At 31.7% G+C, this 72089-nt stretch overlaps 1 protein-coding gene, 2 long non-coding RNA genes and 1 pseudogene across 3 annotated transcripts; all 4 read right to left on the bottom strand.

Annotated features, from left to right (window-relative positions):
- Positions 1 to 17308: 17308 nt before the first annotated feature.
- On the bottom strand, positions 17309 to 32298 carry LOC129310513 (uncharacterized). Its single transcript, XM_054952369.1, has 3 exons — positions 30746 to 32298; positions 24873 to 24936; positions 17309 to 17507 (listed from the first exon to the last, which is right to left on the bottom strand). Exons 1-3 carry the CDS (start codon positions 31039 to 31041, stop codon positions 17406 to 17408), a joined length of 462 nt encoding a protein of 153 aa, XP_054808344.1. The 5' UTR covers positions 31042 to 32298; the 3' UTR covers positions 17309 to 17405.
- A 210-nt stretch (positions 32299 to 32508) lies between these two features.
- On the bottom strand, positions 32509 to 33819 carry LOC129310656 (uncharacterized). Its single transcript, XR_008593163.1, has 3 exons — positions 33599 to 33819; positions 33263 to 33496; positions 32509 to 33160 (listed from the first exon to the last, which is right to left on the bottom strand). It is a non-coding gene; the product is annotated as an uncharacterized LOC129310656 (long non-coding RNA).
- Positions 33820 to 40438: 6619 nt separating this feature from the next.
- LOC129310624 (uncharacterized) lies at positions 40439 to 41188 on the bottom strand. Its single transcript, XR_008593156.1, has 3 exons — positions 40984 to 41188; positions 40610 to 40702; positions 40439 to 40528 (listed from the first exon to the last, which is right to left on the bottom strand). It is a non-coding gene; the product is annotated as an uncharacterized LOC129310624 (long non-coding RNA).
- A 22902-nt stretch (positions 41189 to 64090) lies between these two features.
- LOC129310744 (phospholipase D beta 1-like) overlaps positions 64091 to 72089 on the bottom strand; it is a 10465-nt pseudogene continuing 2466 nt past the window's right edge.

Below are 72089 nucleotides of genomic sequence, written 5' to 3'. Positions count from 1 at the left end.
ACCGCGACGCAAGTTGCACCTACCATAAAGGATGGCATAAAGGGATGAGTCTCTTAAAGGTCATTTGTGTCGTGATGCATGGTCGTTGCACCATGGCGCGCACCTACTCTTATGATAGCAGATTGTTGTCATGACAGCCCTTTGAACTTTTAGAGCACACCGTTTCACCATCCGACGTCTGATTTGGGCGATTCAAGTGTCCACATGAAGCTCTTTGAGCCTTCTAGCTAATGACACTAATTTCACACTTAAACAATCATCCATTTAAAAGATGAACACCTGAACCTAAAATAGTTTGTTTTTACATCAAAACACATACAAAGGTGTTCAAATCACAATGCCAATTGCCATTAGCCCTAGAGACACTTTGGCCACCTCAAATAGACCACACACAACATGACAATTCAATCATAACATACAATTAAGCATTCACACTCAAAATGACTATTAAAACTCCAATTCACAACAACATAAAGGAGTGGATAAAATCTAAAACACATATCAACTTGGTCATTTAGTACATCCATCTCTTTAAATATATCACATGTAAGTATAACTTGGCCAAGCACACAAGCTTAATCCACAACATCAACTTTGGACTAAGATACTCACCCTTATCACAAATTCCTAAGTATTTGTTAAAGGACAATCATAATAATTTCATGTTCCTAAGTTGGTATTATATATTGACAATATTTGTTAAAATAACCAAAAAGAGGAAAGGGAAAAGCTATATAACTATTCTCTTCACTCTTCAAATGTCCTTTCTTTTCCCTTGCCCCTATCGGAGCCCTTACTTGTAAAATATAACTATGGGGTGAGATAAACATCTCAATAACAGAATAATTCACTATTATTAATTAACATGCACAACGATAAGAGTGTAAAACTATAAAACTCTAAAATATACTTTTAGCATATCACTACATACTCTTTTCATCAATGTAAATCTTTTACCACTAACATGATCATTCTACCATTTGAGCCTCTATATTACCCTGACTAAAACCATAAGCTCTTAGACCAAGTACACATTCACAATGATCCGAGCTCACCTTTAATGGTAGGATCACCCAGCCAAAGGTGTCCTATCCCATTTTCAGACTATAGTTCAGCTTATCGCACATGAATCGAGGTGTCATTACTCCAACACCGCATCATAGATGCTAAAGAGTATTACTCTTCAATGTCATATCCTGCATGGATACTAAGGAGAAAATCTCTTAACACCATGCCTCATTAAATATTAAAGAGATATATGCCATATAGACTTTCACTACTCCTTCCTACGGGTGAACTCCACCCCTAACATGATTATGCCCACACTCAACATATATATATCACATATACATTTCAAATTCCTCAACCCATTTATATATAACTTTTATCATCCTCATCATTTGCAAAGAGATTTTTCATGCACAAAACCACGTTTCATAATATACAAGGTTATCAAATCTTAGGTATTAGATTTAACATATATACTTATATATAGTTAAGCAATTTAATCAAATAGTGTAAATCATTTCATTATCTTAACCTTTTGTCACACAAAAGGGTTACCGTGGCTCAATGTTAGCTCCACATGTTTTATACACATGATATAGCTCGAGCAATGCTCAATCTACACAATAAAGTGACAATCATCAATTATCACTCCGGATAACTCTAATTCACTAGGTTCTAAGTGTCTAAAATAAACAAATTCCTTTTCTACCAACATTAACCATTCCCAAATACTCTAACCATCCTATTAAATATCCTAACATACTAAAATTACTAACTAATGTGCCACATTATCTCAAAATCCTTAAATTATACTTAGAGTTTGTCCAAACCCTTACTAAAAATTCTCAATCACCACAAAACTTATAAACTTAGGGTTAGAGACTTGATTTAACTCCCCAAGACATTAAATAAACCAATGGGTTTAATTTAAACCTAAAGGAACCGAAATCAAAGCCCTCATTGCCCTACCAATCTAAATTTTCACATAAAAGAGGGAGAAGAGAGAATGTGAAACTTACCTAATGGTGATTTAAGCTCTAAATGCTTCTAAAGTACCCTAGGAATTGTGCCCTAGTAGACCAGGAGCTCCTCTTTATTGCTCTCTCATTTTTCCTTCTTTCTCTTTTTGTTTTCAATATGTTTTCATAAACCAATAAGTGCTAATTTTGCACGTGTGTTGTGGCACATTGACACGCCCACTGTGGTGAATGGTATAGAAAGTCCCACAAAATTTCAAACTCCTTTCCATATGGCCCGCTCAAACATCAACCTAGCCCTCTTCTAAGGCTATCCAAGGATTTAAAAACTATATTAGTCTCCCATAAATCTCACTAAATCAATAATTTATCTAAATTGATCAAATTATCCTTGGAAATACTAAATTTTACAAATTGGGAAACTTAGGATGTTACACGGCAAAAGTAAGAAGTTGTGGTCTTAAGTTTCCTTCAGAGTTGGCTTAGGGAAGAAGAGGAAATCTCCCTGGTATTTCAAAAGCCTAAAAGAAAATTCTTGAACAAATTTTGAGAATTGATATGCTAGACGATTAGTGGAAAAAGTTATGCCTTCCATGGAAAGATGCTTTGATCATGACATTGATGGGAAAAAGAATGAATCTTTATGAACTAAGGAGAAGATTGGAAACCATGTTAGGCTCAATAGATTTTGAGTTGGTTGATACTGCTAACAATTATTTTGCTCTCAAGTTTGAAAATAAGCCACTCAGATTAAAGTTACTAAATGAAGGTCCTTAGGTTATCTTAAGACATTACTTAGAAATTCAAAGGTAGAGTCCTAATTTCAATCCCTTTAGTAATAAAGTGTAGAAGCTTGCTATTTGGGTCAAAATCTTGATTCTACCTTTACATTATTATATAGAGGATATACTTTATGAGGTGGGAAACAAAATTGGTAAGGTTCTTAAGGTTGATAGAAACACATTGGTTAGGAGTAATGATTCCTCTATTAAATTAGAAAGAGGAAGGTTTACCAGAGTTAGTGTAGAGGTGGATCTTAATAAGAAGTTATACTTAAGATTTATCATTCGTAATCCATGGATGGAGATATAGAAGCTTAAGACCAATTTTTTGAAGTAGATAGTGATAATAAACAAGGGGAAGCTATGGTGGTATTGGGCAATGATGTGAAAGGGAAGAACTAAAATCTTAGAGGTACCATATTCATGAGTTTATTTTATGTTTATGGAAATTCTGGCTTGAAATTGTAGGGGAGTAACCACTAAATGTTTCCCTATAAAAATTAAAGATTTGCTGAGAGGCAACGATGTGAATATTCTAATTTTATTTGAAATAAGAGTCAGTGGTAACAAAGCTGACAGGATCTGTTGGAAACTTTGTCTTTCAAATTGGTTAAGAGTTAAAGCTACAAGTTTCTCTAGGGGCATTTGGTTGTTGTGGAATGCAAGAGTAGTTGAGATCCAATATGTCTATTCAAATACTCAATTGTTACATGTGAAAGTTAAAAATATGGGTACTGATTCTTTCATTGAGTTGACTTATGTGTATTTGAAACTAATTATGGTCAAAGGAATAATCTCTAGGTGAGTCTAGAAGTTTTAAGCAGAAATGTAAGAGAACCTTAGTTAGCAATAAGGGATTTTAATGCTTATTTATCAATTAAAGATAAAAGTGGAGGTACTGGCTTGAACCATCTATCTATGAAGCAGTTTAGTAAGGGAATCATTAAGGCAAACCTCTTTGAGATGGACTTTATTAGGGATATGTTTACTTAGGAGAATAAGACTATTAAGGAGCAGATTTATTGGGCATTCTTTAATAGTGACTAGTCATATTCCTTTCTTGATTTTAAAGTCTTCCATCTTAGTAAATTTGGTTCAGATCATCATCCTCTATATATTAAGAACACTTCAATTCAAGAAAGATAAAGAGGTAAGCCTTTTTTCTATTGTAAAGCTGTACGGTTTTTAAAGGAAGGTTTTGTGGATATGGTCAATAGTAGCTGGAGCGAAGCCAGTTGGAGTGAAAAAGTTAAAAAATTCAAAGTAGCTATGATTCAATAGAATAAGTCTAAAGTTGGAAACATACTGAGGAAAAAACAATTTCTTTTAAGGAGGCTTGAGGGTGTTGATGCTGCGAGAAGGAGAAAGGATTCTCAATATCTGAAGCAAGTAGAAGCTGACTTATAGAAGGAGTATAATAAACCTCTTGCTTGAGAAGAATTAATTTGGTACAAAAAATCATATTGTAATTGGCTCAATTAGGGAGATAAAAGTAGTAGATTATTTCATGCCACTATTAGAATACGCAGAAGGAAAAATAGAGTGGATGCTTTTAGAGATGAGTTGGGTAACTGGGTCATTAATATTGATCAGTTGAAGAGATTGGTTTTGGATTATTATAAGAGGCTATTCAATTCTAAGCTAACCTTCTAACCAATAGTGATATCTCATAAGATTTATTTGACATTCAATGAACTGGAAAGGGCAAAAGTAATACAAGATCCTTATGATGAGGAAATTAGACAAGCAACTTTTCATTTAGGAGCTTTCAAGGCTCCAAGTCTGGATGGTATCCAAGGTGGGTTCTATCAACAGTATTGGGAGTTCCTTGAGGCCTCGATATGTGCTTTAGTAAGGGAAATTTTCCAAGATCCCATGCGAGTCAAGGAGACTCACAACACTCATATTGGTTTAATTCTAAAAATTTATCATTTGGAATGCTTGAATGATTTTCAACCAATATCATTATGTAATGTAAGCTACAAGATTGTGTCTAAAATTATTGTTAATAGAATCAAGGGGCTTATGACAAAAATTATTAGTGGACACCAAAGTCGTTTCATTACTAGAAGGCAAAGCAGTGATAATATCATCATAGCTCAGGAGGTCATCAAAATGATAAAGAGGAAGACAGGTAAAAAAGGCTTTGTCACTGTGAAAATGGATCTTGAAAAGGCCTATGATCAGGTTGAATGGTCATTTATCTAAAGGTGTATTGAAGAAGTAGGTTTTGATAATTGGTTGTGTGACATTATTATAGCTTATGTTAGTACCTCAGTTATCAAAAGTCTCTTGAATGGAGAATCTACATCAGAATTTGTCCCTACTAGAGGCTTGAGATAAGGGGATCCATTATCATTGTACCTCTTTACTCTATGTATGGAAAAACTGAGCCACATTATTGATGATGCGATATTGCGAGGTGAATGGAAACTGATACAGCTTGTTAAAAATGGCCTTCAACTCTTGCATTTGTTCTTTGCTGATGATCTAGTGCTTTTTAGGGAAGCATCTCGAAGAAAAATGGATATCATAGATAGATGTATGTCCTATTTTTGTGCTTGCTCTGGGAAAAGTTGAACAAGGAAAAAATGAAGTTATATGTTTCTAATAACATGAATCTACGGAGGAAGCAAGCACTTAGTCAAAGGTTAAGAGTTGGTTTAACTAATGACCTAGGGAAGTATTTAAGTGTCCACTTGATTCACAAGAGGGTTACTAATAATCTCTTTATTCCTATCCTTGAGAAAGCAAGAAAAAGGATGTCGAGATGGAAGAGTAAATACGTCACTTTAGTAGGAAGATCTATCATGCTTGAGTCAGTTATCTCGTCTCTTCCAACCTATTTTATACAAACTATTCTTCTTCCTACTAGTATTCTAGATGACCTTAAGAAGATCATTTATGGATTTATTTAGGGAGACAATGCTCAGGATAGGAAGGTACAATTAATCTCTTAAGATGTTTTGCAAAAGCATAAGTATCTGGGTGGCTTGGGTATTAGAAATCTAAAGTTTCAAAATAAAGCTTTCATTTAAAAGCTGTGTTAGGGTTTGTTAACAAATGATAAAGCCCAATGGGTATAGGTGTTAAAGTCCAAGTATAGATGTGGGGATGGGGACTTTTCAAAAGTAAAGAAAAAAAAAATAGAGGCCTCGATTATATAGAGAAGCATTGTGAAAGTATGGGAGTCCTTTTAAGATGGGCTTGGGAAATCTATTAGGTTGGGCCAGAATACTTCTTTCTGGTTTGAGAGGTGAGTTCCTAATAAAAAGCTTCTCACTGACTATGTTTATTAAGGCAGAGAATTTCGAGACCTAAATAAGTCAGTTTGGGACTATGTTCTCCCTTCGAAAGAGTGGGACATTGTCAGAATGAGGCTTTGGCTTTCAGACGACATTGTGAACATCATTACCAGTTTGAGAGCCCCTTGTGAGGAAAGAGGAGAGGATAAACACATTTAGATTTTTTCTTATGATGGTAATTATTCTGTCAAATCTGATTATTCTATTCTCTCTATAAGTATAAAGGACTATAGAGATCCCATTTGGCGTAACATTTAGAGATGGAGAATTCTAGAGAAGATCAAAACTATCTTTTCGTTAATGGCGCATGACATAATTCATACCACCAAGTTATGGTAGTAGCGAGGACTAGTAGTCGTTAAACCCTACCCTTTAGGATGTTCTATCAATAAAGACTCTTTACAACTCTTCCGTGACTATCCACATGCCAAGAAATGGTAGATTAAATATGTATGGCCAGATGTTATGGATAAATTCTTTAGTTTAGATGGGCAAGAATGGAAATCATGGAATTTGAAAAATAATGCTGGAAATTGCTTTACTGATATTGTTCCATGGAATGTCCTCTTTACTTATACTTGCTAGAACACTTAGAAAGATAGTGTTGGGTTCTTTTTCAAACTGAGGAAGAGGATCCTATAGAAGATACTTTGTCTTTTCTTTTTAGAGTGGCTACAAATTTTAGGATTCTATCTCAAATTGAGAAGCGTGTCTAATTAAGACATCTGAATCATCCTTCTTTTTAGAGAGTACAGAGTATAAGGTTAGAGATGGATGGATCTGTTCTCATTCATGGCCATAGTGTTTATAGTAGTTCCCTCAAAGACATCAATGGTAATTGGATCTTAGGCTTCAGTCAAAAATTGGATCATGTACCAGTTGGAATTGCAAAAATTTATGGTATTTTTATGGTTTGGAATTATGTTAGAAGATAGGATTTAGAGCTATGAAAGTCTTTTATGATAGTGCATATGCCATTTCAACTATCACAAGGGACAACCATAACTAGCATCCTTTCTATGATATTGTTCAGGCTACTAGGCAACTATTATATAGGAAATGGACTATTCATTTTTATTTTTTATATAGAGATGAAAACAGAGTTGCTAACTATCTGGTTAAGTTAGCTCATAGAATCCATTATGATTTTAAGTTGTCTTTTGAAATTCCTTTTTAGGTGTAGTTTTTTAGCTTCTTGAGGAATTGATTTTTTGTTTTCCTCCTTGTAAGTTTGTTCTTCTTTGTTTGTACTTGTTTTATTCCAAGTTAATGAAGTTTTTTCAGTATTATTCAAAAATAGATAGCAACTCAGATTCTTTTTTACTATAAAAATGAGGTTTTTTACCTTGATTGGTTTTTATAGTCACTTCACATTTTCCAAAATCATCATTTTTTATTTTAGAAAGAAGTCTGAATTGTTGCATTCTATTTATATAACCTTTACTAGCATAACCTAATCTAGCATGCCACAAGTCAAAAGATTCAATCATATAAATAGGCATATACTTAGAAGATGCATTATTATTCATTTCATCAACATTCAAAATAAACAGTCCTCGATTACGATACCCTTTTCCCACAAATACATTATTCTTTGTCATTACAATCTTGTCAGATTTAAACAATACTTCAACCCCAGCTTTCCCTAACAGAGCAACTAAAGTTAAGTTTGCTCTAACTTTAGGAACATATAAAACATCGTTCAAAGCCAGAGTCTTTCCTAATGTGAGCTTTAAGACCACTTGCCTTTTTCCTTGAACTTTCGCTATTTGAGAATCAATAAGATAAACATGGTCTTCCCCTTCCATTATAGGATCATAGGAGGTAAACATCTCCCAATTAGTACATGTGTGCTTGGTAGTCCTAGAGCCTACCACATATTTCTTCAATCAAAAATTAAAAGAACTTAAGATACCACTGCAGCATTTATGTCATCATCACTATCATCATCTCTTAGAACTAAATTTGCATTTGGCTCAAGTAGATTAAGCATAATGTCCTAGTTTACTACAGACAAAACAATCTCCTTTTTCTTGAAAGAGGGGTTAGATGAACTGGGTTTGTAATCACATTTTTTATTCTTTTTCCTATCTTTATTTTTAGAATTATACCTATTGTGGTGATACTTTGTCTCTACCAGATTTACTTTAGATGTCATCTCTTTGCTTTTAGCTGCACGAACAGCCTTGTGGTTAGTGTCTTTAGTTATGATATGAGTGATTAAGTTAGTCTGAGACAATTGCTTTTATTTGTTTCAGCTACTATTTGTAGTCATTCTATGATTCTAGTAGTTTCTCAATTAAAATCCTAACAATGAACTCATCTAGCAATTTGATATTCTTAGCACGAAGTTCCTCTGGTAGCTTGTGATATTCATTTATATGCTCTTTCACATCTTTATTCTCGGTCATCTCCCATATATAGAAGTTTTGCATGACAAACTTTTGCTTGCTAGCATCTAAGTAGTATACTTTGTCACTAGTGACTCTAATATCTTACTTGCTTCCTTGTAGATGCAATATACACCAAACAAATTATTAAATAAAGTGCTAATGATAGTGTATCGGCATACCTTATTTGTATGAGTCCATGTAATTTCTATGAACCTACTCAGCATCAATAGGGGGCTTGAGTTAAACAAGAGCAATAGTTACACTATGCAAATTAAGGATGGTAAAGATTCATTCTTGGCAACACTTGAAATTCTTGCCATCTAACATTTATATCTTTGAAATGTCTGGGGATGGCTTCAGTAAGGGAACAGCCATAGCCGCAGGGATGAACGCATCTCCACTAGAACCATTAGGAACATGTTCAAGGACCACATTCTCCATATTGGATGCCATAGTAGCTCTTAAGATTTTTGGCAATAGGTAGCAAATTCAAGCTTGAGTTGAGCTAAAGGATACTATCCTTAAGAGCTACCCTAACATACTGGTATGTTCGCATAATAGATCCCTAGGATTAAACAAGCTTATCCTGTAAAATAGGGAAGGCAACAAAATAGTAGAAACTAATAAGGACTAACTCAGATAGCACAACACAGCATCCAAGGATGAGAAGAAAATTAGCTTGAAAGCGTAAGAGTCAGGTGAGTTTGTTCTACTTGCATGCAATCTTATACATAGGCTGTGACCTTAGACATTAATGTTGGTACTAAAACAACATATTAAACCACCATTAAGCATCGATTACAAGCACATAAACTACCATTAAGCACTTGTCTGGAGCCATTTGAAGGATAATTATCCTTAATGAAATCCATTTAAGAAATTTGTTTAAAGCCTAGAAAACAGTTAAGGTTCAAATTTGAATTTCAAATAGCCAAAATTAAAGGTTTTCTAGTAAGCAATTTTAAATAAATAATTATTCATTTTCACAAAAATAATCCAGTAAAAGGTGTCCCAACACTGCATTAGTTCATGCACAGAAAATCAGCTATTTTTTAACTACAAATGCCCTGTGTTGACCTATCTCATATGTGTGAGCCCACTTCTCCTCTAAGCCCTTTTACTAGCCACTTTCACTCTGTATTATTTATACCCTTAGAGCTTCTCTTGTGTGAGCAATGTGGGACTTGTCATTTTGACACACTTTTAACTATTACAACATTATTTGGGAGACTTATTATTCAAAAAATGTATCATGTGTTATGTCCTCATTTGAACCATGAGTGGCACTTTATCACTTGAATTGGCTTACCTTTGGCCAAGTGAGTTAGGATTCAAACATGGACTTTAATCTTAAAGAAAGGAGAAGATAAGGTGGTAATCTTAGACATTTTGTTCGGTTATGTTTATAATTGTTTGGACTAAATTGTTTGGAATTTGTTTTACATATCCCACTTAGTAGTTGTATGATTAGTTGTATGGCATGCATTATAGCATAGTAGTTTTTGTTACTAGGACCTTTATGTCTCATTCCTTATAGTTAACAATTTTTATAGGAACAAGTCAAGTTGGAAAAGTACCAAGGGCCTAGCTTAGTGTGTGAGACACCAACTTTTTATATAGGCCTCATTTATTTAGTTAATGTATATAATGGCAACCTGAGAGCACATCTTGATATTTGATTATTTGACTTTATTTTGAGAAACATATATGTGATAGCTATGAGATTTGTGTCTAAAATTCATGGTCTTAATTTGTTGTGTTCTAGGGTTTTTCAATATTGTGGGCGAATATATCATATTCTGTTTTATATAAATTATGTTGAGTGACTGTGACCTAACTATGATTTTAATCATACTCAGTTGTAGTGATAGTTAGGATATATGTATATTGTTTGGAAGTGGAAGTGATGTGGTCAATTTGTTCACCTCAAATTTTTGGCTTTGGTTTGTGTTGTGATGTTAAGTGTTAGGAAATGATGTTTAGGCCTTAAATAGGTGCTGAAAATTATGTTTATATTTGAAAGTATTGTATACTAAACCAAAGCCAATGTTGAATATGTTAAATGTCTTGGGTGGATACTTGAATTACCTAGTAGAATGTTTGCGAGAAACAAATGTCATGTTATAGACTAAATTATTCTTGGAAATTTTAATTTTATATTGTCTATAAATTATTATAATATTTAGGATTTAAACTTGTTTTTGGAAATGGAATCCCTTTGGATAGACCTTTTTATGTTAGTAAACTACTCTTTATCACTATAGGCCTATTTACTAAATTTAATTCTTCCTACCATGATAGAGTCCCTTCTATCATAGTAGTTGGTTTTGAAATAATTTTATTTTATTAAGGAAAATCCTTTTCTACTATGATAAAGTTTTCTAAATAGATTTGACTGTTCCATATTATGGTAAAATATTTTCTATCATAATAAGTTTTTTAAAAGTTTTTGGTCTTTAATTACCGTAGGGTTTAACTAATGGCTTAAAAAAGTAGTGTTACACCTTTTCGAGCTTTGGGCCTATTTAGGCCAATCCAAATACCCAAATTATTTAAAAAATAATTCTTATTTTTTAATTTTTTACTTTCTAATTAATTATTTTTATTTTATCAAAAAATATAAAATATATTTTTTAGGATATTTAAAAATGTAGTGGACTCAACATTTTTTTTTAAAAAAAATTATAGGTCTTAAAGTTCAAAAATCAAAATTAAAATATGTAAAATCCCAGATCAAACCAGGCTTTACCATCCCCAATCACACAATCAACAATTATCAATACAATAATGTTAGAGTAATGGCCCTTTATTTATTTTCAAATCGTAAGATCTCGATTTCTTAAAAAATAAATTCAAATGAGAGAGTTAGCGGAAGTGCCAACATAATCAAAAGACTCAAAAAGACACAACATCTACTTTGAAAATGGAAAATGCAACGTGGTGTGTATTGTATGTGCCGTGGTATGTGATACAGAGAAACCTACTTTGTTCCTTTCTATGTCATACGCCGCGACACGCTAGTCTGAATTTTCTGCTATCATTTAACAGTAAAAATGAAGAACTTTCAGCATGCACCATTTTTACATCCGACGTCCGATTGGAGTGATTTAAGCGCCCACACGAAGCTTACAATGTATGCTAGCAAATGGAATAACTTTAGACTTAATCTGATAATTTGATCTAAAATTAAACACCTGGGTGTAAAAAGCCACTTTTTCTTTTAAAAACTTACACTCTAAGTGCTCAATTCTCATTCCTCATCCCATCAGACCATTTCAGGCCTTAAACTAAGTCCTAAAGGACTACATACAACTGATTAACACCTCATACCACAAATATCACATCAATTGCCCACTTTGGCCTCTCAATGCCACATTACACAATTATAGATTTATATGAGGAAAATATATAAAATACATATTCACAAATATATATAACTAGACTTGTTCTACTTTTAACTTTCTGACTCTTACATATAGGGCTCCACCTTATCATATGGTTGAAAATCACAATATACTCGACTCTTCCAAATGGGGCTCTGCCTCATCATTTATGTCAAGTTCTCGCATATTATACAATTCACATTCAACACATAATCATCATAGCAATTCACATATAAACAAGTGGAACAAGTGACAACACAATATATACTTGCTTGTTTCGCATTTAGGCTTACTCAGGTACCCTCCACTGGGGCACCCTTGACGTAATGCAACATCATATACATATATGCAAGTGAGTTTCACACAACATCATTCATATACATATTCACTTATGCATCCTAGTTGGCAACTCTACTATTACAACTCATTATACATTCATTTACACAAATGGTAGTCATACCACTACCAAGTGAGGCTACTATTTTCTCAATTCCTTTCCCCAACTTCTTGTGCTCTCTTTACCTATGTTCAAAAGTAATAGAGTGAGATATAAGTCTCAATAACTCAAAGGTAACCCCAATTACCGGTTAGTAAGAAAAATCATAATAAACAAGCAATAAAGTAGCATGTGCATTAATAAAAACAATATCATATGTATATACAAGAAGTCATTCTCATTAATCTCATTACGTTCATGCAATGCAATCTTGGTTCCACCTAGCAGAGTAATCTCTATATTTAGACCAGGACTTCCAGTCATAAGGAATAGGGCCCACCAGACCACTCCCCAGACCAAGTAATCCTGTTCACGTATGGGTGGTCTCCTAGGTTCGTCATAGCAGAGTTAAACTCTACGATCTGTATCATAAAGACTTCCTAGCCTTATACAAAGTAGGACCACGACCTCCTACCCTAGTCTAGGTAATCTCATGAATAATTCAATATCTTATGTTCATTGTGGCAAAGTCAAGCTCTACGCTCTAGATTATAAAGATTCTTCTCTTAGGTCCGTCTTGGCAGAGTCAAGCTCTATGCTCCAGATCATAAGGACTTCTTGGACCTTCTCACAATGGGGTTGTGTCCCCCTACCATAATCCAGGGTATTCTCACGAATGTGATGCATGTCAATGCATTATGCCACCTCAAATTAATTTCAATCAATACTCACACACCCACAAGCATATACTTTCATAATGCTACTACTCTATTAGTTCATAACACAATGCACAAAGTTATATTAAAATACTTGCATATAATTTCACAAACAAACAAGTAAAAAGGTTACTTCAGTTACCTTTAACCCTTGCTGCTAAGGCTTACTAACCACACTAAGCTCCTAGGGGTATAGATTCTTACGAGCAACTTCACAAGTGCTTAATTTACATAACACAGTGCCCCTTAATTAATTCTCAACACTTTTCACAAGCATTGACTCGGCTAAACTGAATCCCTTAACACATAAAACAGTTTAATTGAACCCTTTTGAATTCACTTATCCATTATTTATAGTCATTAGCCTTATAGACTGCTCAAACAACCATAACAACTTCCTAACTCATTTATTCAACCAATTTCACCATTTAACCCCAACTTCCTTAGGCTAAAAGAGCCTAAATCCTTAAAGCTTAACCATTTAAATCCATACTAGTCGCAAAACTTTTGTTTTACATTCGATAGCACATTTAACCCTTTCTTTTAGATTACAATACCTCAGAACTTCATGATTTGATTTCTCAACTGATGAAATTCAATAAAAAAGGGGTAGAAATGAAGTTTGGGATTGCGCAATACTTACCCAACAGGTTATTAATTGAAGCAGACTCCAAACCACCATATATGACTCGCCTTAGCAAATGAGAACCTCTTCTCCTCTCCAACTATGTTTCCTAATACCTCTCCTTCTGATTTCATGAGCTAATCATGTCAGCTTTAAGTGATCCCTAGACAATGCCCCACAGTGCACGCAGCTTCCGCCACGACGCATGGCACAATGAGAAAACTATCACTTGTGCTCGCGTTATGTCCTAAATTGCCTTTCTACCCTTCAATCCTATTAATATAACATCCAAACAATACAAAACATTAACTCAACCTTCAAACCACAATCAATCCACTAATTATTAATTTACTTCTGATTAGCAACTAGTTCTTGATATTAAAATTCATGATATTACATAATTTATTTTAAATACTAATTTTAGGTATTTTATAGATTAAAAATATAAAAAATATAATAATGTGAACATATTTTTTAAAAAATATATATAATAATGTATTCAAATATATGGTTTCTTATTTTTAAATGAACTAAAATTTAAAGAATTAATTAATATTTAATATATTATATATTTTTCCCTAAAAAATTTGTTCAGATATTTGGGCCAAGCCTAAACTTGATTGGACTTGACACCAAGCTTTTTAGGTTTACTTGAGGCAACCCAAATAGAACATTAAAAAAATTAATATTTTGTAAGCTTTGCCCTAAATTTTTTTTGGGCTTATTCATGCTAGCCTAAATTACTATTGACTCTGCTATTTTGTATCCTTAATGGGTGGTAATTTTACTTTTAGTGGTGGGGCCTCTCATTGCTTAAATAAGTGATTGAGAGTTTGAATCTCAATCTTGGTATATCTAACAACTTAGTTGGGAGAGATTTACTATTTATCTTCAATATCTTATGAGAGATAATCTCCACTATTGATATAGCTTACTCTTTATGCTAAAACAAAAATTTGGTAGTGAAAACAATACACTGTAATTAAATAGTTCAATTCCTTTTAGGTGTAAGTTTTATTATAACTAACTTTTATTTATTACTCACATGTATCCTCCTTTTAGAGGAAATTCTATTTGAGATTTGGTTGAACACTAAATGTACTTTTCCACACAAGGATTCGAATATTGATTTGCTAACTATTAATCTCAATTTCAATTTCCCTTAGTATCCAACTAGCCTTTTTTAACCTTAGGCACATAGGGATGTGATTAAAAAAAAAAAACAACTCAGCCACATGGAAAATACAACCCAGAAACATAGACAAGCCTAATCAAATTAAAGCACACAACTAACACAAAGTAAAAATGACAACGACAACAAAAGGATATTATTTTCAGACCTGAATCGACTTGGAGGGTCATATAGGTTGAACCATCATCAGAAGAAGAAAGTGGTTTGGTTCAACCATTTGACCTGTTATGATAGTTGATCTCGATTGGCCCACTTTGACCCAGGCAATTCTTGAAGATTTGGAGGAAAAACTCGAGACTCAGAGCGGTTGAACCGCTTTGATCTATTTTTTAATATGTATGTATGCATGCATGCATGTATGTATGTAAATATTATTTTTTATTTAATTATTATGTTACTGGTTTAACCACCTACCTAACCAGTTAAATCATCTTGCTAACTGATATTTTCTATTCATTGTTTGGTCCAGTTTTTAAAACATTGCAAAAAGATAGCCATAACTACAATAAGAAGGAAATCATCTTGCTAACTGATCTTATGTGAAAATGTGAATGCCAAAGAAGTGAACCCAGTAAGCTGAGTAAGAAATACTTTTAAACCTCCCTTCATTCAAACTTGCAAAGGAGCTGGTGGAATATGGAGCATGATTTTGATTTGTGAGGAAAAGATAATCCATTGTTTCTTAGAAAATAATGGAGGTTTGTAAACAGTTGTATTCTCTTGAATCAACTAACAAAGATGAAAACTTGGTAAACAAAACACCCAAACTAGTAGCTTTGTAATATGGGTCGCTAAGTGGCTTCAAGAAACTGAGACCCATTGATTGATCGCGCAAAAGTTAAAGTAAAACTGTGTGCACATGTTCAAACCTAAATAACACATTTCATAGCTGTAATTTGACATAAATTCTATCACGTAAATTTTCAATTAAATGATTCTTTTAATGATCATCAATATAAAATATAAAAAATATTAACAAGTTAATCTTAAACTAATAATCGTGATTTCACCTAAAAATTGAGATATAGTAATTAGAGAAAATGTCAATCAGGGACCCAAAAGAATATTAATAACAATTATAGACTCTAAATTATTAAAATTTCAATAACAAACTATGGTTCATACTTGTAATAAATTATTTTTATTGATTAACTTGAGATTCAAAATGAACTTTTGTAAATTTTTAACTAATGCTATCAAGAGTCTTAAGTATCTTTTGATGATTTTTCAAACAATAGCAAAAAATCACAAGTGATTAGCTTAATATTTACCATTAACATTCTTAAATTTTTAACTGATATTATAAATAATCTAAAGCGTATGTTGTAGATTTCCTAAGAAATTTATCTTTATATTGATAGCTAAAAATTATAAGTGATTAGCTTAAGATTTATAATTGATTCTCATAAATTTTTAACTTATATTACAAATAATCATAAGTGTATTTTTTTTTTTTCCTAGCAATTTATTTATATATTGAAAATAAAAAATTGAGATTGACAATTGATTCACATAAATTTATTTGTGTATTTCCAACTAACATTACAAATATTTTGTTGATTTTCAACTTATTATTCATATTGTTTTAATTATAAGTAAGAACCATGCTCTATTATTGAAATTTTAATTAGAGTTTGTAATTATCATTAATATTTTCATGATTCCCTAATTTTCATTTTCCCTAATAATTAATCAAGTAAAAAAATTAAATATTTATTTTTATATACTTAATTAATATACTTTTATTTAATTGAATTAAGATAAGTTAATATTAATGTGTTAATAATATAAATAACAATAGTTTATTATAGAATAAGTAATCTATAAAAATTCTCTCTCCCTCTCACACATATATATCTTAATTTAATTAGAAGTAAATATATTAAATGTACAAGATTTTCCTATTAATAAATCAATCAAGATGGAAAGACAAACCACTAATCAAGTAAGGCAAGCGATGATGGGCCCATAGACATCATTTTGATTTGACCAGATCTTCTGGCAAGTTGATTGCTTTTCTTTAAGAGAACCGCATTTAGGATCAAATTACTTCCTCCATCTTTGTATATAAAATATTTTTAATTAAATTAAAAAAATTAATAAAAGTTAATTATTCAATTAAAAATATAATAATATTTTAATTTTACTCTTAATTATTATAAATAAAAAATTAATTTTTTTAAATTAAATTAATGAGAGTACTTATCTTTTTCTCTTTTCAATTTAATAAGAATATAATGATACATTCATTAAAAATATACTAATAATTTTTTATATTTAAATATAAAAAAAGTTTTTAAAAACTTTTTATATATAGGAATGGAGGGAGTAAGATATATATTATATATATATATATATATACATATTTTGGCCAAAATCAATTAAGATATATGTGGAAAAGAATGAATAAATTTTGAAAATTTTCTCTGCAAGCTTAAAAGTATCATTTACAATTATATTTTTCATTGAAATTACCAAGTTACCCTTATAGAGTCAGCTACCCTGACCGCATTTTCTTCTTTCAACCTTCTATCTCTTCCTCTTCCAACAACTATGGGCTAGAGTCAACCACAAGCTTTTCTCAAATTCTACTGTTGTAGAGTGGTAAGTACCACGCTCCGTTGACAGGATAAGCAGTACGTTTGCCCCCAGTCTTGTAACAATTTTGTAGATTCTCTCTCAGTCTCACTCTGCATTTTCTCTCATGGAAGAGAAAATAATAGAGAAAATTTTAAAGAAGGATAAGAGATATGATATAATTACTAGTAAATCTCAAAAAATTCTAAAATTTTAGTTTAGTCAAGAGAGATAAAAGTAAAAATAATTTCAATTGTGAAAAAATATTAAAATACTCTTTACTAATTATACAAAATTATTAGTTATTAATTTTTTTATTTCACTTATTAATATATTAATATAAGTTGCAAATTACATGAGTTGACGTGTCAATAATTATATAAGACTTAACATAAGTTGTTTAATCATAAGCAACAACATTAATTGTTAAATTGCTAACTTTATTTATTAATTTACTAATATCATTTGTAAATTACTGATAGGTTTTTTAATTTATATGCTAACATTAGTTATAAATTATTGACAGAACTTGTAATTTACAACTGATATTAGTAAATTAATAAATCAATTTAGCAAATTAACCACTCATGTTATTGTTTGTTTGACAAACGGATGTAATTTATAAGTAATATTGATAAATTAACAAGTAAAGTAATAAAATTAACCAATGATTCTACATAACAAGTAAATGATACTTTAGTCTTTTCACATTTAAAATTATTTTCACTTTTGTCCCTTGTATGAAACTGAAATTTTAGAATTTTTTAAAATTTACTAATACTTATGTCACATTCCTAATCCTTATTTAAAATTCTCCAAAATAATAATACCCACTACAAATTGTTGGTTAGTATGTGCAGATCCAATGATTCCCACAAACAAAACTCTTCATTTTTAGTCTTAACCTGCTACATTGGCACAATTTAGCCAACCACCTAACCCTAAGAAAGTATTATCCTTCTTCTTTGCCTCTTGACTTTACTTACTAACCAAATCCAACAACAACAATTATCAATCATGTCAATCATTTTTCCTTCCAAAGCAACTTTACTTCCATGTTCTCTCTTCCTTCCTCCAGCTTTATAGATCCTGTTATATCTTTTCTGAATTTTCTTTTTTGGCTAATATATTTTTAGAAAGAGAGAGCTTTTCTTCCAGCTTTGTATCCAATTAACCTGATCTTGTTTGAAGCAATGGAAGCACCAAATGTTTCTTGGTCTTTTGTCCCTCTTTGACCTACACCCCAACTGAGTTTCTTGCTTGTTCTCTAAATTTCTACAAGCTCTTCCTTGTTAGACTCTGTTTCTAGGAATTTGTGGTTCCGTCTTGTGCTGCCTTCTTTGGAGTTTATGTGGGTGTTGCACTAACAAAGTAATTATTCTCTGCCAGCGACGATGGCAATACTTCGGGCCTATCAATGTTGGAATAGGAAGAGAAAAAAGGATGGGTGAGGAGGAAGTAGAGAAGAAGAAAATGCAAATTTGGTAGTGGCTTATTATGCAAGGGTAACTTAGTAATTTTAATAAGAAACATAATTACAAATGAGATCACGAGCAAAAAAATTTCAAAATCCATTGAATATTCCTTGCCAATATCTTCATTTTGAGTTTTGATTTTGGAAGAATGACAAATACGTTTCAAGAGGACCAATTAATTCAAATTAGGTCCCAACCAATTTTAAAATGCCAAACTTTATGAATTTGTAAGTTTAGCTCTCAATTTTACAATTTTATTGTAATGAATTTACAACTTGTATTCCAAATTTTAATAGAAAAAATAAATGTATTTATTTTTCAACCATGTTAAAATCTAAAAAATAAGTTTCACATTTATCACAACGAAGTTACAAAATTGAGAGCTAAACTTGAAAATCCCTAGAGTTTGGTAGTTTGAAATTGATTGGAACCTAATTTAAATTAATTGATTGTTTAGGATCTATCTATCACTCGCCCTTTAATTTTTCCATTTTCTCCCTTCCCATCACTTCCTTTGCCTGGCTGTTGACAAAGAGAGACTAAGATATAATGATCTTTCTACAATTTTATTTAATTATTAAGATCTTAAAATATTTTCAAAAACTTACACTTTAGTCTAATTTTTAATGTAAACAAGATACTTTTTTAAAAATAATAAAATATTTTATTTATTAATTGAAATAATATATAAGATTTATGCAAATATGTGCTTGAAATATAATTCTAGTCAAAAAGTTATGCATTTGGAATTCGATAAATTACTAAATAAATAAGTTTATCTTTTAAATATGATTAGAAAAAGTTCAAAATGTATGAACTAAATTTTTTTATATACCTCAGTAATTTTAAATCAATTTCTTAAAGAAAGTATTTTAGTCCAAAATATGTTAATTAATAGTCTAGTAACGATTGGTTTGATGACATTGGAATCTTAAAAATAAATAAAAATATTATGTTATGTAACTTTAAATTTTTTGAGACAGGTAACACCCAATTTTTCAGAACTTTAATTTCTTTCCCCAAAAATATGATTATGAACTAGTAATAAAGAATTAGGTTAAGAATCATTTTTGCTCTCAAATTATTCACTTAGGATTTGTAGGTGTCCTGAACTCGATCTTAGATCAAAATGCCCTTGAACGTTTAAAAATGCACTCATTTCTACTTTACCGTTAAAGTGTTTTGACAATAAATGTACATGTAGCATCCAAGTGGATGCCAATCAAAAATTAATAAGATCACTTTTGTCTCAAAGTATTCGCTTAGGGGCATTTGGTATCCCAAACTCAATTTTGAGTCATTTCCCACCTTAAATGTTAAGAAACCTAATCACTCGTGTCAAGTCGTGAATGCGCCAAAAACAAACGTTAATTTAAGTTAATGGGTCCCCCACATTTGTACACATGGAATTCAAGTAGATGCACAATCAAAAACTAATTAAAAAAAATTCCCATCTCAAATCATAGTCAGCAATTAATTATATTTTTTAAAAATTCCTCCATATGTACACTTGATAGCCTGACTCAAATTTCTTATTTTAGAAAAAAAATTACTCTCCCTCTCTCAATATCAACAACTTACCTTCCCTGCACTATTTTAATCCCAAAACCTAGCTTAGATGTAGACAACCACTTGCTCTCTCACACAACAACTATAAGCCTCAATTGCCAAGATTGAGGGCTAGCGCTTGTCAAGTGTACATGTGGAGGAAATTTTTTAAAAAAATCTAAGTCAGATTGTCAAGTGTATATATGAAATATTTTTTTAATTTAATTTTTTTATTGTAATATGAGATTGGATTTTTTTTTAAAAAAATTTGACTAGGCATCTATCTCTGGTGTATTTGTAACATCCCAAATTTTTAATCTTGCATTAATTACTGATTACGGAATGATTTAGTGATTTAATGTGAGATTAGTATTCTAGATAGTAAAGTGTTATTTTGACTCATTGATATGTTATATGAGTAAATATGAGTGGAAAAATGAAGTCCTAAAGTAGAGCATGTGAGTATAGTAAGGATTACCCTCACTGTGCCATGCACCGAGGTAGAGGATGGATGCACCGTGGTGCATGGTGCAGAATGGCTTCATGTGTCACTCGTGAAAATAGAAAAGGAAATAAGGAAAAAGGGGTCAGGCATGGAGAAGGTGCCAACCTTTGCTATAGCATTGAGTTTTGGGAGAATGGACAATGTTTTCAACTTGTTACTTATCGGGTAAGTCTCGTACTACCTTAACCATCAATTCTACCCTATTTCTTGTTTTCACTAGTGAGAAATTAAATTTAAAAATTTTAAGAAGATGATCTCTTATCCTATAATAATAAAAAGGTTCTCCAAAACTAAACTAGTACTTTGTGACTGGTTTGAATTGGAATGATAAAGCTATAAAGCAATAAGTATAATTTGACCTAGTTTAGAGAGAGAGTGGTGAGAGAAATCTGGCTAGGTAAAGGTTTAAGCTTGTATAGAGTGGTAATTAGTCATAATGCACATGAGTGAGTGTAAATAGAGGAAACGATAGTGATTAGGTGCTTAAGTATTATAATTGGCACTTTTTGTCAATGGTGAAATTGACCCTGGGTGCCTAAATCATGTAGATTCTTGCATGCAATGAGCTGAATAACTAAAGAAGCTCGAATAGGGTTGTAGAACACAAGTAATCCTTTCTATTAAGTAAAAGGGTTGAGGTAACCATATAATTTATTATGTTTGTTAACTATTATAACTATGTAGAAGTAATGGTATAATTGTGGTTTTGATAGTTTTTATGCATGGTTTTGCATTGTGAATGATTTTAACATGAAATTATATTTGTAAAAGGAAAGTTTAATGATTTCTAACTTTATTTGACATGTGTGTGTGTGTTATGAAAGTGTGGAATGGTGATAAATTGTGTAAAGAAAATGATCATAAGGGATGGGAGTTCACCCAGGATATGTGGGGATGTGTGTGTGGAGATGTGAGTGAAAAATTTATATGATCAGGCTAACACCATGGGACATCCGGTATAGTATTATATAGGTTGGTACCATGAGTAATCTAGTATAGCATATATTAGGACCGTTACCATGGGACATTTGAATAGTCTGGCAACTCCCTAGTACTTAAGATGCGGTTAGAAGTCAATAACACCTCTCTCACAAGTGTGTAAAGAGGGAAACTATAGTCCATAGATAGGATGAATTACTTTTGGCTGGATGTTTCTACCACTAAAAGTGTGTTTCAGTCAATAAGTCATTGATCCAATAGAGCTTATGGTTTCATGTTGAGGAGCATTAGAGGTTCATTGACTAGATGATCATACTAGTGTGGTATTTACATAGATATGCTTTAAAAAGAGGAAATTTCTATATACCTTGATATATAATTGCTATTATTCTAATTTTGTCACTTTGGCATGGTTGTCTGTGATAATAGACATTGAATGAACTATATTAGTTATTGAGATTTTTATCTCACCTACGGTTATTTATATCTTTCAAGTTCTGGTAGTGGTGGTGCAAAAGAAAAAGACATAGGCTAAGTTGATACCTCTTACTAAGCCTTTCTATAAGAATTGGTGTAATGAAGTTGTATATTATTAGTTTTGAACTTGTGTATAAGTTGCCTTAGGAATTAAGTACATGTACATAATGTTATGAATATTGTGTTTTGGTGGTTTTGGTTTCCTAGCCATGTGTATATGTGTGAATGATGGAATGATAGAGTGGGCTAGTGGATGAATGTGAATATGTGTGGATATGAGATATACTTGATGTGTATAGGAAAGATTTGGCCTTGTATGAGATTGAGAATGAAAAATGAAATTTTTCCCAAATGTGTGATATGCGTGGTTTATAGGCAAATCATGTGTATGCATGGTATAATGTGTATAAGATTGGTCAATCAGGTATACATTGTCTATTTGGATATGGTCAAGCCTCTAAAAGCAGCTAATAACATACAATTTCAATTGGTGATGCTCAAGTGGCAAATTTTTACATAAAAAATGGTCAAAATGCACTTGGGTGTTCAATTTATAAATGAGATATTGGATTGAAATGAAACTAGTATCCTTAGTTAGATCATGAAACAAGCTTCGTGTGGACATTTGAATCACCCTAATTAGACATCAAATGTGGAAATACATTCGAAGTTCACACTAGAAATTACTAAATGAAAGCATTATCAGGTGTGTGTGCCCCAGTGCATGTATCCACATGTCACGATGCATGACATAAAGTGGGCAGCTGTGGTCTCTGTGCCACATGCCGTGGCATATATGGCCCCTATTTTGACTTGATTTGGTTTAAATTGCATACGTTTTCTTATTGATTTAGGAGTTCTATTGCACAATGCTTCTGCTATGTATTATTTTACCAACTAGTTTTATTATTATATGATTTTTGAAAGTTTTATATTAAGATCCCATGATTTTTAAAGTTAATTATTTTGATTCATAGTTATGTGGATGGTTGTATGGTAATATCAATGAGGGCATTATAGTTTTAATGGTAGGAAACATGTCATTAGATTTTTTAAGGCCTGTTTGTTTAAAATTAAAAATAAATAATTTTTGGGTAGTTTAGATATTTTACAAAATGAGATTTATTTTGTTGAGATTTTATAAAAAAACAGACATTATTTTATGTTTGGTTACAATAAAAAAAGATCATTAGTTAGTTATTTTTTAATTTTATGATATCTTTCTTGATTTTTGTTTTATAAATAAACATCATAAAAATTGAAAAAAATAGATTTTTTTCAAAAAAAAGTGGTTTTTTCATGAAATAAGCTAAAACAAATGGGCCCTTAATGTTTAAGGGAAAAATAATCCAACATCAAGTTTAGGACATTAGTTGTCCCTAATGTTGTGTTTGGTAGGAGAGAAAAGTAGGGAAAAATGAAAAGTGGGGGGTAAAGACATTTTCTCCTACTTGACCAAGGATAGACAAATGAAACGAAAAGAAAATTGGAAGGAAAATAAAATATGGGATTCATATATTTTTATCTCCAACTTTTCTTTCTAAATATAAGAAGATTTTGGAGAGACAAAATTAATTTTCAAATTTACAATTTTTTTGTTTCTTACCTATTACCTCCCCATATTTTCATCATAATTTTCCCTTTACTTTAGAATTTAGATTATTATATATTTAATAATTTAAGAAATTAAAATTAAAATTGGGCAAAATAAGTTTTTTTTTGCTACCATTAGATTAGTGAATCTACAATTATATTTTTATGTAATTAGTAATATATAATAAAAATCATATAACACAATTGTAGAAAGTGACATCTACATTGATTAAGATTGATTATCTACATCGGTTTTGTAGATAAGACTAGTATAGGTAACTTGTCATTATCTACACCGGTTAAAAAAATAATGGGTGTAGATATTATATATATCTACATCAGTTTTCCATCAGGTGTGGAAAAAAAATTAAAGAATTTATAAAAAATTTTACTTAAAAATTAATATCTACACTGGTTATATTGTAACCGGTGTAGATAAGATAGATATCTACACCAGTTATAGTCATAACCGGTGAAGATATATTTGTTAAAAAAATATCACATTCATGTCTTTCATTTACCCCCAGCCCTGTTAGGCTGAAATTTAATTAAAACTTGCAATCTAATTAAATTTAAAATAGCCAAACAACCAGACAGATCCAATATAATCAAATATTGATCAATTGAAATGAATTGTTAAACATTTACATTTCCTTTCACACAAAACTATACAAGTACACAATTAAACATCAAATGAATTGTCAAACGTGAACCACACAATCCTATATAACTACACTAATTTTTTCTACAACTATATAACTTACTCTTCTAAAGGATGATTGTTGTGATAGTCTAATAGGAATAGTCCCTAATGTCTTCTAATTTCTTGGATTTTGATTCAAGAAATGGAGACGAATCATTTAACATATGAAAAATAAACAAAATTAACTTAGCAATTTCTAAGTAAACAAAAAATAGACAACATCTAAAATTAGATTTACCTTTTCAATGAACTCAATCAAGCCAGTTGTGATGATATTATATGCGTGTCTCAACACATAAAAGCTGCACAAGTTAGTAGGGGGTTGATGATGGCTCTATAAAAATAGCACAACATTGTCAAAATTATATTAAAAAAACTCTATCATCAAAATTACATAGAATAAAAACATGTGTAACATCCTAAGACTTCAAATCTAGAAAAGTTGATTAATTAAGGGATAAATTAGTTAAAAATATGATTAATTTATTTAATTATATTTTTGGGTTGCTAATTGAATTTTTAGGTCATATTTGGCTTTAAATTGAGATAGGATGAAAGTTGGATCAAGTCGGGTGGCATTGGAGGTAGCAAAATCAATATTTTGCTCGCTGTGTCGTGAGCCACGGCTTTCATGGCATGCACTATAGCGCACGACACAGTAGGCAACTTAAAATTTCTCAAATCATCATAAATTGACAGATTTTGGGGTGGAAAACCTAGAACACGAAGGGAGCAACTTTGGGCACTACTAGGGCATTATTTTAGGAAGATTTTGAAGATAATTTGAGCCTTCAAACTCTTGAGTAAGTTTCCTACCCTTCTCCTCTACCTTTTCATATAATTTTCCATGGGATTTGGAAGAGTGAGAATTTGGTCTGATTGGATTAAGCCATGAGTCAATGTTTTGAAGGTTTCTATTAACTCTAAAGGTTTAATTTAGGTTTATTGATCTTGGATATATGGTAATAGGAAGCTACTTTCTTGTTTGGTGAATTTTGGATCAAGCTCTAACTTGATCATAGGGTGTTGAAGTGTGATAAGTTGAGATATTAAGTTTTATGTTGTGATAGAGTAGAAAGAGGCTTAAAGGGATTGTGTGAACAAATTATAATCTTAAAATGTCTTTGTTAAGAATATGAGTGAGAAGTGGGAGAATTGGGAGGTTATTATTAGCTAATAGTGCTTATGTTAATTGAAAATTAACATATAGTACTTGTTGATGTAGACTGTGGAGTGGGAAAACTTACCTTGACACAAGAAAAGAATTAGTACCATGGGTAACCCTTTTAGTAACAAAAGGTTGAGGTAACTAGATAATTTGCATTATTTATTACCTTGTATAAGTTATTCTCAAGTTGCTTTTCTATTATTTGTAGAGTATATATGTCTAAATTCTTTAAAGGTTAACTATTTTAGAAAATAAGTGGAGCATTGGTTTGGAAAATTCTATATTTTTGAAGTAAATGGTAAGATTTGTTATATTTATTTAGAAAGTTGTTTATGCATGGTTAAGTGGAGATATGTAGTGAATTGTGGCATATTAGAGGGTGGGAGGTCACCCTAGTAGTGTTAGTGAAGATTAAGTCCATATGCACTACTGGTACCTTAGGACGTCAGGTGCAGCACTTACTCTCCTTAGTGCCCAAAAATGGGTGTGGTGTTGGAGACTTACTCTCTTAATACCCAAAAGGGTGCGAAGTTGGAGAATATGCTCCTTAGCATCCGTAGGAAGCAGTGTTGGAGTAACGACACCCTAATTACTTGTAATGGGGGAACCAATAGTTTCAAAAGTGGTTTAGGACACCTTGGCCAGATAGTCCTAACATGGATGGTGAGTTTGGGAACCATATATGTGGTTTGGTTCTGTGAAATAGCCTATCGGTTTGGTCGAGAGTATTGAAGGACCGGATAGATAGGGATCATGCATGTAATTTGTGGTGATTTTATATATTGTGCTTATTTTACTTGATTTAAGGCTTGTCTATAACTTGGCTTATTAATCAATAGTATAGATTATCTTAGTTACTGAGATTTTTATCTCACCCCGTGGTTATTATTTTACAGGTTCTACTAGCGAGACTGAGCCATGGAGGGAATTGGGCAAGGGCTAGCATACTTGCTACATTCTTATTGTAAAGCTCGATTTCATTTTGAGTCGTGTATATAAACTTATATGAATGATATTATATGTTGCCAACTAGGAATGCATATCATTTTGATTGGTTGCACTTGTTTCATACTATGTTATTTTTGTATTTTAGCCCAATATGGTATGTGATGTGAATATGTAGGAATTTTTGGTGATGGGCTAAAATACTAATACAAGTACAAGGAATGTTTTATCTATATGGTAACAATGTAATTGTAATGTATTATGTGGCAATAGAAGCCAAATAGTGCATGTAGTGTTGATTGTGTGTTTTGGTTGTATTAGGTGAAATGGCCATTGAGTGGCTAAATTTTGTATTGGCTATGTTTTTGTGTGTTTGATTAGTCACTCAAGTGTATTTTAGTCCATTGGACTTAGTTCAAGCCTTACAATGGGTTAATGGTATAAGTTATGAGTTTTGGGTACTTGGATGGTTGAAAATTTCTTTAAAAACTGACTTTTGCATTTAAGTGTCTAAAATTCTCATACGGTGTTGTATCGTAATGAAACTTAGTTAGCTTATTGAATAAGCTTCACGTAGGCACTTGAATCACTCCAACCAGACATCGAATGCAAAAATGGCCTTCATTCGAAGTTCGTTCAGAAAAGCTGTCATGACAGTATTGCTATCATGGACACGTGCGCCACAGTGCATGATACAGCAAGTGAACTTCGCTTTCTGTGCCATATGCCATGGCACATAGACCAAAAATACTAAAAATGACATTTTTAGCCCTGTTTTGAAGTGGTTTGCTTCCTAAAACTTTTCCATACTTCCAATACCTTTATAAATCATTAAGTTTAAGCTCAAACTATCAATTTAAAGGGTTTTTTATGGGATCTCAATTATTCCACAATTATTTTTAAAAGATTATTAGTTTTAGCCCTTATATGGATAATGTGAGCTTAGGAGCAATTCTTGCTCCTAATTATGATTGTTTGTTGTGATTATGTAGTGAATTTCAGTAATGTCAAGGTAGACATTACAGTTTGGTATCAGTTTCTTAGGTTATGAGATCTGGTTGTGCTAATGTGTCTATTGCATTCATTCTCATTAGTTGGCAACTTTATGTACACAACTGTTTCCCTTTGTCTCGTTTCCTTTATTTCCTACTAATTCCCCTTTTTTACTTGATTTCTTCCTTGGGAGGGGAGAAAAATGGTTAGAAGAAGTACTCGAAATGCTGGTAATTTACTAGAGAATGATAGGCCTATACTAGAGGTACAGCCAGAGAAACAAGTGGAACAACAACAAAGGTCCTAAGATAATGATGCAATTCTAAAAGAATTGCAAGATATGATGAGGAATATTCAGAGAACTGTACAAGACCACGACACTTTGCTCCATAATAGAGGTCATGAGGAGGAACAAAGGAGACAAGAGGAAGCTCATGAGAGCAGATCGGAACCATCTCATGGTTCTGGTAGTAGACCTAGATCGTCTGGGACGAGAGCAGATGGAGATGTTCAAGGGATGGCTATTAATCGAGCATGAAGGACTTTCTCTCGGTTTAACCCTCCAACCTTTAATGGAACTATGAAGGAAGGAGAAGTGGAGAAATGGATAGAGAGAGTTGAGACCATCTTTGAGGTGGTACCGTGCTCTACGAAACAGAAGGTGATTATAGCCATAGTATATCTTGTTGAAGATGATAAACACTGGTGGAATTTTGCAAGACCAGTTGATGGATGCCAGCTAACATGGGAACAATTCAAGAAAATGTTCTTTGATCATCATTTTCCTCCAACATTTATAGATGAGAAAGAGGCCGAGTTTCATGCATTTCGGCAAGGAGATCTTGATGAGGAAGCATTTATCCAGAAGTTTAATTAGCTATTAAAATTTTCTTCTTATTTGAATGAGACCAATGATAGTGAGTGGAAGGCCAAGAGGCTTTTGGAAAAGATGAGGCCTGAATATAGACAATAAATTGCTCTACTAGGAGTAACCACATATGGTGACATGTGTAATCGGCTCCGAATTGCAACAAGAAGCAGAAAAGAGATGAGATAGTCATGGGAGGTTCTCATCCTCCCTAAGCCCTTCTGGAGGACTCTCTAAGACGGGTTATAGTCTGAGTAGTTCTGCAATACTGGGCAAGAAGAGTTTTGTTAGAGGATTACACACTCAGGTAACATTTCAGAGGGGCAGATTTAGGAGTTCTGGTGTTCCACAACCATCCCAATGGGCTTCTAATATGCCTACCCCAACCTTGAGTACAACTCGACCACCACTATATGCTAAGTGTGGGCGGTCACATCCTGGGAGGTGCTGGGGATGTTTTAAATGTAGGAAACCTAGCCATTTGGCAAGACAATACCCTAAGGGAAGAGTGGAGATGGCAGAGTAGAGATCTATCATTCTAAGATGAGTCTATACACTATCTCAGGAGGAGGCAAGAGCATCGCCAAACTTGATAAAAGGTATTATTTCTATCTGCGAGCAAAAAATTGAAGCATTGTTTGATTCCAGTGCTACACATTTGTTTATTTCATAAGAATGTGTAGAGAGGTTGGGACTTCCTTTACATGAATTGCCTTATATGATTAAAGTGTCTATGCCGTTTGGGTTATCTGATATGACTAGTAAAGCATGTTTAAATGTAGAAGTGAGGTTTGAAAATCATTCGACCACCCTAGATTTGATCTGAATTCCTATGAAGGGTTTGGACATGATTATCGATATGGATTGGTTGATGGCAAATAATTCCACCTTGGATTGTACTAGGAAGATAGTTTTTTTACCGATACATACTATACCGGTTAATATTCCTAGCGAGTCTATGTTCTTATTAGTGGTGCAAGTAGAAAAACTTACACTAGTACAAAAATAACTTTTTACAGTGGTTAAAAATGACTTTTTACAGCAGTTAAACAAGCGATGTTGTTCTTAGGGGTGTAGAAAGTCTCTCTTTTTACATCAGTTATAAACCCAATGTAAAAACTAATATTTTTACATCAGTTATAAAATCAATGTTGAAAATTATATACAAGAAAATAAAAAAATTACTTTAACTTTTAACACCGGTTGGGCTTCCAACCGATGTTAAAAGTCCACTTTTAACACCGGTTGGCATCCCAACCGATGTTAAAAGTGGACTTTTGACACTCCATTATCATAGCAAATTCCATTATCCTAACCTTAACACCGGTTGGCATCCCAACAGCATTTTTCTTAGCAAATTCCAAAAATTCTTTCACCCCATTATCATACTTGTCACTCGTTCGTCTAGCATTCATCCAACTATGATCCATGTGTCACCTCCTAAAGAATATAACTAATGTTATTACCTTCAAACTATTTCAAGAAACTAAATTCCTAATTAATTTAAGATTTGAAAAAATTTCGGCAAAGTGTCCCCTGAAAATTTGATCTCCTAAAACTTTTAAAAAAATTTACAAGAGAAAATTGATAATTTTAAACCAAATAAATGATCACATGCAATAACCTGAGGCCTTATGAAGCCACTAACAGCACTCCCAGCAACAATCAATATCATTAAAAACTAAATTTAAACAATTTAGATGAAAGAATGGATTCAAAAAAAATTTCGACAGTCTCCCCTAAAAATTGGACTTCCCAATAGTTTTAAAAAATTTTACACGAGAAAATTAACAATTTTAAATCAAATAAATGATCACATGCAATAATCTGAGGCCTTACAAAGCCACTAACAGCACTCCTAGCAACAATTAATATCATTAAAAATTAAATTTAAACAATTTAGATGAAAGAATAAATTCAAAAAAAAAATTCGATAGAGTCTCCCCTAAAAATTGGACTTCCCAACAGTTTTAGAAAATTTTACATGAGAAAATTAATAATTTTAAACCAAATAAATGATCACATGCAATAATCTGAGGCCTTATGAAGCCACTAACAGCACTCCCAGCAACAATCAATATTATTAAAAACTAAATTTAAGCATTATAAAATTTAAAAATTCATATTCAACACATACCTGAGTGGCAGCAACAACGGCTCAGCACTAAGAGAGTGAAAAGGGGAGAAGGAGTGGTGGCAGGGCAGAGGCATTGAGAAAGGAGGGTAGGGAGAGGGGAAGGGGGCAGTGAGGGAAGGGGTGGGTGACAAGGAGAGGGAGACGAGAAGGAAGGGGTGGCTAAGGGAGGGGGAGACGACGAGGAGGGGCGGCAACGGGGGTCGGAAAGGGCGGTGGAGTAAAGCGGCAACAGGGGGAGGACGACAAGAAGGAGGAAGCAACTGAAGAAGGAGCAAATGAATGGAGGAAGAAGACATTAAGAAGGAGGGGAAATTTAAAAATATTTTCTACACTGGGTGGTGGTCCACCCAGTGTAAAAAGTGTCCAAAACTTCACTTCCACCTAGTGTAAAAAGTGTCCAAAACTTCACTTTTTACATCGGGTGCATGGCCACCCAGTGTAGAAACCATACTTTTTACACCAGATGGTGGTCCACCCAGTGTAAAAAGTGTCTAAAACTTCAACATAATTACAAAAATGCCATCACCTATATTTTTTACACTATTTGCCTTCTAATAGGTGTAAAAGGTACCCTGTAAATTTCATATTTTATACTAGTGTGATACAATAAGGGTGTATGGCTTATATGGTTTTCTTTTTAGTGCATGGGGTCTATGATGGAAATATTACTAAGATTGGGGTAGTGAATGAATTCCCTGAGGTATTTAAGGATGATATGTCTAGTTTGCCTCCAGAAAGGGAAGTAGAATTCACTATAGACCTAGTGCCAGGAACTAAAACAATCTCAAAGGCACCATACCGAATGTCACCAATGGAGTTAGCTGAGTTGAAGAAGCAGATAGAGGAGTTACTTGAAAAAGGATTTATTAGACCTAGTGTGTCACCTTGGGGATCACCTGTGCTATTTATTAAGAAGAAGGACGGTAGGTTACGGCTCTGTATTGATTATAGACATTTGAATAAGGTGATGGTGAAGAACAAATATCCTTTACTGAGGGATTGATGATTTGTTAGATCAATTGGTAGGAGCTTCGGTGTTCTCAAAAATTAAGTTGAGGTCATGATGCCATCAATTGAGAGTGCGCTTGGAGGATGTGCCCAAGATAGCTTTCCATACCAGATATGGGCATTATAAGTTTCTGGTCATGCCATTTAGGTTAATAAATGCACATGCGATTTTCATGGACTACATGAACCACATATTTAGGCCTTACCTGGATCAGTTTGTAGTGGTATTTATTGATGACATTTTGATATATTCTAAAAATGAGGAGCAGAATGCCAAGCATTTAAGGATTGTGCTATAAATTTTGAAGGACTATAGCTTCGAATTTGAACACCATCCGGGGAAAGCAAATGTGGTTGCAGATGCCTTAAGTCGAAAGTCATTGCATGTTGCTTATCTAATGGTGCAAGAGCATAAATTGCTGGAATCCTACTTGGATATTCATCATGACTCACTGAAATTTACTTTGTGTAGTCTACATTCCACAGAGATTACCAATGAGTTTTAGAGAGTTAAGGACACAGCTTGAAGATGAGTATCTGTTGAAAATTTGAGAAGATGTAAAGGAAAGGCGAACCATAGACTTTGGTTTCAGTGATGATGGATATGTTTTATATCAAGATCGGGTTTATGTACCAGATGAGGGTGATTTGAGAAAGAAAATTTTGAATGAGGCATATAAGAGTAAATATACAATTCACCCTGGAGCAACTAAGATGTACCAGGATATGAAGCGGTATTGGTGGTGGCTTGGAATGAAAAGGGATGTTATAGATTTTGTTCCTCAGTGTTTAATTTGTCAAAAGGTTAAAATTGAGCATTAGAGACTAGCAAGAACCTTACAACCACTAGAGATACTGAAGTAGAAGTAGGATAGTATATCTATGGATTTTAACATCTTCTTAAACTTCTTGAAAGTGGCATTTTGACCGCTCGTGGATCCGACCTCATGCTACTAAGCGTCTCTCCAGATCATCCACATATAAGAAGCATAGCTTATCAAGCTCAGGGGCCGGGTCATCCTTTGAAGGAATCAAAACAATGTTACTCCCTTTAGTACTTAGATGACAAGCTAGAGAGTGGGATATCGAGACACTTAGATCCTTATTTGAGTTCACCATCATTACTATTTCCTCCTTCATCTTTTACCACCTAGCTTTAAGGGTAGCCTTTGCCTCTGTCCTTGCCTCTTCCCTTGACTAAGCCAATAGCGCATTCATCTCTTCTCTAGTCACGAGTCCTGAAGAATGGGATTGACAAGGTGGTCTAAATACATCTCTTATGCTCACCTCTGATACAAATCCCCTAACACGTCCAAGATGATCTAGTTTCCTCGTAGCAATGGTTAGGATGTCATTTCTTCCTTCTGGAATGAATAATCCATCGGATTGTTTTTGCTTAAGCTCATCCTTTAACATGCAAATACCAAACAATTAGTAATATTTTATATTTAAAATAAATATAGAGAGGAAAATTGATATACTTATAATTTTTTGAGCAAAGTTACAAACATGCTTGCTTGAAAAGGACCCATCCTTCTTTTGGTAAGCATGGATCCATCTCTCATCGTGATATATTGGAGATAGTAGAGACAGCAAAATAGAAGGATCAGATTGAGCTTGTTCTTCCCTCTTCCTCCTCTTAGCATCTATCAATTCTTTATCGGTCAACGCATAATCACCACAAGATTTCGTTTAAGGACAATTATTGATCCTTCTAATTTCTTGAGCCTTTCTCCTTCTTTCCTATAAATTTGAACTCTTAAAATATCCATAATTTAAGAAAAACAATGATATATAACTTAAATAAATAATAAAGAATAATTAAATTAAAACAAACTAACTCACCATAGCATTTGGCGTAGTCCTAAGCCTAAAGAATTCATCAAAAGTATCTGGTTTTAAAAATGTATACTTGACACAAGGATCAGGCCAAGGCTACCCTTTTGACATCTCGACATGCGTAAATCTTTTAGCTAATGATGTCTTGAAACCCCTCCAATGATCGTAGGCCCAGGTCATCAACCGATGCTTAAAGTTTGCATCGTTCGGGACATCATAGGTGACCTACAATATATGCCATTAAAATAGTTAGTGATATTAATAATTAGTGATAAAAAAGTGATAAAAGTGCTCATATTAATGGCATCCCAAATCTGTTCCTTAACATGTTCGGGGACATCGGCCCATGTGGGTATCAATATTCAACTTGCTGCAGGCTTGGAGGCTTGCAAAATTGGTATACTTGGCTGTGTTAGGCTCGATTGGCTTCCATTTGCTATCAAACTGGATCAAAATCCTTTTACTTCTTCTTTGACTCAAAGCCAATTCTCTCAATCGTGTTCCACTTCTAGGTCTCCTTGTTCGTGTAGATTGGCTGCTACACACAATCTGGGTTTGGTCTCTGATTGTAAGCACACCCTCATCACTAGTAGTAGACACAATTGGAGTAGTAAAAGGGTCAGGTTGTCCCTGATTAATGCCCTGATCCTCCACAATCCTATTTAGACAATAAACAAAATTCATAAGTGATCAATAAATTGAATAAATTAATTAATAAATAAATCAAACACAATGATAAATATATTTTTATGGTAAAAGAAATAATTAATTAAATAATCAAACACAATGATAAATAAATAGCTAACTTTTAAGATAGTTTTAAATAGTGATATTCTCTCATATTCCTTTACAGTGTTCATCTCTTGTACCATGTTCATCATCCACTTTATCTTCAACATTCAGTATAGGAAAGCCTATTTAGAAGGAATGATTCTTAGAAATATCAAAATTTGGGGCAATCCTTCTCATCAATATTAACCTCCCTTTTTCCTTCAAGAGCCACTAACCATCTTTCATTTCTTGGACCTATGACATAAAACACTTGTTTTGCTTGGTCTGCCATAGTAAAAGGTTTATTGCCAAAACTTAAAGTATTCAGATTGACCAATGTAAATCCTAACCTATCCTGATGAAAACCATTTTTCACATCAACCTACTTGCATTTGAAAATAGTCAACTTTCTAGATCTCTTCAATAACCCCGTAATAAGGCATGGATGCGAACAAAGGATTCAAGTCTTTCCTACTTGAGAAGTGCATTCTTGAGGCCACTAGTGTAACAACACTGTTTTGCACATTACTCCTATTGTTTAAAGACTTCGTGTAGAACAAATACCTATTAATATCAAATGTAGTCTAGCATATAACATCACATTCAAGACCTTATCCCAGCCCTTTAACAATATCAGAAACACAATCTTCATTCTTAACCTTCTATTTCAACCACTTTGCAAAAGTACTATTATACTCCCTAATTAGTCTTTGCTCATTCATCCTAATTCAACTACTTTGCTCCCTTACAAGTTCTTTATGCACATTTATGTATTATTGAACTTGATCAACATTATTCAAAATGTGTAAGTGTGCTTGTTGCAATTTATGAGGATCTACGGTATTCACAGATATGCCATATCTTTGACATCACATTGTCACAACCCAACGGGTCGTACATTATTCAAGTAATCTTGATAAAATTCCATCACTTCTTTAGAGACATATTTTTGAACAATTTATGCTTCAGGACGATGTGAACTCTTCACATACCCTTTTAAGACTTTTATTATTCTTTCAATTGGGTACATCCATTGTAAATGAATAGGACTGCACAACTTTATCTCTCTCACTAAATGAATAATTAAATGTATCATAATGTCAAAAAATGATAGAATAAAGAGCTTTTTATGTTGGCACATGATAAGATATGCTTCATTTTCTAGTTCATCTAATTCTTCAATGTCATAGACTTTATGACATATAGAATTAAAGAAAAAGCAAATTCTGGTTATGATGTTTCTTAATTCATCTTTCTAGAAGCCTCGAATAGCCACTAGTAGTGGTTATTACATTAAGACATGACAATCATGAGACTTAAGGCCTACAAATTTTGAATCCTTTATTGATACAAGCTTTTTAAAATCTAAAGAATACCCTGAGGGCACTTTCATGCTGTATAAGCAGTCATAAAAGCTTCTTTTCTCATCCTTGCATAAAGTATGCTCAGCCGAGGGACAATAAGTCCTCTTACCATTTGGCCTTGGATGTAAGTCCTCTTTAATTTTCATATTCACAAAATGCAATCTTACCTTCACACTCTTCTTGGACTTGCCCAGTATGTCGAGAAGTGTTCCAATAATACTATCACACACATTCTTCTCTACATGCATGACATCAATATAATGCCTTATATCAAGATAACACTAATAAGGAAAGTCAAACAAGATAAACCTCTTTTTCCAAATATTTTTTCACTACTCTTTATAATTTTACCAAATGTAACATTGACGTCTTTCACTAATTGATAAACTTGCTCTCCTGTCAATGGCTTTAGGGCAATTTCATGCTCTTGCCTACTAAAAAAAACTTTCCTCATTTTATGATAATGGTGACCCTCTTCAAGAAGTCTTTTATGGTCAAAACAAACTACCTTTTTTCTATGATAAAGTTGATGATAGCATGTATTTGCTTTACAAATCAGACATGCTTTATGCCCCTTAACGTTATTTCATATGTAGGAAAATCATTTATGGTATAAAAGATCATTGTGTGCAGCTTGAATACCTCTTTTAATTTACATTGAACACATCTACAACTATGTTCTATAGCTTTTTTAAGTCTTTGATCAAGGGTCTTAGGTAAACATCAATGTCATTCCTCAGTTGTTTTGGTCCCAAAATGAACATAAACAACATGATATACTTGCATTGTATGCACAATATAGGAGATAAGTTGTAAATTATCAAGAGAACGGGCCATGAACTATGTATGCTATTGAGGCTACCATAAAGATTCATGCTATCCATACTAAGTCTAAACCTAAGGTTCTTTAGATCACTGCCAAACTCGAGGAACAATTTGTCAATTTTCTTCCATTGTTATAAATTAGCTAGATGTTGGAGCTTTCCATCAAAAATTTTCTTATCTGCACGCCATCTCAAAATCTTTGCATCCTATTCATTAGCAAATAATCGATTAAACCTTGGTATAATTGGAAGATACTAGAGCACCTTCACAATATCTTTGTTCTCTTTGTACCTTTGCATCTCACATATCAGACACTTCTGCTTTTCTTTATGTTCTTTCCTAGACAATATGCAGTCATTTAAGCATGAATGTATTTTCATAAACTCCATGCCGAGTAGGCATAGAATTTTCTTCACCTTACAATAATGAACTGGTAACACATTTTCCTTTAGAAGTATTAATTTCAATAACTCCAGCATTTCTGTGAAGCTCTTATCATTCCATCCAAATCTAGCTTTCAAGTTCACCAATTCCAACACTGCTTTCAACAAACTATATTCCTCACACCCTAGGTATAAAGGTGTATTTGCATCACTACACATATTATTATACACCGGGGATTGCACAAAGGCCTCTTTACCTACTTCACAAATCATGTCCTCCAACCGATCAACCATATCATCATTATCATTATCATTATCAACATTGACATCCTGCACTTGAGATGTACTCAGTATTCGCAAGTTTAATCTTTTACCATGCCATATCTATACTCTATAACTTTTGAAAAATCCTTCACAAATTAAGTGTTTGTATATCTTATCTACACTTAGCTGCCTCTCATTCAAATAGTCCCTACAAGGACAATAAAACGTCTCGCTATCATTTTTAGAATTGCTCCGAGCAAATTCCAAAAACTCCTTAACCCCATTAGCATACTCTAGGCTTGTCCGTTTGGCATCTATCCAACTATGGTCCATGTTTAATTTGTCTTCCTAAAACATTATAAAATTCATAGATTATTACTAAATCCATCAGGATAAGGCCAAACAATGAGTTACATATTAAAAAATAAGAAATAAGCATGATAACACAATAATTTCTATTTTTTTGAGAATATTTGTTAGAGTTAGCTTCCCTCCTATCTAATAAGATAGGAGGGAAGCTAACTCTATATCTTTTGGCCCTTTCCATATAAAGGAAAAGGAAAAACAATAAGTTTTAAAATTTTTTTGACAAAATCTCCCCTAAAAGTTGAATTTTCCAATAAATTTACAATTAAAAATATAAGAAGAAAATAATATTGTTTAAAGAAAATAAAGTCGCATGCAATGCCTAATGGCCCTAGACCTCTACCAGCACTCTACCGGCGTACAAAAAATAAATTGGTAATGCAATCACAATAGTTTATTATAACTAGGAAGATGAAAAGCTAATACAATTTATAGTGCTTCATATATACCATATATATGTGTATATACACACACACACACAGAGATTATATAAACATTGGTATTCAAGCAAGACCTAGACCTTCCTAAGTTTCAACATAAAGATTAAACCACCTAAATCCTAAATTTCAATCCTTAATGCACCTAATATACTTGATTACTCCAATCCAACTCTCCTATGCATTTTAACAAACGCCTTGTGGTCATTAGGAAACCAACTATATTATTAAGCTTCTTACTCTTCTAATCTCTTACTCAACAATTCCTAAACTTTTATGTAAATTTGTTATGTTGCCCAAACTCGTGGCTTTATCAAAAATCCATTCAAACAAAACTAAATTTCTACCTTTACCTTTACTAAATTTATAATATATAGAAGTATGTAATAGGAACACCTACCTCATATAAACTCTTGTCTCGCCAATTTCAGTTTTTGTTAAACTCCTACTACTCTCCTACTTCATGTACAATAGCTGATGAATCAAAGGAAAAGAACTATATTATAATTAATTTTTTTTTACTTAATCCAAAAAGACACGCACATGCCAAGAAAAGAGAAGGAAGGAAGAAATTTTGAACTTACACGCCATAGTTTCTGTCAGCAACAACGTAGAACAAAGGGGAAGAAAAAGATTCTGACAATGCAAACATAACAAGGGAAGAAGAATTGCTCAAGTTGAACAAAGGAGGAAGATCTATGATAGGAATAAACAAATAGGCTATGCGCACCAAAGAGAGAAAGGAAAGAATAGAGGAAGATGTTGAACGAGATTGAAGAAAAGAGAAAAGAAACCCTTGCTATGCAGTGGCAAAAATCAATAACAAGAAGCTCCCAAACCAAACATCGCATTGACTCTTTCCAACAATTTGATCGAGATATATCAGAAAATAACAACTTATATGAAGCAAACCTAGAAGAAGCAAATTTACACTATTAGTGATAGAGTAATGAGCTAATAGTCTCTCAAGTGCTAGGAAATTCTTTCAAAAATTTTCCCTCCAACATGGAAATGAGAAAATGAGAAAGGGAAAAAAGATGCGGATCGAAATATTTTTGTCTGCATAGAGGGATGACGTTTTAGAACCGAAGGAGATAAGGTTTCAAATTAGTTTCATTTGCACCATTTTATTTTCCACCAAAATTTTAAAACAACTTTAGAAAATGGAAATTAAAACTTAAAAATATCTACATCAGTTATTAGGAATACCCAATGTAGATACATAAAATTAAAAATAAAAAACATAATAATTAATATCTACACCAGTTATAATGTATACCCGATGTAGATATGTTACAATGAAAAAGTAAAAAAATTATAAAATATATCTACACTGGTTATTCTAATAACCGGTGTAGATATTAACGCAACTTCAATATTTTTATGAAAATGCTATTGCCTCTTTTTTTTTCTATACTGTATGCATAATAATTGGTGTAGACATGGGGGTTAGTTCTACTTTTTTGTACTAGTGTGAATAATATGTTAAAATATTAACTTCTATTATATATAAATATTTTTCTACAAATAGTAAGGTTATTATTGTCCATATAAAATTAACAATTTTTCTTTCCTCCCATTTTTTCTCACTCAGCCTACCAAAAAGAGAGAAAATTACATCACTTCATTTTTCTCTTTTCTCTATTTTCTCTCATCACATTTTCTCTTATTTGGTTTGGAAATTAGTACTCAATGTTCTCTTAATCAAACTCATGTCTAGCAAGGAACACTACTACTACAAAAAAGGCCATATTGAACAGTTATTTTTGCTTATATTAGATGGTTATGAACTATTTAATATGCCCCTGTCATATATTGGAAATACAAATGTTACATGATTATTACAACCATCCAATATTACACTATTTGATGGCTCAACAACAGTCCAATATGTTGTTACACATATTGGATGGTTATAGACTACAACCATCTAATATACTATATTATATTGAAACATATCATGATATATTGGACGGTTGTGGTGTTGCAATTTTTTTTAATAATAAGACAGTTGTATTTGTAGCAGCCCTTGCAATAATACATTGTAGATGTAATATAACTAGTCCAGTCTAATCCAAAGTTATACTAAACTAATAATTTCATTAAAAACCAAAATTTTTTGCTATATAATTGATCAATTTAATAGTAAAACAAAATTGTTTGCTACAATAAATCATAATTATTCTAACTTATAATCTAAATGAGAAAAACTAAGCTAAAAAATGTTGAGCTCGCTTATTTTTGGCCCACAATTGGAAAATGTACTCACACCATTCTTCAATGACTTTGTTTATATGATAGTTCCATAATCCTTCACTGTATGAATCAGGATAATACTACAATAATGTGATATGACAATATAGTTAATTACTTTAGCGAATTAAAATTCATAATCACATATAATTGAAGTTGAATAACATACATACTATGGCAAGGATTAGGCTCAACTGGTGAGTGATGATGTCTTTAAGAAATCTCATCACGCATTATCCCACAATCCTTGCTATATGATATTTGTTGTGGGCACTGTATAGAAAAATTAATAAACATGTTATTGAATTAATTAGAAAATTAGTATTAATTGTTTAAATTAGTAGTGATAAGTACCTTTATTATCTTCCAATTAGTATAGGCTAGATCATAGGACTTGTAACATAATGGTACAGGAAAGTTCTTTTGGGTGTGATAAAGCACCACGACCTTGATAAAAAAGAAATAAGTTGAAGTTAAAAATTCAAAATGATAAAAAAAATTTAAAAGTTAATTAAAATAAAAAATTACATATTAAATAATTCTATCATATTAGGTCTATTATCTGGCTACCCACTAACAGAGTCTAAATAGTAAAACTTTACAGTTTTAATAGTAGCCGGCATAATGCCGATCATCATCTAGTGGCTCCAAAAATAATTTTATGGCACATGTAATAAAATTTAGAAAGAAAAGATAAATTAAATTGATAAGGATACCATAAAACTCACCCTTGCACATAAGGTATCAACAATAATGTCCCCACAATAGGGTTCTTTGCCTTGAAGTATTTTGTTAATGCCCTAGCTTGGCTGTGCCTGAAAGCACATTTTCATTTGTTCACTTATTTTCTTTTAAAACCAAAAATCATCCTAATATGTATAGAGCACAACCTAGGTCGAATCCCCTAGTGAGTTGGATTAAAAATTGATTAAGAATGGCTATCAAATGTGCTATAAATGACAATGAAATTTGGTTTGATTAATTTTATAAAAAAAATAAATTAAAATCCTAACTAATGTTTATGCAATTTTTGGCTTTAAAAGAAAATGAGTGAACAAATGAAAATGTATTTTTAATAATGAACAAAAGTGATCCCAAGGAGTATGATGGTGAAGAAATCCTCATTCAAGAATTAAATTGCTAAGAAAATACACTCATTAGCCAAGTGTAATTCAAGACTATCCCAAACATAGATAACAAAGTCACACACGCAAGCCTAACCATTAATACTCATGTAATGAACTAAATTAGCGTCATTAAGCTCTCAATGTGTTATTGGTTGATTAATTGTCTTAGAATAGTGCCTAAAACAATGCCTAACCAAGAATTAATTCTAAATTAATCTCAATTAGAACTTGTCAAGGCTTCACAATGTAACTATATAATTGCTAATGCTAAGAACACTCAATAATTCATCACAACTATGCATTAATCATTGAAATTAAAAATTAAGTAACAATTCTAGCAACCAATCAACTCAATAACAAGTATCCTCAATTAAAATGACAAAGGCATTTAATAAAACACTTAAGTGCAACATTACAACTGCACTAATTCAACTATGAAAAGAAAAATTAAAAGGAACTAGAGTCTAGAAATCCTTAGCCATTGAAGTCCATGAACTCAATCTTCATCCATCAAGCCCCAAGAAATCTTGAACCTCTAGCCACGCATTTTCAGCACCAACCCATCTCCAAAACCTTGAACACGTTCAGCCATGGAAGCTTGAACTAAAATGTGTGATTTGATGAAAGGAGAGGACGATGATCAAAAGGGATGAGAGGATTTGAATCACATGTGAAGGAGATGAATTCAGTTGGTTTGAAGTGGAGTGTTTTTGGGGAAATCGTGCAGAGGCTGAGAGTAAAAGTGGAAGATGCGTCTGCGAGAAAGGAGAGATCCTGATATAACAGAGATAAGGAGATAAATATATTGATATTGGGTCCACAACTCATGCATACGTCCAGCCAAAATAAAGTAAAATAAAATAAAATGAGTGTCAATATCTAATGATCCTCATCTTCCTTCTCATGATTCGGATTTGATTATGTGAACACCTATCTCGAGATTGGAATATCACGTGGTTTTGGTAAATCATAGAAAATCAATTATTTAATAACTTTTCCAAATAGAGATATTTATGGGAAGAAAAGGAGAAAGTAAATGGGAAAGTAAAATTAGGAAAAGCTAACTAGCAATGAAGGGTAAGATAGGAAATTTCTTCTTCTCTTCTCCATGTAACCACCTACAAAAATAATAATAATAATAGTAATAATAATAATAATAAAATCAATAGAAAATGAATTTTAGGGAATAAAAAATAATATTCAATAAAAAACTGGAAAAATATTTAATATATCCTGAAAAATTTCCTAAAAATATTTCTTTGCTCTTTTACCACAAATATTACTCATTTATCTCAAATTATATCAAAACAAGTGCTAAAAAGCTAAGATAAGAGAGGTAAAACTGTGTAAAATATATGAATAATCAGTGCCGTGCCTCAGTAGTGATATCGCGATGAGTAGAGACATTATAAGAACAAAAAAAGACAAACTTCAATGAAAAATCACCAAGGAAGATAACATTTTCATATAGGTACCTAAATGAAAATATAAAAAAATTATTATATTAAGTTTAAATAAAGTAGAAGGTCATGTAAAGAATAGGAGAAATGGCATTAAGGCATTAAAAATGGACTTTATTGCAATTTGGATCTAAATGAATATGATATTGCTCTATAGGCCTTGAGGCCCTTATTGCCAATTTTTTTAGACCAAAAGTATGATTTTGCCCTTTGTTTGATTTAAATTCAGAACCTGCGTGAACTCTCAAAACAACGAAATAGACCATACATGATATAACATTCACTATGTACAAGATAATGTCCACACATCTCAACAGAAAGTCCATGCATTTCAAGTATTTTACTAGCCTTGGCCTTAGCAAAAATGACTAGGCAGACCATGTACGACGCAATATCCACCATGCATAATGCGATGTCCACGTGTGCTGAACTAAAAATTCATGCATTTTTAATATTTCACTAGCCTAGGCTATAACAAAATGACGTTAGGCAGACCATACATGATACAACATCTACTATGCACAAAGAGGATGTCCACACATGCTCAACAGAAAGTCTATGCATTTCTAATATTAAGAAGGATAATTACATCATATATAAATAATTTCATGTTGGTATTAGCCTAGGTACTAAAACAAGTACCCACAAGAAAGTTGACGCAATATTTCAAGTCTGATATATATATATATATATATAAAGTTAGCCACTATATTCAAAATATCTAATAGTTGCTTCTCCATATACAAAAAAAAATATTTTTCATTCCTACTTACCCAAAAAGTATCATTTGGAAATGCTTTCATATACATAATTATAGTTGCTTGTGTACACCAAAGAAGTACAATATAACCACTTCTCATGCTGGGTGAGGATTCTTGCATGTCTTGCGACTGTGTCCGGCCTTCCCACATCTTGAACAATGATAAATCTTCTTATCTTCGATAAGAAGATTCTATCCTCCTTATTCCTGGCCTCCCGGGAGGACGGCTAGTTAAAAACAGTTGCAAGAAAAAAATTTGTGATATATTCTCACCTAAAAGTCTATGTGATTCCAATTTATCATTATGCTAGGCTTAACAAAGTAATGAAGTTAGGCAAATAATGCATAACACAATATTTACTATACACAATATAAGGTTCATTTATTCTTAACTAAAAGTCCATAAGATTCTACTTTATCAGTAGCGTAGGCTTGACAAAATGCACAAGTAAGCAAACAATGCGTAACACAGTATCCACTATGCACAACATAAGGTTCATATATTCTCAACTAAAAGTTCATATGATTCTACTTTATTTGTAGGCTAGGTTTAACAAAATGCACAAATAGGTAAACAACGCATAACATAATATCTACTATGCACAAGATAAGGTTCATTTATTTTCAACTAAAAGTCTATAAGATTCTACTTTATCAGTAGGCTAGACTTGATAAAATGCACAAGCAAGCAAAAATGCACAACACAATATCCGACATGCATAACAAAAAGTTTATATATTCTCAACTAAAAATCCATACAATTCTACTTTATCAGTAGACTAGGCTTAACAAAATGCACAAATAGGCAAACAATGCATAACACAATATCCATTATGCACAATATAAGGTTCATTTATTCTCAACTAAAAGTTTATAAGATTATACTTTATTAGTAGGCTAGGCTTGACAAAATGCACAAGCAAGCAAACAATGCACAACACAATATCCGACATGCATAACACATTCTTCATAAATTCTAAATTGAAAGTCTATGTGTGTCTAGTTTATCAGTTGGCTAGGCTTAACAAAAAATTTTCAAGTTTATGAACAATAAAAAGTATATATATAACATGACAAGGTGCATTTATTAACAACACAATGTCGATTTATTTCACATGATTTGTGTGATTAAACTGAACATTTGAAAAAGTTTCTCAAGTTTATGAAGAACAAAAGGTCTATATATAACATAAAAGTATCTATTTACTAACAACAAAATGTCCATATATTTACAATACAAGGTTTGTCAATATGATATACATAAATATCCGCACAAGTTAATTGCAAAGTTTGTACAAAGTAAACTCCAGAAATAACAACATAAATTTCATATACAACATCTACACTAGAACATTTATATCAGTTGTAGAAAAATATGTATCAGAAATGACAAAAAGTCTATAAATAATGACTTGTTTTGATTAAATAAATGTGAACGTGTACATTATGATTAGATAAAACTGATATGGCTTAAACTCTCTCTATATCCTTTTTTGATAAAACAAAACTAATAATGGCAGATGCAGCACTTGATCCATTCTTTCCACACTATGGCGAACTGTTTCAAGAAGCTGGTTGGCGTGAGAGGAATGTAATCGAATGAATGCCTGGTCGTCTTCTCCATACCCATCTAGATAAAAGTAGGCCCACTCATACCTTTTGAACAAAAAAGCTTCAAATAAGAGAAAGAAGGAAGAAGGAGTAAGAAGAAGAGAGGGAATAGAGAAGCATGATGGGGAGGAAAATGAATTTGGTTATTGCATTAGTGTTGAAAGAGGAAGAGAGAGAACGAAGAGGGAGGAAGAACAGAGGAAGAAGAAGAAATTTTCATTCAGCAGCTGGTTATGGGAGGGACAAATTGGTCATTTCACTAGAAAATATAATTGCAAATGAGGCCTTTAGGCTCTCAGAATAATTTCAGAATCTATTAGGCCTTATCTGTAAAATTCTTACTTTTTAGGGCCCTTAATGCCATTCTCCCTAAAGAATATGTACCTCATATAAAAGTGGACCACACTTTGGTTGATTGAAACATGTTTGATGACTTTGTTGACCATTTCAACCCTAGTCATATCTTGTTGTTCTCTGCCATACATGTTTTGGTTGAAGTTGTTAAGTACCATGGAATTAGTAAACAATTTTGCATATGCCTCAAGCACACTCTAATAGATTTTTGGAAAATGATCTAGCATGACTGCCTAACCTTGGATAACTAGCTTGATTGTCTAGCAATACTCTTCCCCTAAGACTACACACCAATTAAATTAACTAGCCTGATTGTCTAGCAATACTCTTCCCTTAAGACTATGCACCAATTAAATAGTTAGGACCAATATAGATAATATATATATAAATAGGTAACTAGAAAACCTATCCTCAATTTTGTTCTTCATCTTCTATAAAAGCAAACCCTAGGCCATGCAATAAAGTTGCCACTTGCTTCTCCAACAATGAATGCTTTTAATCAACCATCGCAAATAGTCTACAGGCATTGGCACATTGTTTATGGTATTCTCCCTAGGGATATTATGTAATGTCCACCTTGACATTATCGAGACAACACTCACACATCATTGTGATAACTCGGATTAAATAAAATCCTCTGAAAAAGTTACCACAATTTAAGGGTTTAAGGATAATTAATTTAAAACATTGGAATTCCAAGAAAACCTTTTTAAAATATTGTTTGAGCTCAAACCATAGTTAAAAATTGATTAAAAGTAAATATAAAAGCATGAAAATCAATTCACTTCAAAACAGCCTAAAACAAGTCATCTTGCCCTTATTTGGTCCATTTGCCGCAGCGCAAGCCATGCCTACTATGGTAAATGGCACAAAGGGATGAATCCCTTGGGGCCTCTTGCGTCACAGCACAATAATCACATGTCGCGGCGTGCACCTGCTGTCATGATAGCAAATTGCTGTCATGGGATTTCTTTGAACTTCCAGAGCACGACATTTCACCATCCAACATCCGATTTAATCAATTCAAGTGTCCACACAAAGCTCTTTGAGCCCTCTAACTAGTTCCATACTCAAACAATCATTCGTTTAAAAGATGGATACTCAAATTCAAAATGGTTTGTTTTCACAACAAAACACATATTATGGTATCCAACTCACAATACACAATGCCATTAACTCCAAAGACACCTTGACCACCTCAAATGGACCATACCCCACATAGCAATTCATTCATACCACACGATTAAGCAATCACGCTCAAAATGATCACCAAACTCCCATTGGACAATAACACATCAGGGTGAATAAAATTTAACACACAAATCAATTGGTCATTTTGGCACTCAAAACACTTGACATATATATCACATGTAAATGTAAATTGGCCAAGCACAAAATTAATCTACAACAACCTTGGACCAAGATTTACACACTTATGACAAGATTCATACAAGTAATATCCAAATAATGTCATATTCCTAAGTTGGCAATATTTGTTACAAAACCAAAAAGGAGAAAGGGAAGATCTATACTACAATGCTCTTCACTCTTCAAACGCTCCTTTCTTCCCCTTACCCCTACTGAAGCCCTCTCTTGTAAAATTTAACCACGAAGTGAGATAAACATCTCAGTAACCAATAAAGTTCATCAAATGTTTATCACCACAAATGTAACACTTGCCCCGAGTGTTATCCAAAAATCATGTAATTCAAATAAACTAAGTGTGGTTAAGGAGTTGATCCTCTAACCAACTTAGGAAACAAATCATTTAAATCACTAAACAGATACACTATCATAAAATAAACATTTAAAACCTTTAAAAAAAATTTATAGGTTCTATAGTGCATGGAAGTAAGCTAAATGAAAGTGGGATAAAAAGATGTTGTCATGACAGCATTAAATTGCTATCATGATAACCCTCGTGGGCCAACTTCTGGGAGGCACTGTTCCATTATTTGACCTCTAATCGAAGTGATTTTAAAGTTCACACATCATTTTTAATGATTACTAGTAGTACACCAAATTTCAAAATGTCTAACGGTCGGATTAAAAATTAGACATGCTACAACTTTGGTCATTTTTGCTTTCATGACAGCCTTTTAGCTGTCATGATAGCACCTTCAGACTATCACTTTTAATGATTACTAGTAGTACACCAAATTTCAAAATATCTAACGGTCGGATTAAAAATTGGACATGTTACAAGTTTGGTCATTTTTACTGTCATAACAGCCTTTTAGCTATCATAATAGCACCTTCGGACTAAATTTCAAAGTGAATCATTTTATCATCCGACCTCCAATTAGAGTGATTATAAAGCCCACATATCACTTTTAAAGAGTACTATTAGCATACTAAATTTTGAAAAGATCTAACAGATGGATTGAATTTCGTGCACATCATCACTGTTGCTGTCATGACAGCTCCTCCGGACCAAATTTTGGAGTACGCCATTTCTACATACGGTGTTCGATCGATGTGATTCCAAATCCCACATGAAGCTTATAAAATAGTTTACTTGTGACCTAAATTTTAGAGAAATCCAACAGTTGAATTAAGATTTGGACACTCGAATACAAAAGTGCAATTTTTTAGTAAAAACTATTTTCAAAATTGTCCAAATCTCATCCTAATGGTCATAAACCTATGGGAACACTTTGGACACGTCAAATAGGACTAAAAATACCTAATAGAACTTTTAAATGATAGAAAAATCCTTCATACCAAAATTTGACCACCCGAGTGCCATTTTCCAAAATGGATCCCAAATCTCCAAAATGCACAAATCACACAAGAGTGGCCAAAAATTATTCCAAATATCATATACACATATGAATAAACATGCTAAACATTTTTACTTAGCTTAGAGATCTCTGTGGGGCCTACACACCCACTCTCACAATGCATGCTAATAATCTTATTTCCATAAGTAACATCATTATTAAATAAATATTAAATATAGATGCATTATTATTAAAGCAATATCCTATAAACCCTTCTAAAACACATTTTATTTGCATTCAATTGTTTAAAACATGTAATTCATGATAGATAATATTATCTACTTAAAAAAAGCTAAATAAAGCATTAAGAAATATAAATTCCCCTGTTACCTTAACCCTTTGGTACTAAAAGGATTCCTCTTGTACAAAATAGGATTTGGCTAGTTCCTTAACTTCTCAATAAGTTCCACTAATAATTCCCTACAATATATAAGTGATTCACATAACTTATCATGACAAATAATATTAATGAAGACTATAACTCATACCACACAACTTAGGTTAATGAGCCATAATCCTTCCCAATGATCTATATATTAAACCAATGATTCACACAATACCACTTAACTACTAAAACCATTTATTAGCCATCACTAGGCTAATTTTCAATTTATCTAACTTTTACATTAAAAGTTAGATAAATTGAAAATTAGCCTAGTGATGGCTAATAATTAAAAACCTTCACTTAGTGTCACCAACTTTTACCATTAGCCCTTATAATGAAAACCAAACCTTAATTTAAATCTTATTGGGCTCAAATAGCAAAATTATAACTAAATCAATAGACTTAAACTATTGATGAGCAAAACCCAACCTCTTAGGGTTTAACTTTTGCCTTAAAACTCCATTTTTTCTTCCAATTACTTGCTCAAAACATTAAGGCATCATGTAGAAACTCAAAACAACCTTCCAAGGACCCAAAGAAACTAAAGCTTACAAGAATAAAGCCTCTTGGATCAAATTCCAATAATTCCCTCTTATAAAAATTGAAGAAAACCAAGAGGGAAGGAAGAGGATTGAAGTAGGAAGTTTATTTATCGTGTAGCTAAGCTCGCAATGGTCGTAAAACCTCATAAATTGAAGCCTAACTCTCTCTCTTTCTCCTCTCTTCTTCCTCTCTCTTTCGTGCGTTTCTTTTCCATCTTTCCTTTTTCATTTCTATTTCTATTTTCATTTTTCCTCTTAAAACTACTAATCTAACACTTTGGAAAAAATTACAAGAAAGGGCCTAACATTTTTTATTATAGCACAAAAGCCCAAGTCAACTTCGATAATTATCCCATAGTTAAAAATAAAATAAAACTAAACTTTTACTGAGAAAAATTCAAACTTTGGACCTCTATCAAATTATTCTTAATTTTAATTTAATTATAGATATTTTATTTTATTTTTAAAATAAATTTGAGTCTTAAAATTTCAGGATGTTACAACAAATAACCATGAAAAAGTATCAAAACTATAGTAATAAAAAGTATACCATAATTATGAGATAAGTGTATCTTTTCACCACAAAACATATAATTTCACACTAGTATGATCATCTAACCACCGAACCTCCAATACTCCCTGACATGAAACCATAGGCTCTCTTAAATCAACCACTTGTTAACCCGAGCATACTTTCGATGGTAAAAATACCCAACCAAAGGCAATGTAACCTACCTATGGACTATGGTTTTTTCCTCTTCACATACTTGTGATAGAGGCATCATTGACTTCTAACCACACCTTAACGGGTACTAGAGATTTGCTAGACTGCCTGGATATCCTAGGGTAACAGTCCCATGTAATGCTGCACTGGATGTTCCATGGTGTCAGCTCGACCATATGAATTTTTCACTCATATATCTCCACACACACATATCTCCCTACATATCTCAGGTGAACTCCTACCCTCTATGATCATGCTCTTTCATAATTTCCACTACTTTTCATCACATTTCTACATCACAAACTTATATACATAGTATATACATTTCAATTAAAATCAATAACCATTTACAAATCAATTTTTCACGCTAAAATCATTTACAATGTCAAATTATGCACAAAAGCTCTTCAAAACCACAACTTTATCATTGGTAATTACTTCTACATAGTTATAATAGCTAATAAACACAATAAATTATATGGTTACCTCAACCCTTTATCACACAAAAAGGGTTACCATGGCTCAACATTAGCTCCACACATTTTTTATGCACGATAAGGCTCGAATAATGCTCAATCTACACAATCAAGTGACAATCATCAATTATCACTCCGGATAACTCTGAATTCTCTAGGTTCTAAGTGTCTAAAATACTCAAATTCCTTTTCTAACAATATCAACCATTTCTAAATACTTTAACCATTCTATTAAACATTCCAACACACCAAATTCACTAATCAATGTCTTATATTGTCTCAAAATCCTTAAATTATATTTAGGGTTCATCCAAACCCTTACCCAAAAATTCTCAATCACTACAAAACTCATAAACTTAAGGTTAGAAGCTTGATTTAACTCCTCAAGATCTTAAATAAACTAATAGGTTTGGTCTAAACCTATGGAAACTGAAATCAAAGCCCCCATTATCTCAAATGTTCAGATTTTCACATAAAAGAGAGAGAAGAGGGAATGTACAACTTACCCAATGGTGATTCAAGCTCCAAATGCCCTCAAAGTAGCTTAAGGATCATGCCCTAGCAGACTATAAGCTCTCCTCCGTCACTCTCTCGTTATCTCCTGTTTTTAAGTTTAATTCCTAATTTGATAAGTGCTGATTTCGCACATGTGTCGTGGCGTGTCGACACACCCGTCACGGCTCATGGCACAAAAGGTCCCACATTATTTTAAACTCCCTTCCATGCCATGGCTCACTTAAACCTCTACTTAGCCTTCTTTTAAGGCTGTCTAAGAATTCAAAAACCATATTAATCTCTATAAACCTCACTAAATAACAATTTATCTAAATTGACCAAATTAAACTTGAAAATACTAATAATTACTAATGAGAAAACTTAGGATGTTACATATTAAACACATAGTCTCTTGCTACTTTATGATGATTAGGGCTATTTGAGAAGAAAATGTAGTCATGCTTGCCCTAAATATAAGTATAAGTTAATGAAAAATAATGGTGAACCAAATTTAAGGAATGAAAAATAATGTATATCTTAAGAATTAAATGTTTTCTTCAAGTACCCATCATAAACCTCGACACCTTTCTCCCACAATAGCTTTAAATCTTCGATTAAAGAAGCCAAGTATACGTCTATGTCATTTTTGAGTTGTTTTGGCTCAGAAATTAACGTAGGCATCATCAAATGTGTACATTTCCTATATGACCATAGCAGTAGGTTATAAATGATTAACATCACTAGCAATGTATTGTGAATATTACTTTGCATGCCATGTGAATTCATTCCATTAGTAGCTAGTACAAGGAGTAGGTTCCTAGTGTCTTTTGTAAAGTCTAGGTATTCCTGATCAACCTTTTCTCATTGAGTGGAGTCTATAGGATGCCTTAGTATCCCATCTCTAATCCTCTCATTCACATGCCATGTTAAATTTTTTGAATCTATTACATTGCCATATAACCATCTAAACCTAGGTATTATAGGAAATTACCATAGTACCTTCTTCAAACCTTTTCCATTATCCTTATAATGTGATACATTACATTTAGGATACTCAGTTAATAATGAATATTCATTACTGAACAAAATACAATCATTAGGCCAAGCATGTTTCTTCCTATAGCCTATGCCTATAGATCACAATACTTGTTTTGCATCATGTGTTTTGGTTGGAAGATCATTATCCTTTGGTAGCGTGAAAGAAATTTTGTGAAGATCATATCAGTTAACCCACCTCTCACTTTTGAGTTGTTCAATCTCAACACAGTAGTCAATTTTAAGAGTTCAGTGCAACTATCATACAACGGTATCTTCACATCATTTCTCAACCTCTCAGGCATTTTAGGACAATCCCAAAGTTCTTCTTCAATAATGTTTGCCATTTCTTCAAGATGATTGTCTTCGTATATATTTGTTCTAAAATCATGTAATATGTATGCACTGCTATACCCATAGCTTCTATTGGTCGCATCTCTCTATGTATAAGTCTGATTGATTCCATAGCACACTAAATGGTCTTCCAACTCCCTCACACTAGCCCACTTCAAGAAGCCACACTTTACACAAGGGCACACAATGCTATTGTGATATGTCTCATGCTCTTGTACAAATCTAATAAATCCTTTTACCCCATCCACATATTCTTTCGTGACTCTATTCACACACATCCATTTTTACTCCATGATCTATCTCAATCTAACAAGAATTGTTGAGGGAAATATAACTAATGGCTCAATATGGTTGAATAAATTAACTATTAACTCAATTAATCATGAGCAACATGCTTTTACATATATATTATCCCTCTATAATCTAATTAAATTTAAGATAATACTTATAATTATGTTAAATAATTGTAAGCACTTTGAAACTAAAATCTGACAGTATAATGAAAAAATGATTCTAGCCAGTAGCCCTCTTTTTGTATTAAATTCAATCTAAGGCAGTTAGAGATTACTTAAAAAGGTCCCAAATGATCAAGAATAATAAAAAAGATTAAATTTAAACATATAAATAATTCATTGAGTCAAATGTTTTTTAAAAAAATATTCTATATAAGAAAGCAAGCTAAGTAAACAATATGTTTGTCTATATTAAAAAAATTAATTCTATATATATTTAAACTAAAATTCGGCAGCATAACATCATAAAAATGAGACTTTTCCAAGCATCGAGCCCTCTTTTCATATTAAATTCAATCTAATGTAGTTAGAGATTACACAAAAAAGGTCCCAATTGATTGAGAATAGTAGAAAAGATTAATTCATACATCTAAATCATTCATTGACTCAATTTTTCAAAAAAAAAAATCTACAAAAACAAGCAAGTGAAAAGCATGTCTATCTATATTCCAATGACTTTCATAATTCTATTTATATTCAAACAAAAATTTAACAACATAATAGCATGAAAATAGAACTTTTCTAGGAATTTAGCCATCTTTTCATATTAAATTCAATCCACAATAGTCAAAGATTACTCAAAAAGTTCCCAAATTCAATAAGGTCTACAGTCACAATTATATAAGCAAGTTCAATCACAATTTTTTTTTCACAAATTTTACATTTCAATCACAACAATTCTAGCATACATAAACGTTCACAACATAACATCATAGTCTATTCCATTTAACCCAAAAATTTCAAATAATAAAAAATTCTACTCAACACCCTCAATCCAAATAAGCAAGCACAAGGAGAAAATGAGAAACATAACTCCAAAAACAAAGACTTATAGTGGATTTTACCAAAAGGGATTCTGAATTTCACCAAAGGGAGAAAGAAATCAAGTTACACAAAGCTCTAACAATCTCCACCAACTTTGAATTCTTTACTATAGCTACACGATGCATCACCAATCTAAAAAAATTAAAGAATGAAAAATTAATCTAGAAACCCATAAGCTCTATGAATTCATACCAAGAAAAATAAATCATCACAAATGAGAGAAGAAATTTACATACCTAAAATCTCCACACCTACCCATAAATGAAAACTATGTCAGAGAGTTTGAAGAATGAGTGGTGTGAACAAAAAAGAAAAACCAAATGAGGGAGATGTGCTAGAGGAGTTTGGTGAAGGATTCTATAAAGGTTGGCCACTATTTTTGGGCAAAAATCAAAGGGGATGGAGGGGATTTCACCAGAGAAGAAGAGAGACACAAGACGATGTGAAGGAAAATGGAGGTTTTGAGCAAAATCTATGGATTTAAATACCCATAATGAATTGTTGTCTTTGAAAACCATCTAATATCTAATACACATATTGGATGGTTATAAAGTTAACTATCCAATATCAATTTTATTTTCTCAGATTTAAAAAGTTGAAACATATATTAAACAGTTTTCAAATAATCGTCCAATATATTAAACCATATTGGACAATTTCAATAGTAACCATTCAACATTTTTCTCCACTTGGGCTTATTAGACGGTTGGCCTGTGAACTGTCCAATAAGGATCATCATTTATTGCATTTGTTTTGTAGTAATGGAAGGGCTAGTTGACATAAATGTAACAATTGTGGATTTGGTGGATAATTTAAGCTATTAAGACTTGTAGAAGTTGAATTATTAGTTTTAGCCAAACTCAGTTGCCTATTTAACTCGTGCCAACCCACCTTATGAGAAGAGAGGAGAGGATAGAACTTTTGGAAGCCATCCACTAATGGTTGTTTTACTATAAAATTTGCATATCTCTTTCTTTCTACAGGTAGTAGAAGGAACTCTAATAGCATTTGGAAATGGATTTGGAGATGGCAAGTACCAATGAAGATTAAATTGTTTATGTGGCTTTTTATTCATGGATGAGTGCATGCTATTGAGATGTGACTGAGGAGAGATCTTTCAATTGAGCATAATTGCCCTTATAGATACGAAGAGGTGGAGAATTCTATACACTTGATATGCGATTACCCTTATGCTAAAGAATGATTGAAAGAGCTAATAAAAGATGAATTTTGGAGTACTTTTGGCAACCTCTCCAAAGCTGATTAGGTATAATGGAACTTAACTCATGAAGCAGGAAAGAATTACACTAGAAAGGTAAAGTGGGATATTCTTTTTGGATATTTATACTAGGATATTTGGGAAGTTAGATGCAAGATGGCTTTTGAGGATAAAAATGAGGATAACCATCATTCAGTCCTTACTAGCTTCTTTAGGGCTTGTTCGAATCTTGAGTTAATTAAATTAGCCCCTTTTTTGTCATACAATCATACTATATCTAGGATGAATATTAAACCTAAGAATGATATCATTAGATTGGATGTAGATGGATCTATGTTAGCTAATGGCAATACTCAATGTGGTGGAGTTATTTGGGATAAAAAAATGGTAATTGGTTTAAGGGATTTAGCTACAAGCTCATTAATGTTCCCTTATAATTGCAGAGATCTTGGTGTAACAGCCCTCCGCTCACCTCGCCTCCCCGAGGTCTTTTGCTGCACTGGACACTCTCCCCTAGGGCCCCACAACAAGTTGACTCAATAGTACCAGACTCTGCCTCAACATTTGCTATAGGAGAGGTTGCGGGTTCGAGTCTGGGGAGGCTCTTCACAAGGAGAATAATCTACACACTACTGCGGGGAAGCCTTTGTCTCTTGATGCTCACCGTAAGGGGTGGGGTCGCCCTATTGTGGGGCTTGGGAGGAGAGTGTCCAGCGCCACAAAAGAGGGGAGGGTGAGCGGAGGGCTATTACGCTTGGCCATTATTCAAGGCCTTCATCTTTATTAGAATTTTGGTTTCCAAGAAGTAGAGATCCACACTAACTGTATTGATGCTGTGCAATTGATTTTAAGAGGTTGTAATGATGAACACCCTTTTAAGGATATTAGTGATGATGGTAGATTTATCCTGCATAAAGACTAAAATATTTCTTTACATCATGTTAATAGGACCTATAACTCTTTAGTTGATAGCTTAGCTAGGATGTCACATAGCTTACTCAATAATTTTTGTACTTTTGATTACCCCTACCTTTTCAGCAGGAGGTGGTAGATGATGAAAGTTTTTATTCTGTGAACCCAACTGATTGTGATCATTACTGATGTTTGAATGCAAGTATTTTTAGTTTAAAAAAGGTGTATGCATTAAACAAATACAAAGAAAGAAGAGGGAGTATGATTGTGGGACCCACATCTAAATTTCAAAACCCACTCACCCCTTCTCTCTTCTTCATTCCTTCTTTCTTCTGCATCTTCTAACAAAGAGGGGAAAAAAGTAGAGCGTGCATTTTGTGATGGTATAAAATCTAGGGTTTGATAGATTTTGAGCTTTTGAAGATTTTAGTTAACTATTTAGTCTTTAATGGAACTAATGATGTTAGAATAAGAGTTTGTATGGTTTAGATTTGTCCAAATAATTTAATTGAGGAATTAAAGTTAGGTTTTAATTGAGAAAAGTGTGATATTTGAGTATGGTGGTTGTTTATTTTGAATCTAATAATTTATTTTGGTTTAATGGAGGTTATAGTAATGATTCAATGTATTGGTTTTTAGGTTTATGATTGAATGTGAATATTAGTGATTTTTGTAGGTATTGTAAATGTTAAAATTTTGAGATTAAGAATGACTTGAGGAAATTATTGTTGTGTACTAGCTTTAATGAGTGAAATGAGATTATTAAATTATAAATTTATTTGTGGTAGTAAATTGGATTTTTTAAAGAAAATAAATTTTAGTGAAAATTAAAGTTTAGAGAAAATTGGGGTTTCTTTATAATAATTAGGAATTTATTTGGGCTTAGAAAAAATATTTGCAAGGTATTGGGATGATGATTTATGGGTTTTTTTTATGAATTTATGGAACGGAAACGAGGAAAGTGATGACACTAAAAATGATTTAGAAGCTAATTATAACTTGTTGATGTTTATAAATTGTTAGAAGAGGGCTTTGTTTAGTCATACTAATTTTAGAATTAATATAAATAATGAAAATTAAAGTGTAAGCTTTGTCCCCCAACTCTAAAACTAGAGTTGTTTTATTGGTTTCAATAATTGAAACTAATATCTTATAATACTATGCCATATGTAGATTGTTTTGTTAATGAAGATTTAGGTAGAAGAAAAGTTGTAAGGAGTAATTTATTGATAAAGTCACAAGATAATCATGCTTTAATTTGTGATTAATGTTGCCTACCATTATTGATATAGTAATAAATGTGGTATATTCTGGGTCAAAATTAGAGAAAGATATTGATTTTTATTATTTAAAAAAATAAGGATTTTTTGAAAAATATTTAATAATTTAATAAAGCAAATAAATGAGAAAATCAATAAAAAACGATAAGAACAATGAACCAGTAAATCAAACAAGTGCTAGGGATCAGGATTTACCTACTAGAATGGATTATCCTAATTTAGTTAATTATATTCCCTTTTTTTATAATGACAATTTGTTTATAATGTGTTCTAATTATCTTTTAGTATATTAGGATGTATTTAATCAGAGTTAAATCTAACTCTCATTGGATTCTACTCTCTAACTAAACAATGAAGCTAGATCTAAGGCATCACAAACTCCTAAATTATTTCTAATTCAATTATTTGTGTCTATCTCTTTAGGTCTAGGTAAGCTCTTCACCTTCAATTCATCAAACTACCTATAAGTAGATTATATACTGGCCGCATATATAAAAAATAATTAAAATGAGAGAGATAAATATAAAGGCAACCATACATTTCATGGACAAAATTCAATGTTCAATGGAAAAAATAACCAAAACTAAATAAAGAATAAAATCTATCTCAATCAGACTACTCCCTACCCTAACTGAGAGTTTAGCAAGAACTCATAGAGTTAAAACTACAATCCCAAATAAAAGACATAAAAAGAATCTAAACAAGAAGAGAAGAGAGAAAGCTTCTAATTTAGAAGACTCTTCTGACTAGTGTTTGTCGTTTGACCCTCAAAATAAAAATAAATTGAACCCTTAATGTAATATAAGGCCAACCTAGGTCATCTTTTAAGGAATGGTTTGAGTTCAACTAAAAGGCTATCTAATGGAATAAGTCATTCGATATTGTGAAAGGTTGATTACCAAATTACCTACTAAACAAGTAATTAAAAAAATAGTCACTAAGGTGAATAGTGTGGACATCCCTTTTTTAAGAATGTGGAACCCTAGATATTAGTCAATTTTGGAATCATTATCCTTTTGTGATTAGTCTAAACTTAGCTTCCCTTTCCTCTTGGCCAAAGTTGTCTTGACCTAAGAAGATTATCATATGCCAATTAACCTAATTAGCTAAATTTTTTGAGTATGAGATTAAAGTCCTTAGTTCATTTAACTAATTGGTGTAAAGATTAGTCAAATGAATCAATCAAACTCTACCCTCAAATGCCATGGCTAAAGCAAGAAGTAAGCAATCACAAGATTATGTCAAACTATTTAACAACACAAGCATTAACGTCACAATATTATGCAACACCAAAACATGTATTTCACTAAATGAAAAACACAAGATTATGTGCCTATCACTAAGTGGTCCAATCAATGATGGAAGCCCAAGGAAGAATTAAACAACATAATCCTCTTCTCTTTATATCAAAATCAAATTCACATTAGAATTTACAAGCCAACATGTTCAAACTCTAGATTAAGACATCCAATCACCAAGTAAAGAAAAGAAGAGAATAGGAATTAAAAGAAACTTAGCCAAATGAAGCTTTATATTCATCCTTCATCTTCATCTCTCTAGGATTCCATTAAGAAACTTAGCCAATCGTCTTCATCTTCAAGAACCCTAGGAAGAGAACCCTTTAGCTGAAATCCATAGAAGCTTGGATGAAGAAATTGAGCTTAGATCCTTGTGAGAATGGAAGGAATGAGACAAGCAAGATGAAATATTTGATGGATAGAAATGGAGGTTAGGGTGCTGGAAAATGAAGAACAATAGAGAGAAAATGAAGAACAAGATGAACTAGAGAGAAAGAGAGAGAACGAAAGAGATAATGAAATGAGTGTGGTGAATCTGAAATTGAGGTGAATGGCATGCATGAATAATGATGTTCCCTTCAGTTGATCCCTTAATTAAAATAAAAGAAAATAAAATTAAAAGGAAATTTGGGACCATGTCACACTTGCTAAGTGGTACTATTTTATTAGCTTGTAGATGATTCAAATGTGTGTCAAGTTAATCCCATGCATCATCCACATTTTAAGCTGATCTATTCCATCCAACTAAGAGAAAATCACACCCAAATGCATCAGCCCTTGACCCCTTGAAGCTTTGACTTCATTTGCCTAATTGATGCACAAGTCATATGTCACTTATGTCACAAAAATCACATAATTCAATTAAATAACATATAACATCATAAAATCTAATTGAGGTGCATAATTAAATTCATATTTAGAATATAATTTAACTATTCTTCTTCTACACTAACAATACATTTTTTCAATTTTCTCATACATTTTTTTAAAAGTTCATTTTTAGACCAAAATACTTTTAGTGCACAAAACCTAGACATTTAGGCAAAGTTTCAATTCTAATACAATGTATGTGCACTTTAAGATAATAAATCCTTAATAACGATCCTAATTAATAGAGAAAAGTATATAATAAATGTGTTCTATCATTCTCTAGACTTCGTAACATGCCTCGTAGCCTTTAGATATGAGATTGAATATGTTAAGAGGCTTTTGATAGGTTTATTTATAATAAATTTAACCCCTCAAGCTTAAAATCCTTTCAAAGCATGCTTATCTCATTAGATAAGATGCTATTTAACTTAAAATGATTTAAAATATCATTTCTCGTCATTTTTTCCCCTTTGTCCGCCGTTGGTTACACATGTCCACCCATGTTTGAAATTTTTGGAACTAAATTTTGTGTATTAAGGCAGTTTTTTGTGCTATTTTTTTTTTTTTTTTTTTTGAAAATACATCAAAGTCTTTAGGTGAGGTATTTAATTTAATCTTATTGTAAATCCATGCATTAAATAATCAAAATAAGATCATAAATAATATATAAATATGCAAAAAATACCCCCTTATTAGTTATTTGTTTGATTATTGAGAAATTATATTGAAATATTGTTGAGAAAATTATGTTGTGTTTATGGAAAATTATGGAATTGTAAATATGTGTTTTGAAATTTTTTGCAAGGGGGATGTTATGTTGAAATATTATTGAAAATGAGAAAACTATGAAGATTATAATGTTATATATATTTGTACATTATTGATATGTAATTGCTTCACTTTTATAGGAGCTGTTTGGAGACTTCTTGTTGTTATAGTTTTGTGCCATGTGGTACACCTCATTGGAGACCTAATAGGTAGCTTGTAAGGGTTTGGGTTAATTTATTTTTGACTGACTGATCACCAATTAAGAGGTATCAAGGTTAACGGAGGGAGATAAGGATAATTATTTGTTTTGTATTAGCATTACAATATCTCTTTTATTTTTGTTTCTCCACTTAGCAAGCACATATATAATTGTTTACATACATTCACTACAAAAAATATTAAAATAGAGACAAAAATTAGAGACAACCTAATTATCGTCTCTAATAGAGACTAATTATATTTTTAAAGATGAATTTAATTTAAAAATATTTTAAATATAGAGACATATTGAGGGACAACTTATATACATTTCTAAAAATGCATTACAAAATCCATCTAAACTTCTGTCATTATTTATAAAAAATTTAATGTTTAAAAAATTAAATGTTAAAGTTTAAAGATGAATAAATTTCATATCTAAAATAGCCACTTCAAATCCGTCTCTAATATTAATTTTACATTTTTTAAATTTAGAGACTGAATTTGAGATATATTTTTTTATGAATTTAGAGACAAAAATTTAACCATCTCTAATTCCCTCTTTAAATTTTTTTAAAATTTAATAATTTTATTTTTATTAGCCTAGAGATGGAATTAGAGACTACTAAAATAAATATATTAGAGATGAAATTATTTTTGTTTCTTAATATGTCTCTAATTCAAAGTAGAGACAAATTTAGAGACAGATTGAAATTTTTAATTTTTAGATTATCAGTTGTTTCAATACATTAAATATACAAATTAATTTTAAAAGATGTAGAAAAAATTTCATCATTGTTTAATGAGCTTCCCATTCAATGCAAAAAAAATAAAAATTTGATGTTTGTGTTCAAAGACATTTATCTTCAAAATTTGTAGAATGTTTGAAAATCTTTTGCACATCATTTAGATCTTTCTATTCTTCTTTCCCTCTTTTCTTAAGTTTAATCATTCTCATTTTTTAAATTCTCATTAGTATTCATTAATTTATTCTATAACCATAATTGATCGAATGTTTTGTCTCTTTTGTGTTATTCATATTTCCTTTAGTACTTTTTTAGTTTTTAATAAATTTTTACCAAATAACAAATTTGTCTTGAAAGAAGTCACTAACAATATTTTATGACAACACGTTAAAATAAGAAAATAAAATCAAAACTCCAAAACATCCATGAAATTGAACATTAAGAAGAATTAATAAAAATACATTTTAAATGACTATAATGTGTGAATAAAGTTTATTTTCAGCATAGGAAGGAGAAAAGAAAAATAAATTTTGAAGTATATCAGAAAATAAATTATTTTATTGATATATAGTATAACTTAAAATCATATAAATAAAAAAATATTTAATTTATGATAAATAGAATTATGTATTAATATATATAATATGTAAAATATTTTTAAGATTTTAAATTTGTTCCATATTAAATAAATTTCATAAAAATAATTTTGTTTAAAAATATTTTTTAAATAAAAAATTATTTAAATTTTGTATTTTAAAATTTATTAGTATTTATTAAAAATTTTAAAAATGACAATTAATAAAAAATTTATATGGTCATAATTATTTTTATTAAAATATTTTTTATTAAAAATATAATATAAATAGTTATATAAATAATTTTATCATATTAATAATTGAAAGTAAAATATAATATATGTATATATTTTTAATGATATAATATTTTATATATGTCTATTTAGTTAAGTAACATATATTTAATTTCACATATAATAACTGCAGTGTATTTCACTTTAACTGATAAAGAAGAAGGATTTAAGGTTTGGAAGGTGGGAGGTCCAGGGATCAAATCTTGACCTTGGCATATATTGTAACAAATATATGATGTAACAAGTGGTGTCAATTGATATGGCATGAGATGGTGACATAATGCGTGATATGGCATTGGTTGACTCACACATGGGTAGGTGAGTTGGCATGTGCAGATGTACACGTGGCTAGTGAGGTGTTAAGTGACATGACACTAACATGGCCTTAAAGACCTAAGGACTTAGTTTTCATTTTTTAGAGATGGATTTATAGACTATTTTATTCCATCTCTGTCATTTTATATAATTTTTAGATCATTTTATAGCAATGAATTTTTCATGAAAATTAGAGATGACATTTTTTTATTTAGAGACAAAATAAATCCATCTCTAATTAGCGATGGCTTAAAAAATTCATCTCTAATTATTTAGTGATGCCCCTTTTTGAGACATCACTATATTCATCTATAAATCCATCTCTACTTGTTTAGAGGTAAATTTTTAACGAGTTAGAGACAGATTATTGTTCATCTCTAAACAACATTATATTCATCTCTAAATCCATCTCTACTTTTAAGTCTCATTGTGTGGTTAATAATTTTCAGGAGAGAAGCAAAGTGTGGCGAGTGGAGGAGGCTCTAAGGCTTAGTTGTATGGATTCACCATCTCTTTTGGGTCTTTTGATTCATGATTTTAATAAAGTTATATTACCAATGCTAGGGCTTTTTGTTTATTAATAATTGTACGAATGTAATGATATGATCATGCCCTTCAAACTATTTTTGCACTTGATATACTTTGGATAATTGTAACCTTGAAGTCTAATTTATTTTAGATAGTTTGAAATGACATAATTATAGGGCCACATGTTTGGCTTGCTTTGGAAATGATTTAAACTGTCTAATTGTTATTGGGTTTTGGTTTGTACTTGTTAGGAGTATAAGATTAAAAAAATTATATTTTGGCTTAATGGCATGTGGTAGGATAAACTTTATTTTTTATATTAAGTTGTGCAAACCCAACGTAAGTAATAGACATTTCTTTATTAATTTCATTGATATAAATTGTAATAGGTGATTGTAACCCAATTATGGTTGTAAATGCATATGAGTAGAGTAACAAAAATTGTTTTGTGTTATTTGAAAAGGTTGCTAGGGGTTCTAAGATTTTGAAATGTGCAATTATTTCTAATTTTTTATATGTTATTTTGTTATCATGTTTTCAATTCTAAATGGGATCATTTGAGCCTTTCACACTTTTTTTTTTTTATAAATGCTTGGGATCCCATATTTTGGAAATGACAATTTAAGGAGTTTAATTCTATTTACCATTGATTTAAATATTTATATTAAACTCATTGATTTAAATATGCAATACAAGCTCAAGATATTTCAAATCAAAACATACATTTTAGTTTTAAAAAGAAATGGTGAGATATAATTTTCTATAACATGTTTTTGATCTTTGGTCATTTATATCTCATAAACTATTTACTTAAAGTGGAGTTAAATTGAAAAAGCTATCAACATAAAGTCTAATCTTTAAAATGTAAATTATGCAGAAAATTTAATTTTGACCTTTGATCATGTTTTCAATCATATCTCCTATAATATGAATGATGTTTATGTGAAACATATATCAATTGAAAGTATACTCCAACATATTTTCAATGATTGTTTATTTATTGTACTATTCTTACATGTTTTCATTAATATCTCCTTGCAGTATAAATGAAAGTAGTGACATTTGTAAAGTTGTTACAAAGTGATATTTCTACTATTATTACATATTGCTGGTAAACGAATGAACTCTATTTTTCAACATTCCATAATGTACACCGATAGGTTACAACGCATATTCTATGCCAAATGGATCTTTAGTTTAATCTTCTAACCCCCTAAAGATGTCCAAACAAAACCCTTCACTTCAACTGTTGCAAATAAATGAAATAGGAGAAAACATCAATCAAGGACTGCTAGAAAAAATTTATATCAATTAAGGACTAGTTATTGTCAAAGTCAAAATGGAAAATAAGCCTGAATAAGTTATTATTAATTTAGAATGAGTTGTTAAAATTAGAATGAATACTTATTGATAAAAGACTAATATAAATTAACCAATATCTATTTGAGTTTTGACAACAAATGATTCTTGACCAATTGGATTGATATTTTCCCATCAAATAATAACTCTGTAAAGTTAGAGAGGATGCAAATCATCACCATCACTCTCTCAGGTGGTGAGATTTTCTCAAATACGAATGCAATTGCCGTTGATGTTTCCACCAACATCAGGATATGTCTGGCAGCCAGGAAGAGGCTTCACCTTCCCCATTGAATCAACTTCAAGCGGGTATTTCAATAAATGCCCTTTCATTTCTGTTGCCTCTTCAGCTATGTACTATCTCCAATTTTGCTCACCCAAGTATCTCACTTGTCTCACACATTCAAGACTCTCTGGTTCCTCTAGACATTCCTCTATGCTTCCAATACGCTCACCCCACAGTAACATTCTATATCCATACACCTGAACGAATCCATTACACCATTTATTCCTCTAAGTTAACAACAACAATATCTAATTGCACAACACAATTAAAACCAAAACTTTTTCTTAAAAGTTTATGAATCTTTCCTGTCCATGCGGTCTAAAATGCTTGCTTGCCCAAGTATGATGAGGTTGGTATGCTCCTATTGCTATCTTTGTGTCTCTAGTGCCTTCCATAGATCAGTTGTTGATGTTTGCAGATCCTACTATTACATACTCATCATCCACTATCATTCCTTTTGAATGAACATAAATCATAAATCGCCGATTCTTTTGGGTTAGTGCCTGCATCACCCAATAATTTTACTAACATGAACTTCATTGTGATATAACATCGCACATGTCATAAATAGAACAGTGGAAATTTGAAATTGAAAACCAAAACTTCATATTGTAAGGAATATACTTGAGGTTGAGGAGTGTTGGCTCTAGCAAGATTATAGCATTTACATGGTTTTGATTTTCCGGTGCCTCATGACTGCTGAAGCAAAAGAAATTTAAGTAGTCTTGTGGTTCTTACTCATTGTCATGTCCAGCCTCTTGTAAGGCCTTGTAAACTATCTCGTAAATCATTTGCATTGTTTTAAACTATAGAAATTGATATGTTACTAGAATAAATGCATGAATCAAAGCCCCATGTTTATTTTTGGAAAACTATAAAAAAAATGCAAAACTTCACCATTTTGGGAATTTAATATATTAAAATGTTTCTTACTTTATGTATGAGCCAATAATCCAAAGGAAAAAAGTAAAGAAAAATGAAATTAGAAAGTTAGGGCATTACAAAGTGTATTGGAAAAAGAAATAGTAAAGAGCCCTAGCCCTAATAGAATTGGGAAAACATAATCTTTGGTTTATATAATTTCATCGGATTTTGCTTTTAATCCATGTAATTTTTTTCCTAGTGTTTTCAGAAATATTGAAAATACTGAAACCATAGGAACTCGAAAAACAAACGTTACCCAATCTTTTTGAAATTATAGGGACTGAAAATATTAAAAAAACTATAATAACTAAAAGCAAAACCTAATGAAACTATAGGGACTAATAATTTTGTCTTTCCAATAGAAATCTACCTGCCAAAAGAGAATCCTTTAAATAGGTATGCTTGTCGGTACACCTTCTGGCCACATGGGAATGACAATATAAGCAGCGAATCGCTCATGGTGCTTGATTTTGGTTGCTATTTTGAGAGCAATTTCCATTGGAATTAAATTGTTTGCACCTGTATCCAAAGATGGGAAAAATGATCATATTATGTTGGATGCCTATGGCAACATAGCTACTTTCAGTTTCTAAATAGCATCTGCAAATACTGAAACTAGCTTGGTTACTTAAATCATACATGTTATCAAGAGATGTTAAAATATAATTATCGTGATCTTCAAAATTGTTATATTGGGACAAATTTTATATGACATTTTTCTGGTATAGGATATGATTAAAAGAACATGAAGAAAAGAAAGGGAATTAATATTTGGAGGAGCTCTTAACTCTCCATCGTGGGATAAAAAACATAATTTTAAAGTTTGTCTCGAAGATCATTAAATAATTATTATTACCTATGTCTTTGTGAGAATCCCAATTATAAGAGGAGCCAAGAAAGTATTGGTTCTCAATGTAAATGAACTTTTGGGCAGATCTGATAGCCTTGACATATGCAGAATGTCTGCTCATGTCTAGCAGTACATTCTTTCTAGAAACCAACTTTTGTTAAAAACTAAACAAAATTAGTTCATATTCAAAAGAAGAGAAAAATTAAAGTTTAGTTTTTAAGACACAAGCAAGCAGCTGGCTAAAAGTATCCCACCTTTTTTATAGTATCTTTAGGATCCTTGGGAAATCCTTTGACAGAATCAGAATCAATTGAACGAAAGACCTTCAATTGGAAGAATATTGTGAAAAATTAGATAAATATATATATATATATATATATTAAAGGAAAATTAATCATTTAATCCCTATAATTTTGACTTAATTATAACTCAGTCTCTAAACTTTAATTCAATAAACTCAGTCCCTATGCTTTTAGTAATTTAAAATATCAATTGCTATATATTTTAAAAAAATAAAATTATAATGATTAAAATTATTTAAAATATTAATCTTTGTTTTGTTAAAATATTAATCTTTATAATCTTTATATTATAAAGGTGAAAAGTATTAGTTATTTAAAATATTAATCCTTAAATTTTAAAATAATTTTAATATTTATACTTTTGTTTTTTAAAATATAAGAATCGTTATTTTAAATAATTAAAACTATAAAAAGTGAATTATACCAAGTTAAAGATCAAGGACTGAGTAACAACCAAGTCAAAATTATAAGAATCGAGTTACAATAAGTCAAAGTTTAAAAACTGAGTTACAATTGAATAAAAACTACAGATATCAAATGATTAATCTTCCTTATATTGAACAAGTTTGTCATAGGGACCAAGAATTCTTTTGCAATCAATCATACCTGGACATGCCAAGCTTCTAGGTTATCATCATTCCAGCATGAAACATCAGCAATACTAAGGATATAAGGGATTCTATCAATTTTAAGTAATGAATTGTCATGTAAACCTTTTATTTTTCGAAGTCCATGCAATTTTGATGCCTTTAACCAACGCTCCTCAAAATTTGTGAGGATATCATAAGCAGCTGGACCATCTATTAGTGAATGTAAATCATGCCATGGTTGTCTTGGACAACCATCGACAGGGCCCTGTTGTTTAGTTTGCAAATGAAACATTAAAATGTAGATCAATGGTGGCTTAACATAATTATACAGACAATGAAAGTGGTTGTGCGCTTGTGCTCCTATCATTCAAAAGACAATTAACTGGTGTAGCCATCTTCTCTAACAAGAAGACAATTCAATTATATAGATATATTATCTATTTAAATTTATTCTGCTAAGATTTAAGGAATATGTAATTTGTATTCATTAGTTATTATTAGGATAATTATTAATTGTTATTAATATGGTCTGTATATATATTGAAAACTTTTCATATCAATAGAGTATGACACTTTTCAAGTCTCCTTTATTTATTTCACTTATAATAAGAAGTTAGAAGAGAAAGAAATGAGACTTGAAAAAGTGTCGTACTCTCTTGACATAAAAAGCTTACAATATGATAAATTTATGCATGGATTAGGTGTATCATGTCATCATGTTCCTCCCTATAAAATTGCATTAGTTCAATCAAATAAAATATCATCTGTTATTACTTTTTATGACTTTGTTTTTAAAATAGAATGCCTCTTTAATTTATTACCTTTTCTTATCCTATCATTATCAATGGTAGAATCAATTTATATTTATAAACATCTGAATGACATATTTTTATTGAATAAAGTATGGATGATGTGGTGCACTAGATTCATGCAGGAATTTCTCCTTACGATATTTAGATCATCTGGATAATAACTAATGAATGTAAATATATTCTAATAGTAACAAATGGATACAAAATATTTCTTAAATTTCAATAAATAACATAACATATATGATGATCAAAAGCATCTATAGATGATTTACCTCAAAGCTAATGTTATGATAATCATCTTTATGTGTTGTCTGCGACATCCTGAAGAGAGAATGTTGTGGTGTATCATATCGGCCATTACATAAATCAAGACCTCCAATGAAAGCTATTATCTTTCTTTTGTGATGGCCTGCATCAGCATCTACAATGACTGTTTTCTGATGATGAGTAGAGATGGCTTGAGCTTCCTCACAAGCAATAATGAAAAAAAAAAATATTAAGCACTACAAGTCGGTGAAACATTGACATTTGATGAAATAAGTTCATACAAATCAAAATCAGGTGAAAGAATGTTAGTTTTGGAGTCCTATGAATATAACGTGCGAATATGACATTTCTATTTAACCTTTTGTTTGATCCAACTGTGTCCTTTTCCACTTGATAGTGGGCAAAGCAGAACTTGTACTGAAGAGCCCTTGAAAAATTGGAGAGTATCCTGATCATGAGTTTTCATTATTCTAGTTTGCAAATCATAATGATTCAAAGATTCAAGGAAGAAATTGATCAATATATCATCTAAACTAGAAAATAACCAAATACAACAGAAAGGACCACAAAAACCTTAACTTTGATGAAACGGAACAAATTCCTAAGACTGTAGCACGGAGAGAAGCAACAGTGATGATAATAATAATAACAATAACGGTACTAAGGAGAGCAAGACCAAATTAAACTAATAAATAGTATGATGATTTATAGAGTTAGTGATATGTTAATTCATTAAAAATCAAACATATTCTCATGCTCAGAGCCACTGATTCGTGACTGCCTATATGATGAATCTTATTTGAATCTATAGGTATGAATTTTGCAATATTTTCTCCCATCTTGGGGGGGGGATTCTGACAAAGAACTTGCAACATGTCATTCCATATTTAGTTTTGAAGTTTCTATAAGGTTGAGAAATTAGGTCTTGAATTTTGGGGTGAACCCTAAACATTGGACTGATGATTATTGGGTTGTTAGATATTGTAATCAATATTATTTATGTTCATATAAGTAAATTGTAGTTAATGAAAGTTAATGTACCCATTGGTTAGGAGTAAACTCAAGAGGTTGATACTATGGAGTAGTTAAAGTATTGAAATAGGAAGTTGAGAACTTGAAAAAGGTGAGATTAATGATTTTAGACTTAGGAGCAAGCTTTGGAAGCATTTATTAAGAAGTAAACTTTTGACCATTTAAAGATTTGAGGTAATTAGGAAAATCTATTTTGTGTAATTGTGTGTGAATCAATTTGAATTTTTATGAGATATGTTTTCAATACAGAAAGTTGAAATTCCTAATTGTCATTATGTAACATGTTTTATAAAGTACAATTGAGGCTATGGTGATTTTGGAAATAATGATACGATGATAAAATGAACAGAATCATATGTCGTGTCATGATAATGAGAAATTCATAATGATTAATTGATAATGATGATTGTGATATGGGAATGAGGAAGTATGTGATGGTATATGTGTATGGTATTATGTTGATATGTGAAAGTATGTGTTGATTATGTTGACAAAAACATGTGGATCTACTTTATCTGCTCACATGTTATAGCTTGATGAATATCTATAAATGAGCTTGCTATTGTAAATTGTAAACATATGAATATGTGAGTATGAGTCATTTGTGTGATCGTATGAGTGAGACTTTGCTTTGAGAGAGGAGTAGTGATAAAATCAACGTGGTATTGGCTAGTTATTATTGGAATCAAAAGCTAGCCTGACTGCCAATTGTTGCAATTAAAAGGTAGCCATTGTCCTATAGTTTGTAAAGGGGCTGTCCCATTATTTCTCGAGAGACTTGAACCTAGCTATCTCTACTTGTTCCTTAAGGAGACTAGCTTAGAGTTTACAACACACTAGGGATTTGAGAATGGGAGAAGCCATGGTTTGAGAGTGAGAGTAGTGACCTTGACTAAGTTGCTTCTCATTATCAGTGAGCTTAGGTAGTCTATTCACACAGACAAAACCCTATTTAATTAATAGCCCATGGTTTTATTCGAAAGGTATAAGGAAGATATAAGGTTGGTTCGATCATGCATATTATCTGACGTATCACATGATTGTTAAGTTTGTAGCAAGTCATGATATATGAGTTGGCTATTGTCACATGGTTGTAATTATTATGATAATGTGCATTAGATATATAATTTAGCTATTGTCACATGATCATTAGTATTGTGGCAAGGTGCCTTGTGATTTGATTTGTGGAAAGATGAGATATGATGATTTATATGAAATAACATTAGATATTTGTGAAATTTTAAGATATGTGATTGTATGCCTCATATTTGATTTGTTATAAAAATGTCAATTAATATGCAATTGTATAGGGTAGAGGAACCTTAGTTACTAAGTGGATGTACTCATCCTTTCTTTTAACATTTTACAGGCTCTAACTCGGATGTTAAAAAGGGAAAGGCTCTAGAAGTTTTGGAACCTTGATCCTATTGTAAATCCTCCCACTTTATATTATAACATGTAATTTATGATGACACTGTCAACTAGGATTGTGATTTCAGAGTGATGCATTAAATTTCACTCTATGCTTGTTATTTCAATGTGTATTTTGGACCTTGGATATTGTGGGGTGTAAATTGAGGAAAGTCTTGATAGGACCAAAATGCAGGTACAAATAGAACATTATAGATGAGTATGTTGATGCATGTAAAAGATGTAGAGTCATCATGAAATGCAATACTATATCTCCTTTTGTTTTGATGTTAATGAGGATTGAGAGTTGAAAGGAGATCTATACATTACTTTGTGCATGTGGTGTGTTGTACAGGTTGTTCCAAGTCTATTGTGTGTGGTCTAGGTGTTAATGGTAGCTTTTGACACTAATATGTTAGGTTTGGACACCCTTGTATTGTGCAACATGTGAAATATTAAGAAAATATGTCTGGGTGTCCAACTTTTTTGTGTGAAATAATTTGAAAGTAAAACACGTGCCATTGACTAGATCATGAAAAGAGCTTTCTAAAGACATCTAAAATACCTCAACTAGATGTCAGATGGATAAATGAAGCATACTAGAAGTTTGTCCCAAGTTTTGCTAAATGACAACAGCAGGAGCTGTCAAACTATACAATGCACCACGACACATAGCATAACATGAAGTATGCCATGGTGCATAATGGCATGCCACAATGCATTCCCCTATTCTTTTGGTGAGTTACTGTTTTCAATATAAATGCATGTATTTTGAACCTTTTTGGAATCCCATGTAATTACATTTTACTCTAATCTTAGTTGATAAATGATATTTGAGTATTCTTCTAAGTTTAAAAACTTGGGATCCCAATTTATAAAAATACAACTTGATTTTTGAAGTATTCTAAAAATGGTTAACTATGGTTGGAAAATTTGGTTGGGTTAGTTCTATTATTATCCAGGAGTTTGTAATAAAGATATGGATTAGTAAGAGTGATCTTACATCAATAGACCTTGTGATAATTAATTTTTTTATGTGGAACTTATATGTAGTTTTCCCAACAAAAAATGCCTGGCATCATAGTATATTTGACATGATAAATATAAAAGGAAAAATTAATCTATTGACATTAATAGTTTTTCTTAATTTTAAATTTGATTGCTATTATTTATTTTGTTTAAATTGAACCCTATAGTTTGAGCAATTAGATATATTAACCCTAAAGATTAAAATTATTAAATAGTGACTAATTTTTTTTCGAAACAAAAACTCAGTTAAAGTTTATAGAAAATTTAATTAAAACATTTGACCATAAAATTTTAATTTAAAATAATATTTATATTTTTTATCATTTTATGAAAATTTTACATGTATAAAAATTATTTAAAAGACATAACTTTATTTTGTAAATTTTGAATTATAAGATTACATAATTAATTCTGAAGTTTTATAATTTTGGAAAAATATATTTGTATGTCCTTATAATTTTACTCAAATTTGAATTAAGTTTTTACAGTTTATTTTTTAATCAAGCCTTATTGTTAAATTAATTAAAT

The sequence above is a fragment of the Prosopis cineraria genome, unplaced genomic scaffold (genome assembly GCF_029017545.1).
Source record: "Prosopis cineraria cultivar Desert tree isolate PC_DT_omini unplaced genomic scaffold, ASM2901754v1 PC5, whole genome shotgun sequence".
NCBI lineage: Eukaryota > Viridiplantae > Streptophyta > Magnoliopsida > Fabales > Fabaceae > Prosopis > Prosopis cineraria.
This window is presented reverse-complemented; position numbering and strand designations above follow the sequence as displayed.

Coding starts and splice junctions, on each gene's coding strand:
- LOC129310513 (XM_054952369.1), bottom strand. CDS start 31,041: ATGTCTTCTTCCTCCATTCATTTGCTCCTTCTTCAGTTGCTTCCTCCT. Junction 24,937..30,745: donor CCGTTGTTGCTGCCACTCAG/GTATGTGTTGAA, acceptor TAACTTGTGCAG/CTTTTATGTGTTGAGACACG. Junction 17,508..24,872: donor TGATTGAGTTCATTGAAAAG/GTAAATCTAATT, acceptor GAGAAAATGCAG/AGTGAGACTGAGAGAGAATC.